Source organism: Ranitomeya variabilis, chromosome 1 (genome assembly GCF_051348905.1).
Source record: "Ranitomeya variabilis isolate aRanVar5 chromosome 1, aRanVar5.hap1, whole genome shotgun sequence".
NCBI classification, from domain to species: domain Eukaryota; kingdom Metazoa; phylum Chordata; class Amphibia; order Anura; family Dendrobatidae; genus Ranitomeya; species Ranitomeya variabilis.
The window spans coordinates 1,095,774,790-1,095,846,878 of NC_135232.1; the positions used below are offsets into that span (position 1 = coordinate 1,095,774,790).

Sequence of the window (72,089 nt, forward strand, 5' to 3'; positions counted from 1 at the left end):
TTTTTCAAGGAAGAACGGATGAAAATCCCTCAAACAAGAATTGAAAGACTTGTCTGGCTACAACAAGCATTTACAAGATGTGATACATGCAAAAAAAGGGTGTTACTAGGTACTAACCATGCATGGTGCCCAAACTTTTGCATCAGCCCATTTTTTTTTATTTTTAACGCCTTCACAACCTTGGGTTTTTCAGCTTCCGTTTTTTGCTCCCCTCCTTCCCAGAACCATAACATTTTTATTTTGCCGTCAATATGGCCATGTCAGGGCTTTTTTTTGCGGAACGTGTACTGGAAAACGGGAAAAAATTCAAACTGTGTTGAAATTGTAAAAAAGTGCAATTCCACAACTGTTTTTTGTTTTACCGTGTTCACTAAATGCTAAAACTGACCTGCCAAGTCAAAAAAAAAAAATAGTCGCCATTTTCAGAGACCTGTAACATCTCCCCTTTTCAGGATCTGCGGCTGGGTGAAGGCTTATTTTCTGAATGCCAAGCTGATTTTTATTGATACCATTTTGGTGAGGATACGATCTTTTGATTGCCCGTTCTTGCATTTTAACCCCTTAATCCCATATGACGTACTATCCCATCAAGGTGACCTGGGACTTAATTCTTAGGGACGATATAGTACGTCATAGTGATCGGCCTCGCGCTCACGGACTATCACAGCTGACATCCGACACCATGTGCCAGGAGAGGTCACGGACTGCTTCTGGCACATTAACCCCAGCACACTGCGATCAAACATGATCGCAGTGTTCCAGCAGCATATGGAAGCAGGCGATGTGCTCACCTTGTACCGAGCGTCTCCTCCCTGCAGGCCCCGGATCCAAAATGGCCACGGGGCTGCATCTGGGTCCTGCAGGGAGGTGGCTTACCAAGCGCCTGCTCAGAGCAGGCGCTGGTAAGCCTGGAGCAGTGCACGGCAGATCGCTGATCTGACACAGTGCTCTGCAAAGTGTCAGATCAGCGATCTGACCTTATAACATGATGCCCCCCCCGGGGCAATGTTATAAAGCAAAAAAAAAATATTTAGATGTGTAAAATATATATATATATATATATATATATATATATATATATATATATATATATATATATATATATATATATATATATATATATTCCCATAAATACATTCCTTTATCTAAATAAAAAAAATAAAACAATAAAAGTACACATATTTAGTATCGCCGTGACCGTAACTACTCGATCTATAAAACTGTCCCACTAGTTAACCCCTTCAGTGAACACCGTAAAAAACAAAACAAAACACGAGGCAAAAAACGCTTTACTATCATACCGCCGAACAAAAAGTGGAATAGCACGCGATCAAAGAGATATAAATAACCATGGTACCTCTGAAAACATCATCTTGTCCCGCAAAAAAATGAGCTGCCATACAGCGTCATCAGCGAAAAAATAAAAAAGTTATAGTCCTCAGAATAAAGCGATGCAAAAATAATTTTTTTTTCTATAAAAGTTTTCATAGTATAAAAGCGCCAAAACATAAAAAAAATTATATAAATGAGGTATCGCTGTAATCGTACTGACCTGAAGAATAAAACTGCTTTATCAATTTTACCAAAAGCGGAACGGTATAAACGCCACCCCCACCCCCCCCAAAAGAAATTCATGAATAGCTGATTTTTGGTCATACTGCCTCACAAAAATCGGAATAAAATGTCCCGTGCCCGAAAATGTTACCAATAAAAACGTCAACTCGTCCCGCAAAAAACAAGACCTCACATGACTCTGTGGACCAAAATATGGAAAAATTATAGCTCTCAAAATGTGGTAACGCAAAAAAATATTTTTGCAATAAAAAGTGTCTTTTAGTGTGTGACGGCTGCCAATCATAAAAATCCGCTTAAAAACCCGCTATAAAAATAAATCAAACCCCCCTTCATAACCCCCTTAGTTAGGGAAAAATAAAAAAATTTTAAAAATGTATTTATTTCCATTTTGCCACTATAGGGTTTGGGTTAGGATTACATTTATGGTTGGGATTAGGGTTAGGGGTGTGTCAGGGTTAGGGGTGTGGTTAGGGTTATGGTTGGGATTAGGGGTGTGGTTGGGTTAGGGTTTCCGTTATAATTGGGGGGTTTTCACTGTTTAGGCACATCAGGGGCTCTCCAAACGCGACATGGCATCCGATCTCAATTCCAGCCAATTCTGTGTTGAAAAAGAAAAACAGTGCTCCTTCCCTTCCGAGCTCTGCCATGCACCCAAACAGGGGTTTACCCCACATATGGGGTATCAGCGTACTCAGGACAAATTGGACAACTTGCGGGGTCCAACTTCTCTTGTTACCCTTGGGAAAATAAAAATTTGGGGGCTAAAAAAACATTTTTGTGGGAAAGAAAATGATTTTTTATTTTCACTTCTCTGCGTTATAAACTGTAGTGAAACACTTGGTGGTTCAAAGTTCTCACAACACATCTAGATAAGTTCCTTGGGGAGTCTAGGTTCCAACATAGGGTCACTTGTGGGGGGTTTCTACTGTTTAGGTACATCAGGGGCTCTGCAAATGCAACGTGACGCCTGCAGACCAATCCATCTAAGTCTGCATTCCAAATGGCGCTCCTTCCCTTCCGAGCTCTGCCATGCGCCCAAACGGTGGTTCCCCCCCACATATGGGGTATCAGCGTACTCAGGACAAATACTTTTGGGGTCCAATTTCTCCGGTTACCTTTGGGAAAATACAAAACTGGGGGGCTAAAATATAATTTTTGTGGAAAAAAAAAAGAATTTTTATTTTCACGGCTCTGCGATATAAACTGTAGTGAAGCATTTGGGAGTTCAGAGCTCTCACAACACATCTAGATAAGATCCTTAGGGGGTCTACTTTCCAAAATGGTGTCACTTGTGGGGGGTTTCAATGTTTAGGCACATCAGGGGGTCTCCAAACGCAACATGGCGTCCCATCTCAATTCCAGCCAATTTTGCATTGAAAAGTCAAACAGCGCTCCTTCCCTTCCGAGCTCTGCCATGCACCCAAACAGTGGTTTACCCCCACATATGGGGTATCAGCGTACTCAGGACAAATTGCACAACAACTTTTTGGGTACAATTTCTTCTGGTACCCTTGGGAAAATAAAAAATTGGGGGCGAAATTTTCACTTTTGTGAAAAAATATTTTATATTTTTACAGCTCTACATTATAAACTTCTATGAAGCACTTGGTTGGTCAAAGTGCTCACCACACATCTAGATAAGTTTCTTAGGGGGTCTACTTTCCAAAATGGCGTCACTTGTGGGGGGTTTCAATGTTTAGGCACATCAGGGGCTCCCCAACGCAACATGGCGTCCCATCTCAATTCCAGCCAATTTTGAATTGAAAAGTCAAACGGCGCTCCTTCCCTTCCGAGCTCTGCCATGCACCCAAACAGTGGTTTAACCTCACATATGGGGTATCAGCGTACTCAGGACAAATTGTACAACAACATTTGGGGTCCATTTTCTCTTGTTACCCTTGGTAAAATAAAACAAATTGGAGCTGAAGTAAATTGTGTTTAAAAAAAAAAAATCAACATTTAATTTTTTCAAACATTCCAAAAATTCCTGTGAAACACCTGAAGGGTTAATAAACTTCTTGAATGTGGTTTTGAGCACCTTGAGGGGTGCAATGTTTAGAATGGTGTCACACTTGGTTATTTTCTATCATATAGACCCCTCAAAATTACTTCAAATGTGATGTGGTCCCTAAAAAAAAAAAAAATGTGGCTGTAAAAATGAGAAATTGCTGGTCAACTTTTAACCCTTATAACTCCCTAACAAAAGTTTTGTTTCCAAAATTGTGCTGATGTAAAGTAGACATGTGGGAAATGTTATTTATTAACTATTTTTTGTGACATATCTCTGTGATTTAAGGGCATAAAAATTCAAAGTTGGAAAATTGCAAAATTTTCAAAATTTTTGCCAAATTTCCGTTATTTTCACAAATAAACGCAGGTAATATCAAAGACATTTTACGACTATCATGAAGTACAATATGTCTCGAGAAAACAATGTCAGAATCACCGGGATCCGTTGAAGCGTTCCAGAGTTATAACCTCATAAAGGGACAGTGGTCAGAATTGTAAAAATTGGCCCGGTCGTTAACGTGCAAACCACCCTCGGGGCTTAAGGGGTTAATGCAATGGTGCAGTGACCAAAAACCCCCCAGTAATTCTGTAGCTTTGATTTCTTTTCTCGTTACGCCATTTTAGTGACCGGATTAACTATATATTGATAAATCGGGCGAATATGTGCTTTTTTATTGTTTTTTTTTTTTTTAATGTGGCAAATGGGGGGGTGACTTGAACTTTTTACTTTCTTCAATAGTCTTCATGGGAGACTAGAAGCTGCGATCATCCAATCGCCTGCGCTACACAGAGTTGGGCAGCATTCATAGCAATCCAGGAATGACAAAAAAAAAAGGATCTGCTACAGAATCGGGGTTGTCATGCCAACCCATTGGCGACCTGCGGTCATGTAACACGGGCGCTGATGGGTGGGATTACTGACACTTTCGGCACATTTGTGTTAAATGCCACTGTCAGAGATTGACAGTGGCATTTAACATGTTAACGGCTCCTGAAATCAGCTAACATGCCGCAAATGTTGCGATGAGCTTGCAGTAAACAGGAGGGGCAACCGTAGACGTAACTATACGTGTACGGTTGGAAAGGGGTTAAAAAATAAATAATGACAATATATATATATTTTTTTACCTAAAATACAAAAGGAAATGTGTCATCTTTAACTTTAGGCCTTTTAGATATGATTACATCTTCAACTTAACTGTTCACAATAACCGGAATTTTGACCAGGGGTGCCCAAACTTGTACATGCCACTGTAGTCTGTCATTTTTCTTTAATTTTCCAGGCAACATCTCTTCTCTCTATCTATTTCCAAACATTTCTGGAAGGCCAGATTAATGATTCTATCAGTATATATTACTCGTTTTTATAATAGATTTTTTTCTCATGTGTTTTCGGCAAGTTTGTGATAATTTTGTTGCGGATAATACCAACAGAATTGTAAACTGGTTGCATATGCGGAGTCTTTGACTAATGGATAGAACACAAACTTTTAAAAGCAGAGTATGATTGCTAAGGGCGCAGTAGACGTCAGAGTGTGACTTACCATCGCCATCTGGACATGAATAAAGCTTGAAGGTTTTATTTGGATGTGCCTATCCTCCTTTATTTTTACATTTCAGTTGTGTTATTTTTGTCCTCTCAAAAGGATTTCAGTTTCTCAATGGATTTGTACAGATTATGGGTGACATTAAGGTGAAAAAAAAGTTCTGAAATGATTCATGTGATTTTTATTTTTTTAAGGGACAAAAACCTGGCATGGTAACAGAGGGGTGTAGATTTTTTATGTATTAACTGTACATCTACTTGTAGACCACACTAATGATGAGCGATCGTGCTCGGATAAGCTGATATCTGAACATGCTCGGGTGCTAACCAAGCGTCTTCGGCGTGCTCGAAAAATATGTTCGAGTTCCCGCGGCTGCATGTCTCACGGCTGTTCGACAGTCACAACACATGCAGAGATTGCCTAACAAACAGCCGCGAGACATGCAGGCGACGGCACTCAAAAATATTATTCAAGCACACTAAAGACGCTCGGATAGCAGCACATGAGCATCTTTTAACCTGTAGATTAAACAAGACCTTAAACATTGGCGGTGAAATGATGAACTTAGTTTTTTGATTTGGTCAGTTTATGCCAAAATGACCTTCAAAACCCTGCGCCATAAGGTGGTCCGGTATATGCCTGGCAATGGTAGGCTCACGGAACTGCCGAAATAATAAGTTCATGATAATCCAGTAGCACGGTCACCACCAGAAAGGTTTGATGGGAAGCAACGCAAAGAACATTTTGAGGTTTCAATAATTTCTTACAGACTCGGCAAAGGTTTTATAGAAAATTTTTAATTACTATCACAATCATCTGATCTCTAAAAGGCAACTGAAACTCATTCAGCTCCAGAAAATACTAAACACAGCCTGAAGAATATATACACGATCCAAAATTTCTAGAATGTGGCTACTAAGGAGAATTTTTGGCAACTCTACGAATGTTAGAAGATTTGGAATAACGATTCGGATTTTCTAGAGAAATGCGTTTGGACAGACTGAATGATTCCCCTCAAAAGCAGCCACGGGCTGTCCGGGGACGGAGATGACATCTGTCACGGAGAGTTTCCAGCATTCCCAACAGAAGCAGGGCTCGCTCCGCACAACGGTGGGGAACACTTGATTTGGCCTTTTGCATGAACTGTCTCGGTTTTCACCTCCGTCGTCGATCACAGCTCGTTGTGGGGGAGGCCATCCTTAAACACGCGGCTTGTTAAATCCTGCAAATGCTTCTTTACCTAAACAAGATGAGAACACAGAAATATCCAAAGTGTTACTGTCCTTAATTGTCTGGATCTGTCTGATCGCTATGCAGGGAGGATAAGCCAAGATGGAAAATAATGTGAAAAGTAGAAAAAAAAAAAAACCCGCAAAGCATAAAGCAGAGGAATGGAGCGAAGAAAAGGATTTTCTGCACAAGATATAAGTGGACTATTGACGGATCTTGTTATTTCCGCAGCACCGGGAAGCAATTTCTGCAGAATTTCCATGGTGCTATTTTGTAAAAAGGACTCCCTCTCTCGTTTCATGATGATCGGCTTAACCCATTCCGAACAATAGCTTAAAAAGATAAAACGTTCTCTATTTTTGATTTTTTTTTTTTCTCAAATTTGTATTTTTTTTTTTTTACAAAATGGATTCATTTTTTGATCTGGGGCAGGAGAAAAAACTGGAATGGCAAGACCTGCTTCTTCCTAATATTCTTTATATATAGATCACAGAAATAAATCCTCAGTTATCAGATTCTGCAGTTAGCAAAAGACACCCACACAGCGGCTATAGGAGCAAACGGCACAAACTTATTAATGAAACCCACTTGCTAAGATGTGCTTTTATTAGCCCCCAATTACATTTATATAGTTGCAAAAAGAAGTCCTCAAAAAGGTGGGTGACTCTTAACACTAGTGATGATACTCGTTACTCGAGATTTCCTGACCATGGTTGGGTGGTCTCCGAGTATTTCGGCGTGCTCGGAGACTTCGTTTATGTCGATGCAGCTGCACGATTTGCAGCTGCTAGACAGTTTAAATACATGTGGGGATTCCCTAACAAACAAGCAACCCCCACATGTATTCAAGCTGTCTAGCAGCCGTAAATCATCCAGCTGCGCCGACAAACAATCTCCGAGCCTGCCAAAATACTCGGAGACCACCCGAGCATGCTCAGGAAATCTCGAGTAATCTCGCTCATCACTACTTAACACTGCTTCAGCCAAATTCTAATAGCGGAGTGATGTAGATATAGCAGATTGTAGGTATAAGCCCCAACTACAAGGGGCATCAACAGCAAGGACATCGCTCCCATCTTCTCTGCCTACTGCTTCTGGTTTACAGTCACACTGCGGCTATAGGGGGGCTCCAGACTACACATCCAGACTGCTGCTATAGGGGGCTTCAGACTACACATCCAGACTGCTGCTATAGGGGGGCTCCAGACTACACATCCAGATTGCTGCTATAGGAAGCTTCAGACTACACATCCAGACTGCTGCTATAGGGGGGCTCCAGACTACACATCCAGACTGCTGCTATAGGGGGCTTCAGACTACACATCCAGACTGCTGCTATAGGGGGGCTCCAGACTACACATCCAGACTGCTGCTATAGGGGGCTTCAGACTACACATCCAGACTGCTGCTATAGGGGGGCTCCAGACTACACATCCAGATTGCTGCTATAGGAAGCTTCAGACTACACATCCAGACTGCTGCTATAGGGGGGCTCCAGACTACACATCCAGACTGCTGCTATAGGGGGCTTCACTGTCATGATTCTCAATGGCGAGAGAACATAGCCCAGCATATATGAGAACTAGCTCTTGGAAGATGGAAACTATACTGACCATGAACTAAACCTGCCGCACAACTAGAAGTGGCCGGGTAGCATGCCTACGTTTTTTTATCCCTAGATGCCCAGCGCCAGCCGGAGAACTACCTAATCCTAGCAGAGGAAAAGACAGTCCTGGCTCACCTCTAGAGAAATTTTCCCAAAAGGCAGACAGAGGCCCCCACATATATTGGCGGTGATTTTAGATGAAATGACAAACGTAGTATGAAAATAGGTTTAGCAAAAATCGAGGTCCGCTTACTAGATAGCAAGAAGACAGAAAGGGCACTTTCATGGTCAGCAGAAAACCCTATCAAAACACCATCCAGAAATTACTTTAAGACTCTAGCATTAACTCATAACACCAGAGTGGCAATTTCCGCTCACAAGAGCTTTCCAGACACAGTAACGAAACAGCAGCTGTGAACAGGAACAAAATGCAAAAACACACAAGGACAAAAGTCCAACTTAGCTGGGAGTTGTCTAGTAGCAGGAACATGCACAGAAAGGCTTCTGATTACATTGTTGACCGGCAAGAAACTGACAGAGGAGCAAGGTTATATAGCGACTCCCACATCCTGATAGGAGCAGGTGAACAGAGGGGATGATGCACACAAGTACAATTCCACAAGTGGCCACCGGGGGAGCCCAGAATCCAATTTCACAACAGTACCCCCCCCTCAAGGAGGGGGCACCGAACCCTCACCAGAACCACCAGGGCGATCAGGATGAGCCCTATGAAAGGCACGGACAAGATCGGAGGCATGAACATCAGAGGCAGTGACCCAAGAATTATCCTCCTGACCGTATCCCTTCCATTTGACCAGATACTGGAGTTTCCGTCTGGAAACACGAGAGTCCAAGATCTTTTCCACAACGTACTCCAACTCACCCTCAACCAACACCGGAGCAGGAGGCTCAACGGAAGGCACAGCCGGTACCTCATACCTGCGCAACAATGACCGATGAAAAACATTATGAATCGAAAAGGATGCAGGGAGGTCCAAACGGAAGGACACAGGGTTAAGAATCTCCAATATCTTGTACGGGCCGATGAACCGAGGCTTAAACTTAGGAGAAGAAACCCTCATAGGGACAAAACGAGAAGACAACCACACCAAGTCCCCAACACAAAGCCGAGGACCAACACGACGACGGCGGTTGGCAAAAAGCTGAGTCTTCTCCTGGGACAACTTCAAATTGTCCACCACCTGCCCCCAAATCTGATGCAACCTCTCCACCACAGCATCCACTCCAGGACAATCCGAAGATTCCACTTGACCGGAGGAAAATCGAGGATGAAACCCCGAATTACAGAAAAACGGGGACACCAAGGTGGCAGAGCTGGCCCGATTATTGAGGGCGAACTCCGCCAAAGGCAAAAAAGCAACCCAATCATCCTGATCCGCAGACACAAAACACCTCAAATATGTCTCCAAGGTCTGATTAGTCCGCTCGGTCTGGCCATTAGTCTGAGGATGGAAAGCAGACGAAAAAGACAAATCTATGCCCATCCTAGCACAGAATGCCCGCCAAAATCTAGACACGAATTGGGTCCCTCTGTCAGAAACGATATTCTCCGGAATACCATGCAAACGAACAACATTTTGAAAAAACAGAGGAACCAACTCGGAAGAAGAAGGCAACTTAGGCAAGGGAACCAGATGGACCATCTTAGAGAAACGGTCACACACCACCCAGATGACAGACATCTTATGAGAAACAGGCAGATCCGAAATAAAATCCATCGAGATGTGCGTCCAAGGCCTCTTCGGGATAGGCAAGGGTAACAACAATCCACTAGCCCGAGAACAACAAGGCTTGGCCCGAGCACAAACGTCACAAGACTGCACAAAGCCTCGCACATCTCGTGACAGGGAAGGCCACCAGAAGGACCTTGCCACCAAATCCCTGGTACCAAAGATTCCAGGATGACCTGCCAACGCAGAAGAATGAACCTCAGAGATGACTCTACTGGTCCAATCATCAGGAACAAACAGTCTACCAGGTGGGCAACGATCAGGTCTATCCGCCTGAAACTCCTGCAAGGCCCGCCGCAGGTCTGGAGAAACGGCAGACAATATCACTCCATCTTTAAGGATACCTGTGGGCTCAGAATTACCAGGGGAGTCAGGCTCAAAACTCCTAGAAAGGGCATCCGCCTTAACATTCTTAGAACCCGGTAGGTAAGACACCACAAAATTAAACCGAGAGAAAAACAACGACCAGTGCGCCTGTCTAGGATTCAGGCGCCTGGCCGACTCAAGGTAAATTAAATTTTTGTGGTCAGTCAATACCCCCACCTGATGTCTGGCCCCCTCAAGCCAGTGACGCCACTCCTCAAAAGCCCACTTCATGGCCAAAAGCTCCCGATTCCCAATATCATAATTCCGCTCGGCGGGCGAAAATTTACGGGAAAAAAAAGCACAAGGTCTCATCACGGAGCAGTCGGAACTTCTCTGCGACAACACCGCCCCAGCTCCGATTTCAGAAGCGTCGACCTCAACCTGAAAAGGAAGAGCAACATCAGGCTGACGCAACACTGGGGCGGAAGAAAAGCGGCGCTTGAGCTCCCGAAAGGCCTCCACAGCATCAGGGGACCAATCAGCAACATCAGCACCCTTCTTAGTCAAATCAGTCAATGGTTTTACAACATCAGAAAAACCAGCAATAAATCGACGATAAAAGTTAGCAAAGCCCAAAAATTTCTGAAGACTCTTAAGAGAAGAGGGTTGCGTCCAATCACCAATAGCCTGAACCTTGACAGGATCCATCTCGATGGAAGAGGGGGAAAAAATGTATCCCAAGAAGGAAATCTTTTGAACCCCAAAAACACACTTAGAACCCTTCACACACAAGAAATTAGACCGCAAAACCTGAAAAACCCTTCTGACCTGCTGGACATGAGAGTCCCAGTCATCCGAAAAAATCAGAATATCATCCAGATACACAATCATAAATTTGTCCAAATAATCGCGGAAAATGTCATGCATAAAGGACTGGAAGACTGAAGGGGCATTTGAAAGACCAAAAGGCATCACCAAATACTCAAAATGGCCCTCGGGCGTATTAAATGCGGTTTTCCACTCATCCCCCTGCTTGATTCGCACCAAATTATACGCCCCACGGAGATCAATCTTAGAGAACCACTTGGCCCCCTTTATACGAGCAAACAAATCAGTAAGCAGTGGTAACGGATATTGATATTTAACCGTGATTTTATTCAAAAGTCGATAATCAATACACGGCCTCAAAGAGCCGTCTTTCTTAGACACAAAGAAAAAACTGGCTCCTAAGGGAGATGACGAAGGACGAATATGTCCCTTTTCCAAGGACTCCTTTATATATTCTCGCATAGCAGCGTGTTCAGGCACAGACAGATTAAATAAACGACCCTTAGGGTATTTACTACCCGGAATCAAGTCTATGGCACAATCGCACTCCCGGTGCGGAGGTAGTGAACCAACCTTGGGTTCTTCAAAAACGTCACGAAAGTCAGACAAGAATTCAGGAATCTCAGAGGGAATAGATGATGAAATGGAAACCAAAGATACGTCCCCATGAGTTCCTTTACATCCCCAGCTTAACACAGACATAGCTCTCCAGTCGAGGACTGGGTTATGAGATTGCAGCCATGGCAATCCCAGCACCAAAACATCATGTAGATTATACAGCACCAGAAAGCGAATAACCTCCTGGTGATCCGGATTAACACGCATAGTCACTTGTGTCCAGTATTGTGGTTTATTACTAGCCAATGGGGTGGAGTCAATCCCTTTCAGAGGTATCGGAGCCTCCAATGGCTCCAAATCATACCCACAGCGTTTGGCAAAGGACCAATCCATAAGACTCAAAGCAGCGCCAGAGTCGACATAGGCGTCCGCGGTAATAGATGACAAAGAACAAATCAGGGTCACAGATAGAATAAACTTAGACTGTAAAGTGCTAATTGAAACAGACTTGTCAGGCTTCTTAGTACGCTTAAAGCATGCTGATATAACATGAGTTGAATCACCACAATAGAAGCACAACCCATTTTTTCGTCTAAAATTCTGCCGCTCGCTTCTGGACAGAATTCTATCACATTGCATATTTTCTGGCGTTTTCTCAGTAGACACCGCCAAATGGTGCACAGGTTTGCGCTCCCGCAGACGCCTATCGATCTGAATAGCCATCGTCATGGACTCATTCAGACTCGCAGGCACAGGGAACCCCACCATAACATCCTTAATGGCATCAGAGAGACCTTCTCTGAAAATCGCCGCCAGGGCGCACTCATTCCACTGAGTAAGCACAGACCATTTGCGGAATTTTTGGCAGTATATTTCAGCTTCATCTTGCCCCTGAGACAAGGACATCAAGGCCTTTTCCGCCTGAAGCTCTAAATGAGGTTCCTCATAAAGCAACCCCAAGGCCAGAAAAAACGCATCCACATTGAGCAACGCAGGATCCCCTGGTGCCAATGCAAAAGCCCAGTCTTGAGGGTCGCCCCGGAGCAAGGAAATTACAATCCTGACCTGCTGTGCAGGGTCTCCGGCAGAGCGAGACTTCAGGGACAAAAACAATTTGCAATTATTTTTAAAATTTTGAAAGTGAGATCTATTCCCCGAGAAGAATTCAGGCAAAGGAATTCTAGGCTCAGACATAGGTGCATGAACAACGAAATCTTGCAAATTTTGTACCTTTGTGGCGAGATTATTCAAACCTGTAGCTACACTCTGAAGATCCATTTGAAACAGGTGAACACAGAGCCATTCAAGGATAAGAAGGAGAGAAAGAGAGGAAGGCTGCAGTATAGGCAGACTAGCAAGTGATTCAATTAAGAGCACACTCAGAACTAGAGGAAAAAAAAAAAAAAAAAAAAAAAAAAATTGTAGCAGACTTCTTTTTTCTCTCCTTTCTCAGCCAGTAATTTAACCCTTTTTTTTGGGCCGGTCAAACTGTCATGATTCTCAATGGCGAGAGAACATAGCCCAGCATATATGAGAACTAGCTCTTGGAAGATGGAAACTATACTGACCATGAACTAAACCTGCCGCACAACTAGAAGTGGCCGGGTAGCATGCCTACGTTTTTTTATCCCTAGATGCCCAGCGCCAGCCGGAGAACTACCTAATCCTAGCAGAGGAAAAGACAGTCCTGGCTCACCTCTAGAGAAATTTTCCCAAAAGGCAGACAGAGGCCCCCACATATATTGGCGGTGATTTTAGATGAAATGACAAACGTAGTATGAAAATAGGTTTAGCAAAAATCGAGGTCCGCTTACTAGATAGCAAGAAGACAGAAAGGGCACTTTCATGGTCAGCAGAAAACCCTATCAAAACACCATCCAGAAATTACTTTAAGACTCTAGCATTAACTCATAACACCAGAGTGGCAATTTCCGCTCACAAGAGCTTTCCAGACACAGTAACGAAACAGCAGCTGTGAACAGGAACAAAATGCAAAAACACACAAGGACAAAAGTCCAACTTAGCTGGGAGTTGTCTAGTAGCAGGAACATGCACAGAAAGGCTTCTGATTACATTGTTGACCGGCAAGAAACTGACAGAGGAGCAAGGTTATATAGCGACTCCCACATCCTGATAGGAGCAGGTGAACAGAGGGGATGATGCACACAAGTACAATTCCACAAGTGGCCACCGGGGGAGCCCAGAATCCAATTTCACAACACTTCAGACTACACATCCAGACTGCTGCTATAGGGGGGCTCCAGACTACACATCCAGACTGCTGCTATAGGGGGGCTCCAGACTACACATCCAGACTGCTGCTATAGGGGGCTTCAGACTACACATCCAGACTGCTGCTATAGGGGGGCTCCAGACTACACATCCAGACTGCTGCTATAGGGGGCTTCAGACTACACATCCAGATTGCTGCTATAGGAAGCTTCAGACTACACATCCAGACTGCTGCTATAGGGGGGCTCTAGACTACACATCCAGACTGCTGCTATAAGGGGCTTCAGACTACACATCCAGACTGCTGCTATAGGGGGGCTCCAGACTACGCATCCAGATTGCTGCTATAGGAAGCTTCAGACTACACATCCAGACTGCTGCTATAGGGGGGCTCCAGACTACACATCCAGACTGCTGCTATAGGGGGCTCCAGACTACACATCCAGACTGCTGCTATAAGGGGCTTCAGACTACACATCCAGATTGCTGCTATAGGGGGGCTCCAGACTACACATCCAGACTGCTGCTATAGGGGGCTCCAGACTACACATCCAGACTGCTGCTATAAGGGGCTTCAGACTACACATCCAGATTGCTGCTATAGGAAGCTTCAGACTACACATCCAGACTGCTGCTATAGGGGGGCTCCAGACTACACATCCAGACTGCTGTTATAGGGGGGCTCTAGACTACACATCCAGATTGCTGCTATAGGAAGCTTCAGACTACACATCCAGACTGCTGCTATAGGGGGGCTCCAGACTACACATCCAGACTGCTGCTATAGGGGGACTCCAGACTACACATCCAGACTGCTGCTATAGCGGGGCTCCAGACTACACATCCAGACTGCTGTTATAGGGGGGCTCTAGACTACACATCCAGATTGCTGCTATAGGAAGCTTCAGACTACACATCCAGACTGCTGCTATAGGGGGGCTCCAGACTACACATCCAGACTGCTGTTATAGGGGGGCTCTAGACTACACATCCAGATTGCTGCTATAGGAAGCTTCAGACTACACATCCAGACTGCTGTTATAGGGGGGCTCCAGACTACACATCCAGACTGCTGCTATAGGGGGGCTTCAGACTACACATCCAGACTGCTGCTATAGGGGGACTCCAGACTACACATCCAGACTGCTGCTATAGCGGGGCTCCAGACTACACATCCAGACTGCTGCTATAGGGGGACTTCAGACTACACATCCAGAATAGATATATATGGAATGGTTCAGATATTATTACAATGGTATGTTACCTAACTAGCAAATAAATGTTAAAAAGCGATTAATAAGACCTCAACAAAGTACGTTTCTTTCTGTATAAACACTAGGACAGAAAACATCTCAATGGCGGCTGCCCTTTATCCCATCATGCTTATGTGCAGGTAAATACAGCATGTTAATAATGTGGGCTAAGTACATCGGCCCCATCAGGAGCTGAAGAACCTCACTGCTGGTGAATACAGATGGTGTTTTCTGTTGGACAGCAATAAACCTTGTTATGGAGCTTATAAAAAGACAAGGATGTGTTGGGTTATGTACAAACATGACAGACCAAGGAATCATGGAGGATTTTGTGTTCAAGTCGACTGCTGCATAAATCCTTGTAAACAAACACATATTGTCTTATGATGAAATCAAGCGATTTGATCAAAACACAGAACTTTCTATAGCATGGATTACGAGCTGCCTTCCGTCCCTTCAGTAAATTCTTGCAATCTCCATGACATAACCCGACGCATTTTTTCTTAAAACTCTACATTGTGTCGCTGTTATTCCCCTTGGAAAAGTGTGAAGAAACTGACAACTGGATATTCCCAGTCCCCTAAACACACCGACACTTTTCCTCGATCGGAGAGCAGCTGCAGCTTTATTCCCCTCCACCTTCCCTCTTTCTTCATCTCATCGATTATTGAGAGGGTTTCCGACTAGCGATGAGCGAATATACTCGTTACTCGAGATTTTTTAGTGCTCGGAGATTTAGTTTTTCTTGCCGCAGCTGAATGATTTACATCTGTTAGCCAGCATAAGTACATGTGGGGATTGCCTGGCTGCTAGGGAACCCCCACATGTACTTATGCTGGCTAACAGATGTAAATCATTCAGCTGCGGCGCTGAAAACTAAATCTCCGAGCACTAAAAAATACTCGGAGGACCCCCGAGCATGCTCGAGAAATCTTGAGTAACGAGTATATTCGCTCATCACTATTTCAGACCATTTACAGAGGTGGCAACAGGTTAAAAAAAAATGGGGAAGGTAATACATTATTCTAAAAAGTTGTATTGCAAAAATTTTATATATTGAAAAGCACCAATTTATGAAAAAAAGAAAAGGTGTTTTTTCACCTCGCAATGTAATGACAATAAGATAGAACATCACTTTGGGTGTCCAACGACTGGAACCCTCACTGATCCTGGGAAATAAGCGAATACTGTAGCTCTTCTCCTAATTTTTCCCTCCTTGTTGTGCAGGAAGCTGCAGTCACCTCTATTCACGTAAAGGCGACCTATAACTGGATTAAATTTAGATTGGAGTTCCTTTCCCAATTGGGGCTGTTCCACAGATTCTAGAGCAGTTATTCTTTTTCTTCTGTGCCACTCCATCCTAACGTTATGCCCCAAGTGATAAAGATGCACATTTTCCTTTCAACCTACTGGGCGTGTACCACAGAACTTCTGTGGGCGTGGCAGTATTTTGATTGGTCAATATCAGAGGATAAAAAGAAAACGCCCACAAGGGGTCATAAAACAACCAAACCCAGCAAATCACACATTTATGGTCTGCCCTACCAATATACCAAAAACATAAGCAGATCATAAAAATCAATAAACAAAAACAACCCCCCCAAACTTGTGGATACAGACCTTATACCCCAGCTCCTTGATCTTGTCTGTGAGGGCATTATATTTCTCTTTACTCTTCTTGATATGCTCTTTGTCCCCAGAGTCTGCAATGTGCTTCAGTTTCTCCTGGGAGATTTCAAGCTGCTTCTGATAATGTTGATGTTTCTCGATTTTTGTTTCAAAGTGTTTCAGTTCCTCCTAAAGAAAAATAAAAAATGAATATATGCAAATTTTACATTTTTTTTTTCTTTTTTTATAGCAGTGGTTTTTGTTATATTCCTTTACCTTGAATGATTCCAATTCACTGGGAGAGAAGTTTGCGCTCCTTGCCATGTCCCAAAGGTCATTAACCCTTGGCTCATTAAAATCTGAAATAAGAAACAGACAATTGACAATTTTCATAAAATATTTACTTTTGCCTTTTCCTTCTAGTGACATTTTTGATATGACTGCTTTTTTTTGTGGGACAAGTTGTAGTTTTGAATGACACCATTAAAAATAAATGTTTAGCTTCAGTTATCATTCAATTTTTCAGTGTATAGTGTTTCTCTGCGGGATGAGCTGTAGTTTTTATTGGTACTTTTTGGTGTCCACAAGAATTTATGATCCTTTCTGTGTGGGGGTTGAGCGCAGAAATGGGGTTAAAGGAGGAGACAGATTTTTTTTTTTTTTTTTTAAAGGAAAAGGCGAACCTAGCAATTCAATTCTTCCTTTCCATTTACTGTATGGGATACACATTCTAATTAACTGCTTTGGTCAATTACACAGCGATACTAAATCTGTTCTATTTATTTATTTCTTTACTAGATGGCAGCCCGATTCTAAAGAATCGGGAGTCTAGAATCCATATATACTTTATTTATTCAAATGTAAGAATAATTTGGTTGGCGGGGCCCCACGGCCTCCGATTTGGTGGGCGGGGTCCCTCTGCCTCCGCTTTGGTGGGCGGGGCCGCTCGGCCTTCGATTTGGTGGGCGGGGCTCCTCGGCCTCCGATTTGGTTGGTGGGGCCCCTTATCCTCCGATTTGGTGGGCGGGGCCCCTCGGCCTCCGATTTGGTGGGCGGGGACCCTCGGCCTCCGATTTGGTGGGCGGGGACCCTCGGCCTCCGATTTGGTGGGCGGGGACCCTCGGCCTCCGATTTGGTGGGCGGGGACCCTCGGCCTCCGATTTGGTGGGCGGGGACCCTCGGCCTCCGATTTGGTGGGCGGGGACCCTCGGCCTCCGATTTGGTGGGCGGGGACCCTCGGCCTCCGATTTGGTGGGCGGGGACCCTCGGCCTCCGATTTGGTGGGCGGGGACCCTCGGCCTCCGATTTGGTGGGCGGGGACCCTCGGCCTCCGATTTGGTGGGCGGGGACCCTCGGCCTCCGATTTGGTGGGCGGGGACCCTCGGCCTCCGATTTGGTGGGCGGGGACCCTCGGCCTCCGATTTGGTGGGCGGGGACCCTCGGCCTCCGATTTGGTGGGCGGGGCTGCTCGGCCTTCGATTTGGTGGGCAGGGCTCCTCGGCCTCCGATTTGGTGGGCGGGGCCCCTCGGCCTCCGATTTGGTTGGCGGGGCCCCTCGGCCTCCAATTTGGTGTGTGCTCTGCCTGGGGCCACTGTGCTCTGCCTGGGGCCCCATATGCTGCCTGGGGCCCCTGTGCTCTGCCTGGGGCCCCATATGCTGCCTGGGGCCCCTGTGCTCTGCCTGGGGCCCCTGTGCTCTGCCTGGGGCCACTGTGCTCTGCCTGGGGCCCCATGTTCTGCCTGGGGCCCCTGTGCTCTGCCTGGGGCCACTGTGCTCTGCCTGGGGCCCCATGTTCTGCCTGGGACCACTGTGCTCTGCCTGGGGCCCCATATGCTGCCTGGGGCCCCTGTGCTCTGCCTGGGACCACTGTGCTCTGCCTGGGGCCCCATATGCTGCCTGGGGCCACTGTGCTCTGCCTGGGGCCCCATATGCTGCCTGGGGCCCCTGTGCTCTGCCTGGGGCCCCTGTGCTCTGCCTGGGGCCCCATGTTCTGCCTGGGGCCCCTGTGCTCTGCCTGGGGCCACTGTGCTCTGCCTGGGGCCCCATATGCTGCCTGGGGCCCCTGTGCTCTGCCTGGGGCCCCTGTGCTCTGCCTGGGGCCCCTGTGCTCTGCCTGGGGCCCCTGTGCTCTGCCTGGGGCCCCATATGCTGCCTGGGGCCCCTGTGCTCTGCCTGGGACCACTGTGCTCTGCCTGGGGCCCCATATGCTGCCTGGGGCCCCATATGCTGCCTGGGGCCCCTGTGCTCTGCCTGGGGCCCCATATGCTGCCTGGGGCCCCTGTGCTCTGCCTGGGGCCCCTGTGCTCTGCCTGGGGCCCCATAAGCTGCCTGGGGCCCCTGTGCTCTGCCTGGGACCACTGTGCTCTGCCTGGGGCCCCATATGCTGCCTGGGGCCACTGTGCTCTGCCTGGGGCCCCATATGCTGCCTGGGGCCCCTGTGCTCTGCCTGGGGCCCCATATGCTGCCTGGGGCCCCTGTGCTCTGCCTGGGGCCCCTGTGCTCTGCCTGGGGCCCCATGTTCTGCCTGGGGCCCCTGTGCTCTGCCTGGGGCCACTGTGCTCTGCCTGGGGCCCCATATGCTGCCTGGGGCCCCTGTGCTCTGCCTGGGGCCCCTGTGCTCTGCCTGGGGCCCCATATGCTGCCTGGGGCCCCTGTGCTCTGCCTGGGGCCCCATGTTCTGCCTGGGGCCCCTGTGCTCTGCCTGGGGCCACTGTGCTCTGCCTGGGGCCACTGTGCTCTGCCTGGGGCCCCATATGCTGCCTGGGGCCCCTGTGCTCTGCCTGGGGCCACTGTGCTCTGCCTGGGGCCCCATATGCTGCCTGGGGCCCCTGTGCTCTGCCTGGGTGTAGGACACTGGTGACGTCACTTATCTCCGGACATTACCTCCGGACATTAGCTCCGGACAAAGCCACGGAAGTTGGCACAAATTGCAGGAAGTAGTATTCTAGGCAATTATATATTAGATTTTATTAATTCGCTTTTTACCTTTAGGGAAAAAGTGGGAACGATTTAAAAACAAATTTTAAAATGCTTTATTATATTTTATTTTTTAATACCTTTTTATAGTTTTTTTTTTTACATGTTTAACTAGTTCTATAATTGCTTGATTTCCCTCTAGAAAACATTAGCAAAGAAGTCTGAATGTATAATTGACGATCCCCTAAGAGGCACAGACACGGATGAGGCTTCATAGGTACACTAACATGGCAGGGGCTTTCAGTAGGCCACCGGCTGCCATGTTAATGCCATCAACACTCCAAAATAACACCATAAGAGAGCGATAGCGCAGACGCCGGACACGATTGTCATCTAAGGATTCCAACTGTTGCAATCGGAACTAGAGCCGATCCCATGAGTTACTCTTGGGCGGCTGCAGTATAATGCAGCCGACAGCCGCAATGTATGGAGCAAACTTGACTCCTGAGCTCGCTCATTTCATGCGCCTTACATGCCTGGCGGATGTCATTAACGACATCAGCATGCAGGAGATCACTTTCCAAACATGTGGTATTACTCATCTTGTAGGGATTCTGTTTTGCATTACTGCACTTTTAACTAAAGGGAATCTGTCACTTACTTTTTCGTATATAAGCTTCGGCCAAAAGCCATCAGGGGCTTAACTACAGCATTCTGTAATGCTGTAGATAAGCCCCCGATGTTACCTGAAAGATAAAAAACAAGTTAGATTATACTCACCTGGGTCACGGTCCGGTCTGATGGGCGCCGCGGTCCGGGTCCAGCGCCTCCCATCTTCATGCAATGATGTCCTCTTCCTTGCTTCTGTCGCGGCTCCTGCGCAGGATTACTTTGTCTTCCCTGTTGAGGGCAGAGTAAAGTACTGCAGTGCGCAGGCGCTGGGCTTCTCGGACCTTTCCTGGCACCTGCACACTGCAGTACTTTACGCTGCCCTCAACAGGAGCCGCGACAGAAGCAAGAGGACGTCATCGCATGAAGATGGGAGGCGCTGGACCCGGACCACGGCGCCCATCACGGACCGCGACCCAGGTGAGTATAATCTAACTTGTTTTTCTTATCTTTCAGTTTACATCGGGGGCTTATCTACAGCATTACAGAATGCTGTAGATAAGCCCCTGATGGCGGTTGGCCGAAGCTTATATACCAAAATGCTAGGTCCCAGCAATCGGCAAGTCAGGATAGATGATAAAAGGGGTTGTTCCAACTTGTCAAGTTAAGTATTATACAAGATTTAACTTGGGGTTCAATAAAAGTTAAGAAGATAAATAATGTGATGGATTTACAAAGAGATTCAGCTTTTAAAAAGTATATTTCAAGTAGAAAGCGCACTGAAAAATGGTCACTTTACGATCTTCGCTGCAAAAACATTCTAAAATGGAATTTCGTCATGAATCATGTGTCGGACACTCGCCTCTTTCGCCGTTGAAACCTTCATGACTTATTTTCCGAAGACGGTCAAATCCTTGGTTTATGCTCCGAAGTTTCTCTTTTAAATCTGTGTGTTTGCTGTGAAGATCTTCTACCTTAATCTCATTTTCATCAGGGCTGATAATATTTTTGTGGATTTCTGTTACCAAACAAATAGAGAAAATGGAATAAAATGGGAGTCGTGTGTCCACTCCGCTGTGCAAGTCAGTGTCTTAGAAATTTAATTTAATGATAATGTACAAATTACATTTTTTAGAATGCCGGTGTACCAGCTTTATTTTTGAAGCAGAGGGCACTTTAGGAAAATACTGGTGGCGTTTGCCCTGAAACTTCTTTTCTGATGTCTTTTATGGCCAGCAATTTTTTTAAAAATTCCATAATATAGAAGGATAAAAATAAAGCAAAACACACACACCATTTACCTATAAATGTATAAAAATTATAAAAACCTTTTATGCCAGAATTCTTGTGCAAATAGCTTTGCAAAGTTGCAAATGTTGGCGCAACAAAAGGCTGCGCTAAAATTTTGCAGCTTTTGGTGGTCTCAAGGTTTTCTTTTTCCCAGTTCAGACAAAGTGGGCAGACCCGTGGCGGGAAAGGGGCATGGCAATCCCCAGTTAGCATAAATTCAGGTCTAGCAGCGGCATTCCTTATGCCACAAACTGTTACTCCAGTGCCCAGATGGAGTATGATCTGTGGTTACGTGTTCGAATCTCAATAAATCAGGAGCGTTGGGCTGGTATAGAGGATTCTGGGCCTTTGATTGAAAAAGATGCCATGCTGATGGTAAGTATGGACTTAAAAAATAAATAAAAAGGAGAATACCAGACACAAGCACAAGTGAGAAATGTGTTGCATATTCCGGCTTTCAGAAAAGTCATCAGCACTCAGACATTGTGTGGGACAATAAAAAGATTACCTTGGGACATACAGATAATGGTTACTGTATCATTATAACATGGAGGATCATAGGAGAAACTGACAAATCATTAATTAGCTCACAGAGATCCCTTCAGTTTTTTATGATTAAAACGATAAATCTTTATTTATAATATATTAAAATTTAGTACCATAACTCATAAGCATCACACCAACACCCAAAGCAGAAAATAACCAGGGGAGGTGCCTACCCCTAAGCTGGCCTATCTCAACCTACCTAACATCTACATACATCTATCGCACCCCCTGCCACCATAGGGTTTGATAGGGTGAGCAGGGAAAGCCGCCGACGAGTGGGGGCGCCAGTGTGCAGGTTTAGGGTGCCAACCTCCGCTGTTAGGTAGGTTGAGATAGGCCAGCTTAGGGGTAGGCACCCCCCCTGGTTATTTTCTGCTTTGGGTGTTGGTGTGATGCTTATGAGTTATGGTACTAAATTTTAATATATTATAAATAAAAGATTTATCGTTTAAATCATAAAAAACTGAAGGGATCTCTGTGAGCTGAGAAACTGACAAACCAACGAGGTAATATAATAGTATTAAATTAAAAAACACAATGACTTCTGGCATAGTCCCTCCAAAGTAGAAGCCTGCAGTGGCTGCATAAAAAATGAGGACAGAAAGTCCAACTAACTCACCACCAACTGCGTGGATCACATTGTCTATATGCATTAATGAAGAGGAGTAAAAAACATCCGACTCCAAAAGATCCAGAAAAATCCTGTTTGACTTTATTGAAGAACCCACATAAAACAGAACAGATACAAGTCCAAAAAAAAAAAAAAAAAGTGACGAGTTCTGAATCACGTATATCTATGTAAAAAGATCATAAGTGATTTGAAACACGTCACTTTTTGCATCGTTGTAGTCGGAGGTTTTACTTCTCTGCAGTTGTATACTCCACTGATTTTTTTTTTGGTTTTTTTTTTTAAATATACCAGAAAAAAATAAAAAAAAATTTCAGAAAAGCCACAAAGTCTACACCCTTTCAAGGGTAAAAGAAGAGACTAGTTCCTACATTTCGAAGATTCTCTTTTCAAACAGAAGACTATGACAGCACTTGGATGACATCGGTGTGCTGCATGTCTCCATTTTTCCCGCTCTTTAGTTTCTTCTGTATACACACAGCACACCAAACGCCATGGACGTATGAACTGCCGCAGACTATAATGGTTACGTGGATAGAACAGGTACAAGAAAAATGTAAGTCTGAATGAGGCCTTAGCGAGCAGCCTTGTGTGTGCTTAAAGGGTCCATCCTTGCTTGTGGATGGTAGAGGCCGTAGACACCAGGGCATCGAAAAAAGGTTAGACTACCTTCAGTCCAAGTAATTCTCTTGCTTCCAAAAAGAATATACGATCCATACCTGGCAATAGAAAGTTTAGAAGGTCTTACCCTATATCTTTGGGGCCACAAAGAGGACTAAAATTGCATAGTATCTCGCTTTTTTTTTTTCAAATGCTCTTATAAAGAAACATTTCAGTTATCAATGACTATTTCAGAAGCAAAAGATGCCATGGAGCCCAAAAACTAATAATCACATAAGTGATAAAATAATAAAATTAAAACAAAATACAAAAATATAAAAATCGACAAATACAAGAAATGGTCTGGACATCTCGTGTTGCTACTAAATGTCCGTTTGGCTACAAAACAAATGTCAGTTAAGGTTGTGGATTAGATTTCTGAAAGTCATTTGCCAGTGGCTTAGACAAAACCCTTTACTTAGTCATCGTCACCTGTACCTCACCCCGAAAAGGGCAAGTATTATTTACCCGAATCCTCCCGCAAAGATCAAGGAAAACACTACACTTATTCTTAGTCTTCACCCACCGCCTCTGGCACCATATCTCTGATCTTTCCGTGAAAGCTCTATATCCGGCCTTTAATGGTCTCTGCGCTGACAAATCTCCCATTCTGTCCAATGCTTTACCTCCACAAACAGAAGCTACTCCGACATGTACACGCTCAGCCTGATTGTAATTGTATTTTAATGCAATCTTTCAATCTGAGAACATGGACCGAGCAAGAAGATTAATTAAATGGTATATTCTGCAACAATCACAGAGGTTGTCTGTATCAATAGAGGTTATGGATGAAACTGCAAATAGATTAAAGCGTGCTCAAGGGGTTTTGGCGTTTGCTGCTCACAAGTTTTTAGTCTTTGGACCCCGCGATTAACTAACAAAAACGTCATTCTAGAGACCTGAAAGCTGCAGGTTTTTCTGTGCGGGGTAAAAAGTTGACATAACGCAGCAGGTTTTCCTGCAACACTGCAGCAAACCAATCATGACATATTCCAAGGGTTAAACCAATCAATTACAATGCATAAATTATAAAGCACAGGAGTTGTAACTTTAAGATTTTGGGCCTGAATAGAAATCCAAAGTTGGAATACAGTAGCTTTACATTTGGTGGAGGATGCGGGCACAACTGTTACATCTGCACCATTTATAGCTACAAACCAATAAGAAAAAAAAACATATGTATATCATCCAGCGATGCAAGACTAAGCCATGTAGTAAAACTTCACTTTATTAACTCCTTTAACTATATCCAATAAAGGAGTTTTGCTGGACTCGCCACATGCGTTTCAAGAGTTTTCCACTCATGTATTATGTGGTAGCCACAATACTGCTGGCATAGAAATGCAAGGAAAAGGAATTGGCACTGCCAGAAGAGATATAGAAACAGGATTTTCTTTATTCAAATCTCCATTAAAAGGGAAAAAAAACAAACAAACAAACACACAACACACATACGAGCCGTTCCACATTAACCCTCTGACGTGTCTCTGGTGTGTCGCACGCCCTTAGTCCTGGAGATAATCCACCTTTGACTGTGACTATTTAAAACCAGTAAGAACCAATCACATGTAAACAACCACATAATATACAAATATAAAGTATTACTATAGACAGGATGTTGCTATTCTCAATATATACACACACTATTGTTTCTATAATTTAAGCCATTTGGTAGTTTAGTGTTTGGCAGCAGAATCAAATACATTTCTTACATTAAATTTTTGTGACAATTATCTGCCCTTTCGAGGCAAGTAACCTTTTCCAACCCATAACATACCAAACTACTGATACTTTTATTAGGCTGCTCTACGTAGTGCTTGTTTGTCCCTGAATACTTATGGTATTCAGAAGCAATCCCTTCTGAATCCTTATTCTGAAGGCCAGTCCCTTTTAAATCCCTATGTTTCCCCTCCTTCGGGCAAATAAAGATACCTGGAGCAAGTGCGAGCAGTCGTAGTTCTCACTTACTCCGGATGTCAATTACGTCTGTAGGAAAGGAGAGTGGAGGCAACACTGCTTGGCCACAGGGATCACATGACACTGTCATGTGATCATATGGAGAGCCAATGTCACCTCCACTGGAATAGCGCTGGCACCGGAGCAGAGTATAGCTGTTAAATAATTGGAGAAACATAGGGATCTTATTGCCCTACTACCTGAGGACAGCCGTCTTATTGCCCTACTGTCCGGGGACAGCTGTCTTATTGCCGTACTACCCCGGGGACAGCTGTCTTATTGCCCTACTACATGGGGACAGCTGTCTTATTGCCCTACTACCTGAGGACAGCCGTCTTATTGCCCTACTGTCCGGGGACAGCTGTCTTATTGCCGTACTACCCCGGGGACAGCTGTCTTATTGCCCTACTACATGGGGACAGCTGTCTTATTGCCCTACTACCCGAGGACAGCTGTCTTATTGCCCTACTACCCGATGACAGTCGTCTTATTGCCCTACTACCAAGGACAGCTGTCTTATTGCCCTACTACCCAGGGACAGCCATCTTACTGCCCTACTACCCGGGGACAGCGTCTTATTGCCCTACTACCCAGGGACAGCCATCTTACTGCCCTACTACCCGGGGACAGAGTCTTATTGCCCTACTACCCAGGGACAGCCGTCTTAAAGTACCTGGACAGTTTGTGTATTGCAGTTTGTGCTTGTACTGTGTTACACAGACGTCTGCATAAGCCATTATTGCCCCTTGAAGGCAACCATAATGTGGATGTGGCCCTTGGTGAAATGGAGTACGACATTCTTGAATTCTAAGATGTATCAGTATTACAAGTGATTCATCTTTCAAACTGCACAGAACTTTTATTATCTGTACCACACAGTCAGGGACTGATGAATAAAAACTAGTGAAGACAATGGAGGATGAGTCAATCGCACCATTAGAAACCTCCTACGACAACACAGTCACTGTCTTGCTACCTACAACCACGCACTTTACTACCAGTGCCAAGCAATAGGACAGAATATTGGTTGTAAGACTTCAGACTCCTCTACACGGCGTGACGTGAGGAGCTCGGATTGTCTGGACCATTGTTGCAGGATGGGAAAATTGTATTTCCTGGACATACTGTATACTAGAAAGAAGTAGGGGACAGATGGAAGAAAGTATATTGGCAGCACCAGACTACATAACATTCTGTTACCATAGAGACACATGACCCCTCATAAGAGCTGTATACGCAAAATGGTAGGACAATGTGAATTAAGACCATTTTCAAAGTTGCCTTTCTTCCCCTTCCTTCATTTTAGCAATACAAAAATGGAAACCGTGATAAGCCAATGCCCCTACCTTCAGTCCTGCTCACAGTGTCCAGCAATATATTGTATTCATTGGTCTTCTCCTTATGATGGAGGAACTCCCGCCACAGGTTATCCAGCTCCTCATCTGAAAATTTCCCGGATGTCTTAGCCTAGAAAAGAAAAATCCCATGTTATACAGTGCAAACATGTATTCCAAGAAAATTGTCACCCTGCCCACTGGACATGCAGGGGCAAAGAGTCACCCCGCCCACTGGACTTTCAGAGTGAGTCACCTCGCCCACTGGACACGTAGGGTCATCGAATAACCCCACCCACTGGACACGTAGGGTCAGTCACCCCGCCCACCGGACACGTAGGGTCATCGAGTCACCCCGCCCACTGGACATGCAGAGGCAAAGAGTCACCCCACCCACTGGACTTCCAGGGTCATAGTCACCCTGCCCACTGGAGTCACACGATCATTTATCAGAAATTATAATAAGAAAAATTGCAATCTTTTCCATAAAACCATAATCTGTTAATCTTCTTCTGCTCTACTGCCCGTACCGAAGGCAAGAAACCATTGGCCCCAATTCATCATTAGCATTTTTTTTTTACTTTTTAAAGGTATTCATTGACAGGTTTTTGTTTTTCCACCAAGTGCTTCAAAATCATATAGGCGATTCATGAATGTTCTGCAAAATAGAAAATGCTCTTTAAACCTTTTTATTCCAATATTTTTGTGTGAAAAGTTGCAAATTCAACCAAAAGGTTTCAAAACTTGATTTTTTTTTTGCCCGCAAGTTTTGAAACCTTTTGGTTGAATTTGCAACTTTTCACACAAAAATATTGGAATAAAAAGGTTCAAAGAGCATTTTCTATTTTGCAGAACATTCATGAATCGCCTATATGATTTTGAAGCACTTGGTGGAAAAAAAAATAAAAATAAAAAATCAAGTTCACATAAAATCACCACGGTGGGAGAGCGAGTGGGAGTGAATTACATTAGTGGAAAAATATTGCAATTGATGAGCCAGGCAAAATCTTCTGGAACCCTCAAACCCTGCCCAGAATGGCAAACATATATACGGTATTAAAAAAAGAGGAATACATAAAAGTAGACAAACAAACAAACAAAAAAAAAGAGCTGCAAATAAAAAGTATAAGGCAGAAATTAAAAACTTTTTTGAAAAAAAACAAACAAAAAAAAAAACACCATACAAAATATAAGGGCGCAAATGCAGTAATAGTTCGAGCTCCATGTTTGTCTTGACAGGCAAACTTCCAAATACCCAAATAAAAGTTCCCTAGAGCTTCCAGCCTCACCTTGTTCCACAGCTTTTCTAACCGAGGATCATTTAACACATCATTCTCTGTGCCGTCCTTAATATAATTATTCTCTTCTGTCTGCGTTTGCTTTTTCCCATCCAATCCAAACTTGGCCAATATTACTGAAACACAAATATATAATAGGTGACAATATTGGAGCCAACCCCAACACATTTTTGAATCAGTTATCCCTATCCAAAAAGGTGTCCCCAGGGGTGGGATTCGGCCGGTTCTCCCCGGTTCGATGGAACCGCTTGTTAAAAAAGCAGCCGTTTCCCCGGGGAGATTCAGAGGCGCGATCCGGTACCACGCCTCCCAACCCTCCTGCAGAGCCGCATCCCTCCACTCGCAGAGAGCCGCACACCACATACATGGCTGCCGCTGCTCTGTGCGCAGGACCTGTGATGAGGTCACTGGAGGGGAGGAGTTAGGAGTCACATGATCAAGGGCCTCCGTGTATTGCAGGACTGTGCCGTGCTGTCATGGTGATGAGGGTAAGCTTATGTGTGGGGTCAGGAGGGGCTTACTGTGTGGTTGTAGCAGAGCCGTGTGTGTATGAGGTGTGAGGAGCAGAGCCGTGTGTGTATGAGGTGTATGGAGCGGAGCCGTGTGTGTATGAGGTGTATGAAGCGGAGCCGTGTGCGTATGAGGTGCACGGAGCGGAGCCGTGTGTACGAGGTGTACGGAGTGGAGCCGTGTGTGTAGGAGTAACTACGTGTGGCCATTATACTGAAGCCAGCATCGCGTGTGGCCATTATACAGTATGGAGCATCATGTGGGGCCATTATACAGTATGGAGCATCATGTGGGGCCATTATACAGTATGGAGCATCATGTGTGGCCATTATACAGTATGGAGCATCATGTGGGGCCATTATACAGTGTGGAGCATCATGTGGGGCCATTATGCAGAATGGAGCATCATGTGGGGCCATTATACAGCATGGAGCATCATGTGGGGCCATATTTTTTTTTTCTAATTATTGTTTATGCAACAGTGTGATCAGCAGTGCTAAATGGGTGTGGTTGGGACGTGGATATGGGTGTGACTTTTTGTGAAATGGGTGTGGCCGAAAATTTGCCGCGGCGCGCCGCTGACTTTATCCCTCTTTCCCTTCTTTAAAAGTTGGGAGGTATGGTTTGACTGCGCCCCTACTTGTATATGTTTGAGGAAAAGGTGCGTGTAAATGGGTGTGGCTTAAAAAATGGGTGTGGTTTTCCTACACACAACACACAGAACCTGTTGTTAAAGATTTGAATCCCACCCCTGTCTGGACCCCCAGAGAACGAGGCGCTGTTGAACCACATTAGATAGAAAGGAGGTTTGGATACTGGACCTCTGCTCCATTCATTGTCTATAGGACTGCCAGATATAGCACAGCGCTGTATTTGATTTTTAGGCATTCCCATAGACAATGAACGGAGAAAAGGTCGAGCATGTGCAACTTTGCAGAGTCACGTTCTCGGAGATGAAGAACCCTGATCTTGGGATCTCTGGCGGTTCTAGCGGTCTGACCACCAACAATTACAAAATGATCTCTCATCTGATGGATAAGGAATAACTTGTTGTTTTGGGAAGAATCCCTTTAATCATGCTAATAGGCTTCACCCTATGCCCTGCAGTGTAAAGCATGGAGGAGAAGACAGACGAGCAGCAGACCAAACTGTAGTCACTGACCAAACTGTGCCCTAATGGAGCAAAGCTAAAAATCATCCGATCTGTAAGAAAACAAGTAAACTATTGACTTTTGCTTAATGTACAATTCCTTTAAATTAGCAAAATTCCGGTCTTAGTATATTTTGTTAGAAGGAAACACCAGTAAAAAATTAGGCATTTACAATTATTAATTTACTTTTCTTTTTGCAGACAGTTCCAAGAAATGCACTTTGAAGCAAAAATAATGAACATATTAACCATCTGCAAAAAGCCATCAAATCACATTCCCCAAGATAATGGAAGGTGCTCATGATTACTTATTAACACTACATCCTAGGGGGACAGGGACAGGCGGCAAAGTGACCTGTGAGGAGGCAAAGTGACACCTGCAGAAGGGTAAAAAAAAGAAAAGGACAATTCCCAAACCCTGAGCACGATTCATGGTGAAAAAGCTGAAAATGATTAACTGCATACATTACTAGACATGATCAGACCCGTGTACTTACTGTAACAATACATGTCAGAAAGGCAGTATTTTCTTTATTGAAAGTTTAAACTTCCCTCTCCACCCACTTAGCCAGATATAACTGCTCCTCAGTGTACTTCCTCCCATCTAGCCTAATGACAGCTCCTCAATGGCCTTCCTCCCTGGTGAGGTCTCACACTGCTCAGGACAAGCTGCAGCTGTCAGTAGCGCTGAGTGCGCATAGACTGAAATCACTTGGACTACAAAGAGCGCTCACCCTTTTGCAGAATTAATATATTGCATATTTTAACCCCTTCATGACCCAGCCTATTTTGGCCTTAATGACCTTGCCGTTTTTTGCAATTCTGACCAGTGTCCCTTTATGAGGTAATAACTCAGGAACGCTTCAACGGATCCTAGCGATTCTGAGATTGTTTTTTCGTGACATATTGGGCTTCATGTTAGTGGTAAATGTAGGTTGATAATTTTTGAGTTTATTTGTGAAAAAAACGGAAATTTGGCAAAAAATTTGAAAATTTCGCAATTTTCACATTTTGAATTTTTATTCTGTTAAACCAGAGAGTTATGTGACACAAAATAGTTAATAAATAACGTTTCCCACATGTCTACTTTACATCAGCACAATTTTGGAAACAATTTTTTTTTTTGCTAGGAAGTTATAAGGGTTAAAATTTGACCAGTGATTTCTCATTTTTACAACAAAATTTACAAAACCATTTTTTTTAGGGACCACCTCACATTTGAAGTCATTTTGAGGGTTCTATATGGCTGAAAATACCCAAAAGTGACACCATTCTAAAAACTGCACCCCTCAAGGTGCTCAAAACCACATTCAAGAAGTTTATTAACCCTTCAGGTGTTTCACAGCAGCAGAAGCAACATGGAAGTAAAAAATGAACATTTAACTTTTTAGTCACAAAAATGATCTTTTAGCAACAATTTTTTTATTTTCCCAAGGGTAAAAGGAGAAACTGGACCAGGGACGTTGTTGTCCAATTTGTCCTGAGTACGCTGATACCTCATATGTGGGGGTAAACCACTGTTTGGGCGCACGGCAGGGCTCGGAAGGGAAGGAGCGCCATTTGACTTTTTGAATGAAAAATTGGCTCCAATCTTTAGCGGACACCATGTCGCGTTTGGAGAGCCCCCGTGTGCCTAAACATTGGAGCTCCCCCACAAGTGACCACATTTTGGAAACTAGACCCCCCAAGGAACTTATCTAGAAGCATAGTGAGCACTTTAAACCCCCAGGTGCTTCACAAATTGATCCGTAAAAATGAAAAAGTACTTTTTTTTCACAAAAAAATTATTTTAGCCTCAATTTTTTCATTTTCACATGGGCAACAGGATAAAATGGATCCTAAATTTTGTTGGGCAATTTCTCCTGAGTACACCAATACCTCACATGTGGGGGTAAACCACTGTTTGGGCACATGGTAAGGCTCGGAAGGGAAGGAGCGCCATTTGACTTTTTGAATGGAAAATTATCTCCATCGTTAGCGGACACCATGTCGCGTTTGGAAAGCCCCTGTGTGCCTAAACATTGGAGCTCCTCCACAAGTGACCCCATTTTGGAAACTAGACCCCCCAAGGAACTCATCCAGAGGCATAGTGAGCACTTTAAACCCCCAGGTGCTTCACAAATTGATCCGCAAAAATGAAAAAGTATTTTTTTTTCACACAAAATTTCTTTTAGCCTCAATTCTTTCATTTTCACATGGGCAACAGGATAAAATGGATCCTACAATTTGTTGGGCAATTTCTCCTGAGTATGCCGATACCTCATATGTGGGGGTAAACCACTGTTTGGGTGCACGGCAAGGCTCGGAAGGGGAGGCGTGCCATTTGACTTTTTGAATGGAAAATTAGCTCCAATCGTTAGCGGACACCATGTCGCGTTTGGAGAGCCCCTGTGTGCCTAAACATTGGAGCTCCCCTACAAGTGACCCCATTTTGGAAACTAGACCCCCCAAGAAACTTATCTAGATGCATAGTGAGCATTTATAACCCCCAGGTGCTTCACAGAAGTTTATAACGCAGAGCCGTGAAAATAAAAAAATAATTTTTCTTTCCTCAAAAATGATTTTTAGCCCAGAATTTTTTATTTTCCCAAGGGTAATAGGAGAAATTGGACCCCAAATGTTGTTGTCCAGTTTGTTCTGAGTACGATGATACCCCATATGTGGGGGTAAACCACTGTTTGGGCGCACGGCAGGGCTCGGAAGGGAAGGCACGCCATTTGGCTTTTTGAATGGAAAATTAGCTCCAATCATTAGCGGACACCATGTCGCGTTTGGAGAGCCCCTGTGTGCCTAAACATTGGAGCTCCCGCACAAGTGACCCCATTTTGGAAACTAGACCTCCCAAGGAACTAATCTAGATGTGTGGTGAGCACTTTGAACCCCCAAGTGCTTCACAGAAGTTTATAACGCAGAGCCATGAAAATAAAAAATAATTTTTCTTTTCTCAAAAATGATTTTTTAGCCCACAATTTTTTATTTTCCCAAGGGTAACAGGAGAAATTGGACCCCAAACGTTGTTGTCCAGTTTCTCCTGAGTACGCTGATACCCCATATGTGGGGGTAAACCACTGTTTTGGCACACGTCGGGGTTCGGAAGGGAAGTAGTGACGTTTTGAAATGCAGACTTTGATGGAATGCTCTGCGGGCGTCAGGTTGCGTTTGCAGAGCCCCTGATGTGCCTAAACAGTAGAAACCCCCCACAAGTGACCCCATTTTGGAAACTAGACCCCCCAAGGAACTTACCTAGATGTGTGGTGAGCACGTTCAACCCCCAAGTGCTTCACAGAAGTTTACAACGCAGAGCCGTGAAAATAAAAAATCATTTTTCTTTCCTCAAAAAAGATGTTTTAGCAAGCAATTTTTTATTTTCACAAGGGTAACAGGAGAATTTGGACCCCAATATTTGTTGCCCCGTTTGTTGTGAGTACGCTGATACCCCATATGTGGGGGTAAACCACTGTTTGGGCACACGTCAGGGCTCGGAAGGGAAGTAGTGACATTTGAAATGCAGACTTTGATGGAATGGTCTGCGGGCGTCACATTGCATTTGCAGAGCCCCTGATGTGCCTAAACAGTAGAAACACCCCACAAGTGACCCCATTTTGGAAACTAGACCCCCCAAGGAACTTACCTAGATGTGTGGTGAGCACGTTCAACCCCCAAGTGCTTCACAGAAGTTTACAACGCAGAGCCGTGAAAATAAAAAATCATTTTTCTTTCCTCAAAAAAGATGTTTTAGCAAGCAATTTTTTATTTTCACAAGGGTAACAGGAGAATTTGGACCCCAATATTTGTTGCCCAGTTTGTTGTGAGTACGCTGATACCCCATATGTGGGGGTAAACCACTGTTTGGGCACACGTCAGGGCTCGGAAGGGAAGTAGTGACATTTGAAATGCAGACTTTGATGGAATGGTCTGCGGGCGTCACATTGCATTTGCAGAGCCCCTGATGTGCCTAAACAGTAGAAACACCCCACAAGTGACCCCATTTTGGAAACTAGACCCCCCAAGGAACTTACCTAGATGTGTGGTGAGCACGTTCAACCCCCAAGTGCTTCACAGAAGTTTACAACGCAGAGCCGTGAAAATAAAAAATCATTTTTCTTTCCTCAAAAAAGATGTTTTAGCAAGCAATTTTTTATTTTCACAAGGGTAACAGGAGAATTTGGACCCCAATATTTGTTGCCCAGTTTGTTGTGAGTACGCTGATACCCCATATGTGGGGGTAAACCACTGTTTGGGCACACGTCAGGGCTCGGAAGGGAAGTAGTGACATTTGAAATGCAGACTTTGATGGAATGGTCTGCGGGCGTCACATTGCATTTGCAGAGCCCCTGATGTGCCTAAACAGTAGAAACACCCCACAAGTGACCCCATTTTGGAAACTAGACCCCCGAAGGAACTTATCTAGATGTGTGGTGAGCACTTTCAACCCCCAAGTGCTTCACAGAAGTTTATAACGCAGAGCCGTGAAAATAAAAAATAATTGTTCTTTCCTCAAAAATTATGTTTTAGCAAGTAATTTTTTATTTTTGCAAGGGTAACAGGAGAAATTAGACCCCAACAGTTGTTGCCCAGTTTGTCCTGAGTACGCTGGTACCCCAAATGTGGGGGTAAACCACTGTTTGGGCGCACGTCGGGGCTTGGAAGGGCGGGAGCACCATTTGACTGTTTGAACGCAAGATTGGCTGGAATCAATGGTGGCGCCATGTTGCGTTTGGAGACCCCTGATGTGCCTAAACAGTGGAAACCCCTCAATTCTAACTTCAACACTAACCCCAACACACCCCTAATCCTAATCCCAACTGTAGCCATAACCCTAATCACAACCTTAACCCCAACACACCCCTAACCACAACCCTAACCGCAACACACCCGTAACCCTAATTCCAACCCTGATCCTAACCCTAATCCCAACCGTAACCCTAATCCCAACCCTAACCACAACTGTAACCCCAACACACCCCTAACCCTATCCGTAACCCTAACCACAAGCCTAATCTTAACCCTATTTCAAACCCTAGCCCTAATTCCAACCCTAACTCTAATTCCAACCCTAACCCTAAGGCTATGTGCCCATGTTGCGGATTCGTGAGAGATTTTTCCGCACGATTTTTAAAAAATCTGCAGGTAAAAGGCACTGCGTTTTACCTGCGGATTTACAGCAGATTTCCAGTGTTTTTTTTGTGCGGATTTCACCTGCGGATTCCTATTGAGGAACAGGTGTAAAACGCTGCGGAATCCGCACAAAGAATTGACATGCTGCGGAAAATACAACGCAGCGTTTCTGCACGGAATTTTCCGCACCATGGGCACAGCGGATTTGGTTTTCCTTAGGTGTACATGGTACTGTAAACCTGATGGAAAACTGCTTCGAATTCGCAGCGGCTAATCCGCTGCGGATCCGCTGCCAATCCGCGGCCAATCCGCTGCGGATCCGCTGCCAATCCGCTGCGGATCCGCTGCCGATCCGCTGCGGATCCGCGGCCAATCCGCTGCGGATCCGCTGCCAATCCGCGGCCAATCCGCTGCGGATCCGCGGCCAATCCGCTGCGGATCCGCTGCCAATCCGCTGCGGATCCGCTGCCAATCCGCGGCCGATCCGCTGCGGATCCGCTGCCAATCCGCGGCCAATCCGCTGCGGATCCGCGGCCAATCCGCTGCGGAGCCGCTGCCAATCCGCGGCCAATCCGCTGCGGATCCGCGGCCAATCCGCTGCGGATCCGCTGCGGATCCGCGGCCGATCCGCTGCGGATCCGCGGCCGATCCGCTGCGGATCCGCTGCCGATCCGCGGCCGATCCGCTGCGGATCCGCGGCGGATCCGCTCTGTGTGCACATGCCATAACCCTACCCCTAACCCTAACCCTACCCGTAACCCTAACCCTACCCGTAACCCTACCCCTAGTTCTAACCCTAGTTCTAACCCTAGTTCTAACCCTAACCCTAGTGGAAAAAGAAAAAAAAATATTTTCTTTATTTTATTATTGTCCCTACCTATGGGGGTGATAAAGGGGGGGGGTTTATTTATTATTTTTTTATTTTGATCGCTGTGATAGAACCTACCACAGCGATCAAAATGTACCTCTAAGAATCTGCCGGCCGGCGGGCGCACTGAGCATGCGCCCGCCATTTTGGAACATGGCGGCGCCCATGATGGAGGCGGACGGGGACCGGGAGCCTCGGTAAGTATAAGGGGGGGGAGATCGGGGCACGAGGGGGGCGTCGGAGCACGGGGGGGTGACATAGGAGCAGGGGGGGAGCGGGCAGGAGGACGGGGGAGCGGACAGCAGGACAGGGGAGCCGGCAGGCGGACGGAGGGGACCGGACCCTGTAACGGCGCACTGGGGGGGCGATCGGTGGGGTGGGGGGAGGTCACATTAGTGTTTCCAGCCATGGCCGATGATATTGCAGCATCGGCCATGGCTGGATTGTAATATTTCACCTGTTTTTTAGGTGAAATATTACAAATCGCTCTGATTGGCAGTTTCACTTTCAACAGCCAATCAGAGCGATCGTAGCCACGGGGGGGTGAAGCCACCCCCCCTGGGCTGAAGCACCACTCCCCCTCTCCCCCTCTCCCTGCAGATCGGGTAAAATAGGAGTTAACCCCTTCACCCGATCTGCAGGGACGCGATCATTCCATGACGCCACATAGGCGTCATGGGTCGGATTGGCACGGGTTTTCATGACGCCTACGTGGCGTCATGGGTCGGGAAGGGGTTAATTAACAGGATTATGCAGCCATTCTGACATGGAATTTCAAAGCAAGCACATCAGCTACAGCGTGTGCATCCTCAGGTGATCGCTCCTCCCTGCAATCGCCTGGAACCTTGCCAAATCCTGACAGCTGGTGTGTGTGTGTGTGTGTGTGTGTGTGTGTGTGTGTGTGTGTGTGTGTGTGTGTGTGTGTGTGTGTGTGTGTGTGTGTGTGTAGCAGGCGGTGGGAGAGGGTGAGAGGCTTAGACACGCAATGCGCATGCCCAGGAATCCCAGCCCCGTAGTATGAATGAATCATAAGACACTGCGGGGCTGGGATTCACAGGCAGCGCGTACGTACGTACGCACAGAGGACAGGCAGCCAGAGCTCACTGCGCCTGCCCAAGGCAGGAGAAAAGAGCGCAGGCGCCGCATCATTTCAAAACAGTGGTGAGGAGGCGGTATTTCTGACAAATTAAAAAACTGTTTATTTCGGCAGTTACAGCACCCAGAACTAAGAGCCACCTTGTCAGAATGCAGCATTACTGCTGTACAAGGTGGCTCTTTTAGTTAAAAACGCCTGGGGGGGGTGACAGTTTCCCCTTAAAGATCTACTTAAGGGTATGTGCACATGGTATCTTTAATAAGCCAGCAGAACGGCCAAGTTTTCCAAGGTGAAGCAGATTCAGGACAAAGTGTCCTTTTTTCGGACGCGGCTTCGCTGGCGGTTTTACGACCGCTCTACTGCTGGTGTCTGTGCTCTGTCCTTTCAATTACATAGAGCAGGCGGCTTACAAATGAAGCCACTCGAAGAATGACCATTTACGACTTTTAACAGCTTCAAGATTTCCGAACCCTTATGTGTAAGGGTACAGAAGTAGTAAAAGATGAAACATGTGCACAGCAGTGTCTTTTTTACATGTTCAATTTTTGAGGTCACTTTTCCACAGATTCAGTGTGAAAAAGATGTTGTATGCACAAGGACCACACACATTTTTTTTAGAGTTATATTGCCATTTCTTCCTGTTTTTACAGAAACACAGCATATTGGGAAGTGGAGAGGCAAGACTTAGGCTACTTTCACACTAGCGTCGTGCACTGCACGTCGCTATGCGTCATTTTGGAGAAAAAACACGCATCCTGCAAAAGTGCTTGCAGTATGCGGTTTTTCTCCATAGACTAGCATTAGCGACGCAGTGCGACGCATTGCCACACGTCGCAACCGTCATGCGACGGTTGCGTCGGACCGTCGCCACCATCATGCGACGGTAGCATCGGACCGTCGCCACCAAAAAACGTTACATGTAACGTTTTTTAGTGCATCGTCTGCAGCATTTCCGACCGCGCATGCGCAGCCGGAACTCCGCCCCCACCTCATCGCACCTCACAATGGGGCAGCGGATGCGTTGAAAAACAGCATCCGCTGCCCCCGTTGTGCGGCGCTTCCACAGCAAGTGTCGGTGCGCTGCAACGTCGCATTGCGATGTGCAGTGCACGACGTTAGTGTGAAAGTAGTCTAAGCAAAGAGAAAAAAAAAAAAACACAAAAAGTAAAAACAAAGTGAAAAAAAAAAGTACAAAAAAACCAAACAAACTGCTAACATTCTCCGTCCTCACTTTTTTTTGTCTATCACAAGGTGCTTTCTATCTGCACCTTTCTGGATAACAAATCCACAGGTCTAACACTTAGGCTTCTTTCACACTTCCGTTTGCAGATTGTAAAAAACGGGTGCACTGGGCCCGTTTTCTGATGGACCCGTCGGGGCTATGCGAACCTGTTGTGTATGCGTCATCCGCTGCGAAAACGCATACACAACACAACCCAGGTCAAAAAGAGGAGAAAAAAAAAAAACAAAACCAATATTTTTTACCTTCCGGCATCCCGTGCAGCGTTACCGATGCTCCCGGCAGCTCCTGTTCCCAGTGATGCATTGTGTGGAATTACCTCTGATGACGTAGGGGTCTTGCGACGTCATCGGGTCATTTCGCAATGCATTACTGGGAACGCTAGCTGCCGTGAGCATCGGTAACGCTGCGCGAGACCCCGGAAGGTAAGAATATTGAGATTTTTTTTTTAATTATTTTTAACATTATATCTTGTTACTATTGATGCTGCATAGGCAGCATCAATAGTAAAAAGAGAGAGAGAGCGAGAATGTCCCTGACTGGAAATTCTTCTAGGCATGCTCAGTTTCAAAAGGTGGCATCCGTCGCTGGATTCCTGCTTTTGACAAGTCAGTGACGGATCCTGCGTCCATAGGCTTCCATTATAGCCAACGACGGGCAGCGCAGGAACCGTGGCTGAGCGATTTTCCGACGTGCAGAAAAAAACGTTCCTCTGTGCGTTGTCTCCGCCCGACAGACAGCGATTTTCTGACGGATCCAGTGCATGGCGGATGAAACGGAAGGTCATCCGTTACAATCCGTCGCTAATATAAGTCTATGGGAAAAAACAGGATCCAGCAGAAACATTTGTTGGATCCGGCTTTTTTTAAAAAAAAACAAACAAACAAAAAAACACACAAAATCGACGGATTTCGAGGGGAGCTCAAAGACGGAAGTGTGAAAGAGGCCCTAGTCTCTGGTGATGCAATGCTGGACCTGGGGAGGGTGAGTAGTGACGATTTTATAATTTTTAACACAGTCATTTGGATGGTGTGCAGAAAATTGCTAACAGAAAAAAAATCCGATAAGTGTATATATTCATTGTACGGGTATGGTGGATATATTATTGTACATGTCTTCTATAAAATATAATAAACTTTATTTTACTATGTTCCGCCCTCTTTTGTTCAGTGCCACAATAAAGCAATGAACAGGTAAAGTGTCACAATTCCACCACTCAATGTGTCTTCGACGCCGTGACTGACAGTTCAGACGTCCAATCTGGGGCAATTGCGAGCTGAGCTGTCAGTATTGTGAGTGACAGTCCGGTGGTCCAATCAGGGTCAGTGCATGATGGGTTTCCTCCTGGTGTCTCTCGTCCTGGGTACCTTGCTATTTAGCTAGAGGTTATATTACTGCCAGTCGTAGCCTTAGCTCAGTGAGGTAGGTGTGCTTCTGTGCTCTGCTTCTGATTGGTTCCCGCCTGACCCCGTACCTCAACATCTATTTGCCTAGCCCCTTTGTCTTGATCAGCTACTTTTCAGGAATTCTGACTATGCCTTTGTCTTTCCCCTTAGTTTACAATGAGCTCTATTGGTATATGACCCCGGACCTCTTGACTACCCTGCCTCACAGCATGCCCGCGAGTGGGGACTAGCGTCACATAAAGTGCCAGGATCAAAGCTTTCTGTGATTCCAAGAATTCACAACCTGCTTGCTCAGAATCCCCTTTAGCCACTGATAAAGTTTGGCTAAAGTATTGCAGTAAATACTTGGCTACTAGAGAGGGAGGAGGGAGATGCAGCTGCAGGTTCTTTTATGCTTTGTAAAACTGTACACATGCGAAGGGGAAGAGGAGCAGAAAGCGACATGTCTGGGCAGTATACAGTGCTGAAAAGGTATGGAAAAATACCCAAAGTACACAGGATATATGAAGATCTCGAAGAATAGAAAAAAGTAAGTACCATTCAGGGAGCGTCGGAGCTTGGCCTCTTTCTCTCCATCGTCGTCTAAACCTTCTGCCTTCAGCTTTTTCCAATTCAGCTCATCCTTCTCTTGGATTTTCAGATCACTGTGAAGTTCTGCTAATTTTACAGCAGAAAACTGGAGCTAGAAGGAGATAAGAGTCAAGAACAGGGTGTTCAGGGTGACAAGTTTCCTGAAATTATCCATTTAACACAAGGAAAGGTAAAGTAAAATAAGGGCGAGGGTCACCTGCTGGACGCACAGATGGTCCGAGTTTTTTTTTTTTTTCATTTTGCAAAACCAAGTAGAGTAATCTGATAAAATGTTTGGGGAGGTGAAGGTCTGTATGTATATGACTGCATAATTAAAGGGTTCAGCCAGTCCCCAAATATTGAGCTAAGTTAAAGAGGTGATGCAAAAGCAAAGCTTTTTTCTCAACTCCCTATTTATTTAGTCCCATAAATTCTAAGATATTTTCTAATATACTTGCTTTAAAAATTCCCTAACTACACCATCTACCTGCTTTTGCATTTTTTTCTTACTTCCTGTGTTATGACGATTCGTTTGAGTGTTACCAGTGCTTGCTGGGATACTCAACTGGAGCATTATCAACTGTGACGGTGACAGCAGCCCCTGCCCCCTCCCCGAAATGAAGTGTCATCAGTGACGCTCGTTTCATGGGCTGGACCTTGCTCTGTCCCCGAGTGTCTCTCCCCATGTGCACAGTCTCCACCAGTGCAATGAGAGCAGCATCTGGTCTGTTGTCGGTTTAGATGAATAGTAAGCCGACAGCAGAGCATGGTCACTATTCCCCGCAGAGATCAGTTACGTCACCGGTGGTGGCGGTGCTAGTCTCCTGAACGCCAGGCATCGGGACACACCTTTGCTGCCGGTGTATTACTATTCGGCTAGACAGACCGGACCCCTGCTCATCGCACAGGGCGCTGGGGAGACTGTGTACGGGTGGGGGAGGGGGACATAGTGAATACACTCCAGGACAGAGCAGGAACCAGCCCCTGAACTGAGTGTCACTGATGACGCTTCCTTTTATGGAGGGGGCAGGGGCTGTGACAATGACAACGCTTTGTTTAAGTATCCCAGTGCATTCTGGGATACTCAAATGATCAGAAAGGAAAAATAGGAAAAAAAAATAAAAAAATAAAAAATACAAAAGTGGTTAGATAGGGTAGATAGGGAATTTTTAAAGGAATGGTGAGAAAATAGCTTAGAATTATGGGATCAAATAAATAGGAAGTGAGGAGAAAAATGCTTTGCCTTCGGACCACCTCTTTAAATGAATTACTAATATAGTACAAGTACGCCAAGTGCCCAGATCCTTCGGTAGCCCCTGCAGTGCTGGAAGCTTTCCTTTTTCTCCTTACAAGACCAGAACAGGTGTGTGAAGGGGGTTGGCTGATCTTTCCCATAACTAAAGTATCAGGGCACCAGGCTTATGATAACCTATTCTAAAGCCATATAATTGACACAAAAACACTACTCTAGGAAGATTTTCTACAAGATTTTGGAGGAATCTGTGGGAATTTTTGCCAATTCATCCAGAAGAGCATTTGTGAGGTCAGACACGGATGTTGGGGAGAGGCCGAGCTCACAATCTCCATTCTAGGTCATCCCAAAGGTGTTGGATGAGATTGAGGTCTGGGCTCCTTGCGGCCAGTCATGTTCTTCCACACCAAACAGGTCTATCTTGTATACTAGGCACAGTCATGGGGAACAGAAGAAGGCCTTCACCAAAAGTCAGAAGCTACAATTGTCCAAAATGTCTTTTGCTGAAGTATTAGGATTTCTTCTTGCTGGAACTAAGAGGCCGATGCCTACCCCTAAGAAAACAGGCCCATAGCATTCACCAGTCAACTGGCACAATGCAGTTACGTTCTTCTAGCTTTCACCAAACCCAGACTCGTCCATCAGACACCAGATAGAGAAGTGTGATCCGTCACTGCACAGAACATTCTTCCACTGCTCTAGCGTCCAGTGCTGGCAGCTTTACATCGCTCCATCCAGAACTTGGCAATGTGCTTGGTGGGGATGAGCGGAGCTGTGGATGTTCGGTTCAGGTACCACAACTCAAACCTGAACCCGGCCTTTCAATAAGGTTTGTTTGAGCCGCTGAACCTGAACAGCAACACAGACTTGTGGGAGAAGTCAGTGTTTGGAGTCCGTGCACAGACACTAGGTGTCCAGTAAGGAAGACCCTGAACTTTACCGTTTGGGTTCGCCCATCTCTAGTGCTTGGCGATATAAGGCTGCATGCAGCTGCTCGGCCATGACACTCTCGGCGGGGGCGCAGTGTTTGTGCGGATAGTAATACCAGAGGAGGTCTATGTTATGTTGACACCAGATAGTTGGTGACTTTTCTGCCCTCTGCTCCTCAGCACTCGGTGACCTCACTCTAACGGGGTCTCCATTCTGTGACAGTTGTTGTGGCTCTTTCACTTCTCAACAATATCACTCACAGGTGATGGGGAAGATTTAGGAGGAAGAAATGTCATGAAGGGACTTGTTACCCCAGTGGCTCCTATTTCACGACTGCGCCGGTATCAGTGAGCTCTGCACCACCAGCCGTTCTGTCACATGTTCGTAAATGCAGAAGGAATGGTGGAGGGCCGGATGTTATACAAAAGGGAGCCATGAAGGCGGATGTTGTACATGGAGGGCGGGTGACCAGATGTTACACAAAAGGGGGCGATGGGGCTGGATGCTATACATCCGGCAGAGGTGTGTCCCAATATTTTTATCCATTTCCAGTTTTTAATATCTTTTATAACTTAAGCTCATTTTTGCTTTTCTTTTGGGTTGGAGAACCCCTTCATTACAAATCTTCTGTACCCCACACTGACATGTGTTGTATTGGACCAGAGTAATATGAAGCTAGTGGAATCAGGCAAAGACATCTTGTACAATCTAGGGAGAACTGTGATATCTCTGGTTTTCCTGAACACAAGTGCCTTCGATAACAAAAAAAAACGCACTTCGCTTTAAAAGTCACTTCCAGATTTCTCTCTTCGCGCCGTATGTGAAATATTAGGTGACATTTTAGGAGCAGAAGATTAATTTCATTCAAATCTTAACACCATAACCTCGCTGCTGTTTCCAATAAAAGCAGACTGACATTTTCAGAGGAGGTCAAGATCCCCGAATAATAATGGAAAAAAAAACCAAAAAAAAAAAACCCATGACATCTTACATAGGACAAAGATACCCAAAACACAACATGATCTCTCAAAACTCGTGTGCTGTTCCTCTAATTCCCCCTGTATATCCATGCAGTACTGTATGAATGTATAGGCCCCCAATTTATAGGGTTTGATCACTAATATAATCTTGTTGACTAATTCGGCATCAAGATCAGACCGACGGTGGTCCAACATATGGCAGCCCCCCCAGATCAGCTGTTCTCAGCTCCGGCAGTGGACGGATGCGAACAACATATGGAACAGAACAGCACTGCTCTATTAAAGGGAACCTGTCACCTGAATTTAGCGGGACCGATTTTCAGTCATATGGGCGGGGTTTTCTGGTGTTTGATTCACCCTTTCCTTACCCGCTGGCTGCATGCTGGCTGCAATATTGGATTGAAGTTCATTCTCTGTCCTCCGTAGTACACGCCTGCGCAAGGCACGACAGTTGCGACGTGTGGCAATGCGTCGCACTGCGTCACTAATAGAAGTCTATGGAGAAAAAAACGCATCCTGCAAGCACTTTTGCAGGATGCGTTTTTTACGTGCAATGCACGACGCTAGTGTGAAAGTAGCCTCAGGCTACGTTCCCAGTATTTAGTGAACTTTTGATGTTGAAGATTTTCTCCACCTATTATACACTCACTGGCCACTTTATTAGGTACAATATGCTAGTAACGGGTTGGACCCCTTTTGCCTTCAGAACTGCCTCAATTCTTCGTGGCATAGATTCAACAAGGTGCTGGAAGCATTCCTCAGAGATTTTGGTCCATATTGACATGATGGCATCACACAGTTGCCGCAGATTTGTCGGCTGCACATCCCAAAGATGCTCCATACAAGGCAGGATGGATCCATGCTTTCATGTTGTTTACGCCAAATTCTGACCCTACCATCCGAATGTCGCAGCAGAAATCGATACTCATCAGACCAAGCAACGTTTTTCCAATCTTCTACTGTCCAATTTCGATGAGCTTGTGCAAATTGTAGCCTCAGTTTCCTGTTCTTAGCTGAAAGGAGTGGTACCCGGTGTGGTCTTCTGCTGCTGTAGCCCATCTGCCTCAAAGTTCGACGCACTGTGCGTTCAGAGATGCTCTTAGGCCTACCTTGGTTGTAACGGGTGGCGATTTGAGTCACTGTTGCCTTTCTATCAGCTCGAACCAGTCTGCCCATTCTCCTCTGACCTCTGGCATCAACAAGGCATTTCCGCCCACAGAACTGCCGCTCACTGGATTTTTTTTCTTTTTCGGACCATTCTCTGTAAACCCTAGAGATGGTTGTGCGTGAAAATCCCAGTAGATCAGCAGTTTCTGAAATACTCAGACCAGCCCTTCTGGCACCAACAACCATGCCACGTTCAAAGGCACTCAAATCACCTTTCTTCCCCATACTGATGCTCGGTTTGAACTGCAGGAGATTGTCTTGACCATGTCTACATGCCTAAATGCACTGAGTTGCCGCCATGTGATTGGCTGATTAGAAATTAAGTGTTAACAAGAAGTTGGACAGGTGTACCTAATAAAGTGGCCGGTGAGTGTATAAATTAGATGACTTTAGTTTTGGGGGGTTTTTTTACATAAATTTTTATTGTTTTTGATGCTGCGGTTTTTGTCTCTCTTTGGTTTATCACGCTTTAAATAAAGTTGCTTTGTTTTGGATATTTCCTAATATTTGGTTTTGACAAAACTTTATTGATACAGTCATGTACGGATTACAAGCTTTTTTTTTTTTTTTTTTTTACCTGCAAATTTTCCGCATCTAATACAAGTTTACGGGGTTAATCTGCATGTAAAACTCGGCGTACCCGCAAGAGAAATTGACATGTTGCGGATTTGAAACACGCACTGCAAGTCATTTTATGCGGCAAAAACAAGAAAAAAGCCCAGTGAGAAGATTTTCTATAAAAAACAAAACAAAAAACTCATAGTGGACGCAGCATTGGATCCTACTTGCACTGAAAATATGTAGGGAGAGGCATTTCTAATAGAATAGGTTAGGTCCCCATTAGAGAATGTTCACCTTGTTGTGGCTGGTGGGCTCACACAAATTGACTACCTTGTGTGGCAAGTGTTTCTATAAGGCAGTAATGCAGACAATTATTTTATATTGTCAACGTTTGCACGTTAGTGCTTAAAGAGGCGGCTGTATTCTTTAGTGTGCACATTATGCAGTCACAGACGCTTGCACCTGTTCACACTTGCTTCTGTTAGGGTATGTGCACACGCTGCGGATTTCGCTGCGGAACCGCACCTGCGGGTCCTCAGCGGTTTCCCATAAGTTTACAGTACAATGTAAACCTATGGGAAACGAAATCCGCAGTGCACATGCTGTGGAAAAAACCGCGCGAAAACGCAGCGGTTTATATTCCGCAGCATGTCAATTCTTTGTGCGGATTCCGCTGCGGGTTTACACCTGCTCCAATAGAAATCTGCAGGTGAAAACCCACAGCGGAAACCGCACTAGAAACCGCGATAAATCCGCAGTAAAAACCGCAGCGGTTTTGCACTGCGGATTTATCAATTCCGCTGCGGAAAATTCCGCAATGGAATCCGCAGCGTGGGCACAAGCCCTTAGGACGTGCCGGCCAGTTATTTTTTTCCTGAAACTGAAAGCTTACTTTTTTTTTTTTCGTGTGCGGAGCTGTATTTTTTATAGATAACATATTTTGTACATACAATCGCCGTTCATTCACATTTCAATAGGCTCCCAACTCGCACAGTAACAGGTCGGCGCCCCACAAGTGTGCCGCATAGTGTGCCGATGGGCGTCAGAAGCGACAGCTGCCATAAACTGATGAGATCGGAAGTCAGACACTTTTTTTTTTCTTTTTATCCATATCATAAACCCGTCCCTCTTTTCTGCCAGCCCATCCACACAAAAAAAGGCATTGTGTTTTTTTTGGTTTTTTTTTTTACTGCTCTCCATTTTTTTGAATTTCCTTTTTTAAAACTGTTTTCCAGTGCTTTGTATGGTAAAGTAAAAAGTGTAATTCAATACAACACAAACAAATAAGGCCTCACACAACTACAACGATATAAACTAAAAAAAAAAAAACAAATAAAAACAATTACAGCTCTTGGAAGAAGTGGATGAAAGAGAGATGACGAAAAAAAGTCACCCTTCCCCTCCTCCTTTTTAACAAAACGTTTTTAAAAAGAAGTCAAGTATGTCAATGAATATCCAGAGGATATAATTACTCACTGGAGTTAGTGATTTGTAGACTTCTCATTATAAATTAACACTTATTAACTTCACATCCCGCTAAGAAATGCATCCTCATTATCTTCGGATCAGTTTTGTTTTTTTGTTTTTTAACATATTTTTCAGGCTGAAAGGCCATGTAAAAAAATGTTTTTAATCATAAAAGGAAAAATAAAGTTAAAGTTCAATAAAAGAGCATTAAGGCCATGTTCACACGCTCAGTATTTGGTCAGTTCTTTACGTCAGTATTTGTAAGCCAAAACCAGGAGTGGGTGATAAATACAATGTGCCAATCATGCAATAAATGTTCTAAACGCTCATACGGCGAAATTATCTTTTTTGTGGGCTGCACAAAAGATCATCGTTCTCGACAGCAGATTGTATTGTGAAAATAAGAGTGATGCCGAAATTAAGGCCAGCCTACCCGCAACTACCCTACCTTTATCTACCGCCAATATACATTTCAATAGCGGCAGTTAAGAGTATTTATTCCTAAGCGCCACTTTGTAAAGGTGATGAGAATTAAGTGTACAGCGCCCCCCCAGCGTCCAAAAATCTGATTCAGGTTAGTTTTCACAGTCCCCAGTCACGTGATCGACGTTATTTACCGAATAACGGTGATCACAAAAAAAAAAAAAAAAAAAAAGGGGTCCGGCTTTCAATTCCTTTCTCTCTCTCCTCTGATGTGTTATAGCATACCTAAGGAGAGAGAGAAATTAGGTCCTCGGTACCTCCGCCAACCCCAGTCCCTCCTGTTCTGTCCACCGGCGTTATCTTCCTGGCAGAAAATGGCAGGTGCATTATAGAAACTATTACAGTGATCCAATTAAAAAAAAAAAAATAGAAAATCAAATACCCCTTTATCACCCCTAGATAGATAGATAAAAAAAAAAAAAAAAAAAAAGCAGTATTACTTACCGGTAATGCTCTTTTAGTGAGTCCACAACAGCACCCTACTGGAGAGAGGGATCTGCCCCACAGGAACAGAAAACCTACAGAAAATAAAAGGGTGCGGTCAGCCTCTCCTCCTCAGTTTTGATTTCAGAGTACCAGGAGGACCGCCAGTATTAGGCAAATACCATTATTTTATGTTCAAACTTATTTGCTCTATATTTGGTGAAAAAAATTTACTTATTAGTGCACACTATATTAACTTAGGGAGGGATGTGAGATGGTGCTTTCGTGGACTCACTAAAAGAGCATTACCGGTAAGTAATCCGGCTTTTTACACTTCGCCACGACGGCACCCTACTGGAGATTTTCCAGAGACCATCACCTAGGGAGGGACCACCGTGCTGAGGACAGTCCTGCCAAAGTCTAGGTCAGAAGTTGATGATAGGTCTAGCCTATAGTGGTTATAGAAGGTAGAAGGATCTGACCAAGTTGCCACCTTACATATAAGTTTCAATTGGAACGTCCCCTCTTTCGGCCCAGGAGGATGCCATAACTCGGGTAGAGTGTGCCGTTATCCCTTCCAGAGGGTCTTCTTTCCAGCCAGTCTGATAGACTCTCTGATCCACCGGGATAAGGTGCTTCTTGTGACTCCATGACCCTTCTTGCGACACTGGAAGGATATGAATAGAGCCCTACACTGTTGCCAGCTCCTGGTCCTTTCAATGTATTTTAAATACCACTCTCCTAACATCTAGAGTGTGATACCTCTGTTCCTCAGGAGTAGAGGGATTACTAAAAAAGGTGGGTAGGAGTATTTCTTGTGATCTATGAAATTTCTTTGCTACTTTGGGAAGGTAAGAGGGATCTGGTTTTAGAATCAACTTATCCTGGAACGTCAGCAGGAAAGGTGGATCTATGGAAAGAGCTTGGATGTCACTGACTCTTCTAGCCGAAGTCAGTGCCACCAATAGGGCCGTTTTGAGTGATAGGTATTTAAGGGGTATCGAGTCTATTGGTTCAAAAAACGGAGAGTCTGTTAGGGCTTGTAGAATTAAATTTAAATCCAAGGGTGGAATTCTAGGTATGTTAACGGGATTTATTCGTTCGCAGGCTGTGATAAATCGGGACACCCATTTATTTCCTGCAACGTTATAGCCATAGAGGGCCCCCAGTGCCGATGATATGTGGACTTTTAGCATATTTACAGACAAACCTAGTTCCTTCCCTTTTTGAAGGAATTCTATGATAGGTTGTATTGGGATTTCTGATGTGTTGGAAGATGTATTGAATTATAAGAATTTTTTCCATATTTTTGTATATATTTTTGTGGTGGAATGCTTTCTACTTTGAAGGAGTGTATTGATTAAAGGGCCACTGTCACCCCCTCCAGCTGTTATAAACTAAAAGAGCCACCTTGTGCAGCAGTAATGCTGCAGTCTAACAAGGTGGCTCTTTTAGTTTTTGATTCAGTTATTCCCTCAATAAAGCGTTTTAAAATTTGCCCTAAATACCTGTCTGCAGACCTGGAGGCGGTCCGAAGCCTCCTCTGTGAATCTCCCAACGGCCGTCACTCTTCTCTTCTGGGGATGTGGTCGCCGCCCCTTCGCGCTGTTTCTTCTTAAATCCGGCGCCTGCGCTGTGCGTGCCTGCCTGGGACAGGCGCAGTCTTCATTGTCCGTCATAGGTCAGATGCAGGGTGCCTGACTGCGCCTGTGCGGGCAGTGCGGCCACCCTGTTGCTGAATCCCCGCACTGTGTTATTCATTATGCACAGTGCGGGGCTGGTATTCCTGGGCATGCGCACTGCGCTGTTCAGACGCTCCCCCGGTCCCCCGCCTTCCAGCGTTGCCGTAATATACAGGTTTCCTTGCCAGCGTTTGGAATGAAGCAGCCGCAAATAACAACGCTGGAAGGCGGGGGAGCTGGGGGAGCGTCTGAACTGGGGGAGCGTCTCTTACCGACTCCACTAAATTGTCCACACTATCCAAGGGAAAACATGACTGTCCCTCGATTTCTGATGATGACGATGATAGGGAAGCGTCTGAGACTACCACCTGGCCACTATCGGAATCTGATGAGGATATTGGTGTTTTAGATTTACTTTGCTTTTTTGTGGTTTATCCTGGGACATAGCCTTTAATTCCTCCCTAATAATGGTACGCAAGTCCGTAATAGATACCGCCGCTCCCTGTGTGGTCTCGGTTATACACAGTGTTTGCAAAGCTTTTTAGAGTATGAGTCTGGAAGGGGCTGGCTACATAAAGCGCATTGCTTATGTTTAGTTTTAGGTCAGCTTAATAGGCAGAGTTTTAAACTCACCCAGTGAAGCTATTAGTACCGGATCAGAAGGCCGAGGTCCTGTCCTGGATCTGGGGTCCACTGCGTCGCTTCTGTGACCGGTATCCGAGGATCCCCTGTTGGAACGATCCTTGGCGGGGGCTACTGAGTCTCCTGCTGGAGGATCCTTAGCACCTGGGGATGACATGTTGCATCGCCGAACGCAGCGCCTGTTTGGCTTCTATAGCGCTTTCTCTCATTTTTTTTTTTTTTTGGAGCCTCCTAGTGGTTCCGGGTCACTATTGCAGCTCTGCGTATGAGCGAATCAGCGCTCCCCCCACCACTGACCTCAGCCTGGACGCCCCGGAAGTCCAATAACTACTTCCAGAGCAAAAGCATCTGTGGCGGTCGGTGCATGCGCGGTCCGAGATTTTGCACAGAACTGCATTCCGGAACGCTGCCCTCAACTCACCCGACTCCTGCCGGCCAGGGCTTGCTCCGGCGCCACTCCCGCCGCATGTTCCAGATTGATGCCTAGCGGCACCCGAACTTCCATCAGACGAGGGGGGAGCCGTCAAACAGAAACTCCCCTAACGCTGCCTCTGGACTGCAGCCCCTGCCATTCCCGGAGATACTGCACAGGCGGCGTGCATGCCCAGGTACTTTCTGCAGAAAAAAATCCTGTCATTCCCGCAGGAACAGGAAACCTAAACTGAGGAGGAGAGGCGGACAGCCCCCTTTTATTTTCTGTAGGTTTCCAGTTCCTGTGGGGCGGATCCCTCTCTCCAGTAGGGTGCTGTTGTGGCGAAGCGTAAAAATTGTAATTTTTATCCAGTCTTTGCAGTTGGGGTTAGGGGTGTAGTTAGAATTGGGGGGTTTCCACTATTTAGGTACATCAGGGGCTCTTAAAACAAGACATGGCGCCACCATCGATTCCAGCCAGTGTTACGTTCAAAAAGTCAAACGGTGCTCCCTCCCTTCTGAGCCCTGCCATGCGCCCAAACAGTGGTTTACCCTCACATACCGGGGTACTCAGGAGAAATTGCACAACAAATTTTGTGATCTATTTTCTCCCGATACTCTTGTGAAAATAAAAAAAAGTAAACATTTTTTTTGTGAAAAAGGGTAAAATGTTAATATTTTCATTGATTTTGTTCTCATGAAGCACCTGAAGGGTAAATAAACTTCTGGAATGTGGTTTTGAGTACCTTGAGGGGTGTAGTTTTCAGAATGGTGTCACTTTAGGGTATTTTCTGTTATTTTGACCCCCCAAACTCACTTCAAATGTGAGGTGGTCCCTAAAAAAAAATGGTTTTGTAAATTTGGTTGGAAGAAATTAGAAATCGCTGGTCAACTTTTTACCCTTATAACTTCCTAACAAAACAAAAAATTTGGTTCCAAAATTGTGCTGATGTAGACATTTGGGAAATATAATTTATTAACTATTTTGTGTGACATAACTCTGTGATTTAAGGGCATGAAAATTCAAAGTTTGAAAATTGCCAAATCAAAATTGTCACCTTTTTTTTTTTTTCTTTAAACACACAAAGAAACGCAAGTTATATCGAAGAAATTTTACCACTAACATGAAGTACAATATGTCACGAAAAAAAAAACAGTCTCAGAATCGGTGGGATCTGTTGACGCGTTCCAGAGTTATTACCTCATAGACAGTGGTCAGAAGTGTAAAAATTGGCCCGGTCACTTAGGTGCTAATCTGGTGACATAAATGCAGCCCAACTTTTCCGATTTTAGGCTCGGTCAGCACTGAATTTGTGGCCACAGTAAGGATGTACAATGGGTGGATGACGCGGCAGTGAGAGGCAGCGTTACACAGGCGCCACCTCCGCTTTCTGCCTCGTCTGCAGCACAAAATTGCTTCACATTTCTTATTTCTCCTACTGAAGTTACAGTAAGGTTTTGCCTTTCTTCATGATAAAGACCAGCAGCACACAAGTAATGAGGCCATTTGTGGAACAATTTCTCACACTTGTGTTTTTTTTTAAGGGGTTTTCCTGCCCCGCGCAATGCTGCACCGGAGGTGATCTGTGCCGGTAACATTTATTTTACTCACTTATATGGCGCCATTAATTCCTTAGCGCTTTACAGACATTATCAGCACTGTGCCCATTGGGGCTCACAATCTAAATCAGGAAACCCACACGTACACAGAGAGAACAAAAAAAAAAAAAAAAACTCCTTGCAGATGTCCTTGTGGGATTTGAAGTCAGGACTCAGCGCTGCAAAGCAACAGTGCTGACCACTGAGCCACTGTGCTGCCCTATATAAAAGCAGCGTTAACCACCGAGCCATCCTATATAAAAGCAGTGTTAACCACCAAATATAAAAGCAGTGCTAACCACCAAGCCACCATGCTGCCCTATATAAAGCAGTGTTAACCACCAAGCTATTGTGGTGCCATATATACAGTGTTAACCACTGAGCATTCGTGCTTCCCTATAAATAGCAGTGCTAACCACCGAGCCACCGTGCTGCCCTATATAAAGCAGTGTTAACCACCAAGTTGCCCTACATATAGCATAGTGCTAACCACCAAGCTATTGTGGTGCCATATATACAGTGCTAACCACTGAGCATTCTTGCTTCCCTATAAATAGCAGTGCTAACCACTGAGCCACTAGCAGCACGCCCCAAACAGCTTGCATAATACCACGCCAGGTGTGTGGGGCTTCTCTCTCCCAGCTCCTTATAACATCTCTGCTTGCTGTTAGTGAAAAGAACAATACTTGTTTCCAACCAGAGGCCGAGAAACCGTACAAGAGAATTCACCTCACCTGTGCTGGAATCGGCCTGGGGGCACCTCGGGGGCGGGGCAATGCACTCTGACACACCCCCGCGGCACTTCCAGGCTAATCTGCATGTGACTTCAGATCCTGATTTTTCAGCGCTGGCTCAGCGGTTACTACAAGAAAGCCAGGATCATCCTGATTGTTGCGTCAGGCAAGATGGAGCCGCACCACCAGTCTGATTGATCAATTGTCCCGACAGGTCCCTATTTAAAGGGGTCTTCTGGCTGCAGGAAACCCCTTTAATGAAGCCAGAGAACAGTGTGTTGCAGGAGGCCTAATGCGTCACTGGGGCGCACTGTATCCAGCCTGTAGCTCAGTGCAGCTGTCCGGACCCCGCAGCCATCACTGCCCAATGCATTGTCTATGGAGATCACATGACCTCATCACTCACCCTCTGCGCCTTCTCCCACACTTGATTCAGCCTCTGTATCCGGAACTCGGCCGCCTCCTCGTCCGCCCGGTTCTCATTCACGTCCCGGGAGTATTTCCCACCCCCGGCCCGGACACCGAGCAGCTGCAGGGAGCAAAGCAACAGCAGACACCGGCGCATCGGTGCGGACATGTCTACAGGGAGGAGCGGGAGAGCACAGGGACACCGCAGCCTCCGCCGCTCAGTGTTAGGCCGCAGGATCTAGCCGCTCATTGGTCAGCTGCTGGCACGGAAAACAAACTGGCAGTTCATTGGCTGTCCGCAAGCACGTGGACCGCCCACTGTAGAACATTAACTCTCTCGGTGCTGCAGCGCTGGGCTGCATTCCTCAGCATCATTACCTGTTGCAGAGTGAGATGAGGCGAGAGAAAGGGGGCGACACCGGAGTGACACCTGCGTGTAATGGGGGATGGGTGCGGGCTACAAGCACAGCAGACCCCAAAGGGCAAAAAAAATTCTTCACAAGGTTTTTTTTTTTTATTATTCCTTTACTTTTGAATAGGTAAAGGTGGTGGATTAAAAATTGTACTTTTTTTCGTACGTTTTTATTATTTTTTGCTTTGTTTTTCAGTCTCCTTTTGCAGTTTTTCGTGAAAGTGACGTCTTTAAAGCGCGGCGTCGGGCTGAGCTTCACAGGACCGCCAAGATGGCAGCTACAGGGGCTTTTCAGTAAGACCCCAGCTAACATGCCAACCCATTGGTTCTCCGGAATTTCTTTGGGAGGATAGAGGAGGCAACAAATCCATTTATATGCCAGTGATTGACGGCGGCATGTAAAGTGTCGGACAGCAGCGATCGGAGGTGCCTCTGGTTGCTGCTGTCTCAGACACATGCCGGCTGTATACACCTGCACCTGATATAAGATATATGTCGGGAAAGGGTTAATGACTTATCGTTAGGGCAGTTCATCAATCGGCTGCCCCCCCCACGAGAGAAGGAAAAGGCAGCGAAGCTCCAGCCGACAAGCCACGATCCCCACATGGTAGCACCTGGTGTGACCGTCCTTGGTCCTGCACCTCAGCCCAAGTGAACGGGGCTGCGTGTGGCTGAGTAGCGGTACCAGCCACGGCCTCACTCCTATGGATGTCGCTGTCCCAGGTGCTGCAGAATACGTCTGTGATCCCCATCTATCAGTCATTGGTGTAAGGACCGGCCATAACTATCACTGCGCATTAAAAAAACCCATGAAGATGAATCAAGGACTTCTTAACAAGTGAAGGGTTAATGACAGTAATCGGAGAAGCAAATCGGAAGATATATCCACACCGATCACTGAACTGTCAGCACTGGGGGTGACTCTGAGCGCTATACTCAGCTACAAAGAAATCATGGGGCCCCAGAGCAGAAGTCTCAATTGGGCCCCCGATAAAAAAAAAATATATTAAAAAATGCATATTTCACAACTTTGATGCCCTTAAGTAATCTCACACATGAAGATTCATCTTTTATGGCCCCCATAAAGTATGATGCCAACAAAAGTGCCCCCCAAACACAGTATGATACCCCCATGGCGAATTTTTACACAGTACTCTCCACATGCACAGTTTGATGACCCTAGGTTCCCTGCTACCCAACAAAGTATCATACCAAGTATGATACCCCCACAGTGACCCCAACACAGCTTTCCAGTCAGTATGATGGCCCCAGCACAACTCTCCACATTGTATAATAACCCATGCACAGTATTATGGCCCCACTAGACTTCCAAACAGTATAATGGCCCCACATAGCACTGCACACAGTATAATGGCCCCACATAGCCCTGCACACAGTATAATGGCCCCACATAGCCCTCCAAACAATACAGTGACCCCCGCATAGCCCTACAAACAGAATAATGACCTCCACATAGCCCTCCAAATAGTATAGTGACCCTCACATAGCCTTACAAACAGTATAGTGACCCCCACATAGCCCTCTAAACAGTATAATGACACCCACATAGCCCTATAAACAGTATAGAGACCCCCACATAGCCCTTCAAACAGTATAATAACCCCACATAGCTCTCCAAAAAGTATAGTGACCCCCACATAGCCCTACAAACAGGATAATGGCCCCACATACCCCTCCAAACAGTAAAATGGTCCCCAGCTAGCCCCCCAAACAGTAAAATGGTGCCCATGTGACGCCCCAGGGTCCTGGTCATCACAGTGGCATTGCTTTCCTCACCGGGAGAGTGATGTCATGCTTGGAAGCAATGAAGGATATCTTTCACCAGGTAATCACTTACATACAACACGTTCACACTCCAGGCCAGAAGGGGGAGTTTTAAACCTGGTTTAGGGTGAACCCCCCTATAAATACATTCTGGTCTGGAGGGAAGGCGTTTAGTTCAGTCAGATTGTCAGAGGACAGAGAAGAGAGCAGACAGACAGAGTGTCAGAAGGTCTGAAGGGGCCCTGTAGTCAGAGGTACTACAGCCCCTGGAGAAAGAGAACAGAAAGGAAAAGAACAACTTGTGGAAAGTGTGCAGGAGAGAAAAGGCGCAGGAGAGTGACACCAGAGGAGCAGAGCAGTGATTTGGCTACCTCCCTGGCTAGCACAGATTCCAGTAGCCGGAAGACCTAGGCCGTGTCGGACTCTAAGCAACATAGCAGAAACCGGCAGGACAGCTGAACTTTAAGTTACCTGTCCACCTTTACACCTAGGAGGCACAGTGACATATAGAGCCCGGGTCGTGATAGAGACCCTATAAATAGGCTCGAGTCACCTGTCATACGGGTTTGTGTCCTAACCTATATGGGGACAGAGAGGAACTGTGAGGACCTTATCAGACGCCATAGGCAGTAAGGGACTACAACACCACCGCGCTTTGAGGAAGGCTTTCATCTCCACCTGGTAAAGGGGAACTCTGGATTCACTTCCAAGCCGGCCGGACCCTGCCTTTACCTGTGATCTGGTGCCCTGAACTGTGGCTGCCTGAAGCTTCAGTAAACAAAGTAAAAGACTGCAAACCTGTGTCCTCGTTCTTCACTGCATCATTCACCATCTTCCATCTACACACTGGGAGCATTGGGGACCTACTTCACCTGTGGGAAGTTATACCATCACCTCAGGGGACCCCTTTTAGCAGCGTCGGTCCCCACTGACTGAATACCACAGGTGGCATTACGAACAAACTTTATTCTCAAAACCCCTTTAAAGACATTCCCCTTTATTTGGGCACCCAGGGCCACGGACCGGGTCGCAGCCACCTTGCAATCCCCTTTAATTGCAACCGGACCCGGTACCGAGTACCCAACGGCCCTGGCAGGCGACTGACCGACATAGCCCTCCAAACTGTATAATGGCCCACCCATAGCCCTCCAAACTGTATAATGGCCGCCATATAGTTCTTCAAACAGTATAATGGCCCCACATAGCCCTCCCATCAGTATAATGGCCCCTACATAGCCCTCCAAAATCCTGTGAGGTGAGACTTTGGTTACCTTGGTTTACAGCTGTCTAACAAAGTAGTAAGTATATGCAGTATACTTAGAAATCATCGGGTCCCATTACAATTGGACCCCTCTAAAAAAATGGCGAGAGTAGCGGACCATTGGTAGGGTTACGACATGTAGGTGTAGTCACAGAATAAGAAAGCCAGCAATGTCCGAAGACTTGGCTGGCCAAGAAGCTGACCATATAGCTGATATAGAGCCCGTGAATTGGGGGTCCTGGTTTTGAACAGCCCCCGTCCCCTGCCTGGCGTCTGCTCACTTCATTAGGCCTGGGCCAGACTTCTGGGCTCCTGCATCTATTGTGGCCAGAAACATCAGCTGGATGAGATGCAGAGAGAAGCTGAGACAAGTCTTTTGGCATTTGTGCCAACCTTTTCTGTGTCGGCACCTATAGACTAAGGACTCCCTAACATATGCCCCGTGATTTCTCTGCTTTCGATGCTTTTTTTTCAGGGGTGGGGGATTGGGAAGGAGTGAAAATCCCAAATTGTACTTTTGCTCACTGTACCCCATGATTTGTATGTGTGCCCCTGGTGTATAGGCGCACATGTAAGAGAAACAGTGCACTTTTTCGCACAGTTTTGTGCTCAGTTTACTTTAGAGAGATGATATTGACATGTGTGCACATTATAGAAGGCAGGTTTTCTGGAAAAGTCAGTAACTTCATTTTGAGAACCAACACTGAGAATCAATTGCAGATCTTTAGGCATTACTGGACTTAGGGGAATCGATTTGGCAACTTTAAAGAGCAAAACCTGAATCACAAATTCAGTACAAACGATCCGCTCATCTTCAGCCCGTCTCGTAAAGGGCTTGTCTCTTCGTAGAATTTTATGGCAAGTCATTTGCCATCACTCTCTGTGTATCCAAAGTGCAGCACATATTACCAGCCAAAAACCCTGAAGATAATAAAGGGGTTCTCCAGACTTGGGACTCAAGTCTGCAGTCGCTCTATGTGACTGCAGACTTGTAAATCCTCACAGCGTGCATCGTGCGCTCTGTTATGTTTCTCCGATGGCAGTGCCAGGAGCAGGCGGGTGCGTGACCTTATGTATGTGATTTGCATACATGCAGTCATGTGCCGACTAGACGTGCGTGGACTCGCTCAGTACAAGTGAATTGAGCAAGGACAAACACGTCTAGTTGGAATGTGGCTGGAAGTATGCAAATCGTATACTTGCGGTCAAATGACTGCCTGCTCCCACTACTGGAGAGTGCAGCATTAGGCATTTTTCTTGTTTTTTTTTAAACAGTTTTACTGGTGGAAGAAACACAAAATTTCACAGTAACACCAATGTGAATCAGATTTCTAAAATTTCTTTCACACAGTGTTTTTTGTTTAAAATTGTTAAATTTAATTTGGCAAAACCCCTATTCACTAATATTGCACTGTTCTCCCCTGATAGGTCCAAGAGGCTTCTACAAAATGTAGAGACCTCCCGGGCTCCCGAAAGAGTTGGAAAATCTCTCCAATGCTGCGGAAGTCTCATGGAATCACCCAGAAACCAGCACTTGGGGAAGATTTCCCGTGCCTAATGCTGCAGCGCTCTGTCATCATCCAATTACTCATTCAAGGGGGTGGTAAATGAGGCGTAAAATATGTGTGGTTGTGAGCAAGATGTTTTGATAGTGCACCGAAGAGCCAACGGTAAAAGCTGACAATGCGAAAGCCATAGTGTTGTGTTTTACGGTCCTGATCCATAAGCCCAGTTCTGGGTGATGGGGGTGTTCAGTTGACCGATGACATCTAGGCTCCTGTTCTATCTGCTGGATTCCAAATTTAATTCCAGGAGGAGGCTGGCTTGGGTATTAAAGAGCAACTTTCACCAAATTTTTCATGTAGAGCTGATCACACGACTGCAGAGCGGACTAAAACGTTTTTTCTATTTTTTGTAACTGCACTTCTTGCCCTGACTAGCGCTGCATGTGAAGGGGGCAGGCTCAATTTAAAGGGGACCTTTCATTGCATTTTCATGTTGCACTGGACACACAATGTGATAGTGGTTGCAGAGCGGAATAAAACGTTTTTGGTTGTTTTTAATTTCGCCTCTCCGTTGTGGAGATATTAGCAATCAAAGTCTTGGCACCTAATGAGTTAAGTTTTGTTAAGCCCCCGAGTGGGCATGGTCAGATAGTGACTCATGCAGGGAGAAGTACACGCCCCCAGTGGACTTAGCAAATGTTAACTCATTGGATGTCAAATACTTTGATCACTAATATCTCTGCAACGGAGAGGTGAAATTAAAAACAAACAAAAATGTTTTATTCCGCTCTTCAGGCACTATTACATCATGTGTCCAGTTCAACATGAAACATTTGGTGAACGGCCCCCTTTAAACTGAGCTAGCCCTCTTCACACAGCATTATTCAGTTGCCAACACAAGAAGCTCCAAGTCAAGCCAGGAGGGGAGCTGAAAGGACCTGAGACTGACTGCAGGACGCCTGTAGGGCCCAATTCAGACATCCGTTCTCAACATTATAATGGGTAGGAGAAACTTTCCAATTCTTGTTATTGTAATATATTAGAAAATTACTAATAGCAAAAAGAGACCAAGCACTCATGAAACTCCTGAAAACTGTTAAATACACATCAGAATGCGTAATGTTTTGTGAACGTTTCCCTGCTTAATATTAAAATCAGAACTTTATGAGTGAAGCTGGACTCATAAAATTATGACATGTATTTTCAAAGCAAGTACACCAGTCCCATCAGATCTAACATACCTATGTTATAACGTATGCAGCTTCTATTGGAGAATCTGACGTATGATCCGCTTTACCCATTCACTATGAAAGGCGGCCAAGGTTTGGGAATTATGATTTTTTTCTCTTTTTTAACATTGGTAACATTGCCATGAACATCCTCGCAGTCTGCCTGACCTTTCCAATCCCTGCAAAAAAAAAAATTGACACACAGTTATTCAAATAGTAGATTTCAGCATTATTGGCAAAGTATTGGACATTTATCTCAATTTTTTTTCCACAAAAGCAATAACTTTCTGTCTTTATCTTCATTATTACACTTTGAAAAGCTTGAAGTTGTTTTCCACACAAAATCAATTGAACGCTGAGATATTATTCCAGATATGGAAAAAAAAAATATAGAGATTTTTTTTTTCTCTTTAGAGGAAGTCAGGGAAGATAATGCTGCCAACGGAATGCGTGCCCTTTTATAAGAGATTCTCCATTATTTTTCTATTTCAAACAGTTAACCCCTTCCAGCCGCACACATTTATTTTATTCATTTTTTTTATATTTTTTTTTTTCCATTGTCACATTTATATCAGGGCTTGTTCTTTATAGGATGAATCCCATGATTTTATATACCTTTTAATGTACTAATTATAAACTAAAAAGTGACAGTGAAATGAAAAAAAAAAATAACCTCAAAATATTTTTGGGTGATTAATATCTAATTCCTGGGTAGTCGACACCAGATTACAGTATATTCCTGCACTTATCCACTTTCGCTGTATTCATGCCTATGGGGTAGGCAGAGGTAGCAGAGCCATGCACAGACGCTGAAGGCAGCCAGTAGCGTATGGCTAATAACCGCGGACCACACGCCTGCTAGGGGGAGTGTGAATTTTGGGGGGATACGGTGCCTGCAACAGGCCCCCTTATTTACTTGTTGTAGGGTGTATGCTCATTTTGTTTTTTTTATTCTTTGGCTGTGTCCGTGAAATGGCCACAGTGTGAACATGCTCTTACAATTTGCACGTAAACCAGTTTATAGTCCAGCTAAGATTTTTGAGTTAAACTATATGGAAGGCTGTGTGGGGGCCAATTATATTGTTTAGAGGGCAATGTGGGGGCCTATATAATGTATGGAGGGCTACATGGGGACAATTAGTCTGTATGGAGTGCTGTATGGGGGCTAATTATATTGTTTGGAGAGCTATGTGGGGCCTATTATACTGTTTGAAGGGCTAGGTGGGGGGCCATTATGCTGTTTGGAGGGCTATGTTAGGGCCATTGTACTGTTTGGAGGGCTATGTGGTGGCAATTATATAGTTTGAAGGGCCATCATAATATGTGGAGGATTGTATGGCGGCCATCATACTGTATGTAGGGGTGTTGGGTTCATTATACTATATGGAGGGCACTCATACTGTATAGAGGACTGTGAAGGTCTCATACTGTGCTGGAGTAATGTGTCTAGGCCATGATAATGTGTATGTGGGGGCCTTCATAGTGTATTGTGGTCACTGTTGGGGCAACAGACTGTGTTGGGGTCACTGTGGGGGCATCATATTTTGCGGGAGGTATTCTAGGATCACTATACTGGGCACGTGGTGGAACTCACTATGAGGGTGTCATACTGTGTTTAGGGGGCTCTTTTGTTGGCATCATACTTTATAGGGAACATGAACGAGGTATCTTAGTGCATGGGGCTTCTGAAGTGTCCGAGGGCAAGGCCGCCCATGTATATCCATGATCTGGCCCAGCAAAACCTCCACACTCAGATTCCATCTTAACAAACGTATCTTTACTGTTATACATTTTTCTTAACACAGCAGAACACAATAATAGACAGTACAAAGTATGCTTATTCACAGAAATAACGTGTAATAACAAACTATCCCTCACTGTCCCTATCCACACGTTACCAGTTCCTTTGCTCCAAGAGGTTATCTTCCCACGTCGCAGGCCTGTCTGTCACTGCAGGGAGACGCTCCGGCCGAAGAGAAAAACAACAGGGATTGAACAAACTCTGTCTCTCAGGTCCAGACTGTAGTCCTTGGGGTTCAGCAGGTAAGGGTGGAATGTTCGGCCTCTCAACAGAGGACCCGCTTACAGTTCATGGGCTCCAGAATCTGTGAATATGTCACCGCTGAGTGCTCCACAGTGTGGGAGCTGGGAACAATCTGGATGTCAGCTTCCAAGAGAGAGGGGTAATCCAGGCAACCTTCTAAATCGCATCTACAGGAGGACGCCAGCACACACAGACCTCTCTCTGCACCGACTGGTTTCCCGGGCTCTTTCTCTTCTCCCTCCCCTTCCTGTTCACATGACATAACAGGGGGGAGTTTAGCCAATACAGTTTGTTTCTCTGTAATCACATTCGGCATAGGTATAACTTCTGGCCACACGGGGGCAGTGTCTGTCACAGATTCTATGTCAATGATAACGGAACAGCCACAGCCGGCCAGCTCACTACACTTCAATGGGTGCAAAATTACTTTTTAAGGGCTGCAGAATTGTGAGATTATCTTCTGTCACCCCACCAAATATTATTATTATTTTTTGGGGGGAGGGCCCAATTAGAACTTCCGATGCAGTGAAGAAGTACAGTGGATTAGGACCCCCTTTCTTTGAATGGATTGGGGTCCTGCAGTGAGGCCCACAGTGATTAGAAATTTATCAGCTATCTTACCATGAATAATTAGTGATCTCTTTCATGGGAAATTTACTTTAAAGGCATTGTCCACTACTAGGACAACTGAAGCTTCTGTGGACTCCTTCTATGAGCTCAAAGCTTAATTTCCTTCCATCAATTTTCTATTGTGTTCAGGTAAGTTGATTGGCTCAGCCATTCCAGCAGCTTTATTTTCTTTCTCTGAAACCAACTGATAGTTTCCTTGGCTGTGTGTGTGATCATTGAAAAGACATTGAAAAACTGGAGCAAGTTCAGAGAAGAGCTACCAGGATGGTGAGTGGACTGCAAACTATGTCCTACAAGGAACGGTGAAACTATCCATTTAGCTTGCAAAAAAGAAGTCTAAGAGGAGACTTAATAGCTGCCTACAAATATCTGAAGGGATGTTGCAGTGTACAGGGATCATCCTTATTCTCATTTGCACAAGGAAACAAGAGAAGCAATGGAATGAAACTGAAAGGGAGAAGGTACAGATTAGATATTAGAAAACGCTTTTTGACAGTGAGGGTGATCAATGAGTGGAACAGGCTGCCACGAGAGGTGGTGAGTTCTCCTTCAATAGAAGTCTTAAAGCGGAGGCTGGACAGACATCTGCCTGAGATGGTTTAGTGAATCCTGCAATGAGAAGGGGGTTGGACACAATGACCCTGGAGGTCCTTTCCAACTCTAACATTCTATGACTGTCTTGCTGAAATGTCCACCCTCTTTCATCTTCATCCTCCTGGTAGATTGCATCAGATTTTTGTCAAAAATGTCTGGGTAAATTTATCCATTCATCCTTCCTTCTATTATATGAAGTTTGCCATTGTCGTATGCTGAAAAACAACCCCACACCATGATGTTCCCACCTCCAAACTTCACTGTTGGTATGGTGTTTTTGAGGTGATATGCAGTTTGACCTCAAAATATGGTGTGCATTGTGGCATCCAAGAGTTCAATTTTAGTCTCATCTGACCAGACTATATTATCCCAGTATTTCATCTGCTTCTCTAAATGTTGTTGAGCAAACTTTAAACGTGCTTGAACATGATTTATGTTCAGCAATGGGGTCTTGCATCGAGAGTGTACATATCGTCCATGGAGGTTGAGTGCATTACTTATAGTTTTCTTTGAAACAATTGTACCTGCTGATTTTAGATCTTTCTGTAGCTCTCCATAGGTGGTGCTTGGCTCATGGACAATTCTCCTGATAATTCTTTTCACTCCTCTGTCTGAAATCTTGCGGGGAGCTCTTGGTCATGGCTGGTTTATGATGAAATTATATTTTTTCAATTTCCCGATTATGGCCCCAGCAGTGCTCGCTTGAACCTTCATTAGTTTAGAAATTCTTCTGTAGCCAATGCCATCAATATGTTTTGCAACAATAGGGTTGCAAAGGTCTTGAGACAGTTCACTAGTTTTACCTATAATGAGCTGTTTCTTGTGTGGCACCTTGGCAATGAGACACTCTTTTATAGACCATGAGTTGAACAAGCTGATATTATTTTTCACTTAAGAGGCAGGATTACTTTCTAGTTACTAATAGATTTAAGCTGGCGTCATGACCTTACATGTCTTTTTGCACTTCTGTTTCTTTAGGTGTTCATTACTTTTTCCCAGTGTAATAGTTTAGAAAGTTTATATTGGATAATTGGATGACATATGTTTTAACACAGGTTTTATAATTGGGAGATCACTATAAACTGGTCATCTCAATAAGATTAACCCGATTAGGGCTTATAGCTGGTGGGGGGATGGTTCTCCTGCTAAAAAAAACAATTCAAATAGACCTGGTCAATATGGAGGCAGAGTCCCTGGGCACCTGTTATGATCCTAGTGGCAAGGATCGCAAGTCTGACTAGCTAAGTAACTAAACAGACGACTAGCTCTGGGGAAGTGGTAACTAGATTGACCGCAACCTGATCCTATCCGCACACAACTATAGGTAGCCGTGGAACGTTACCTAAAAATCCTAGACGTCTCTTCAAGGCCTGAGAAACTGACTATTCCTGGAGGGAAAGAAAGTCCTCACTTGCCTCAGTGAAATGACCTCAAAGATATAGAATAGCCCCCACAAATATTAACGATGAGTAAAGGGGAAAGCACAAACGCAGAGATGAAATAGATTTAGCAAATGAGGCCCGCTAACACTAGATAGCAGAAAATAGGAAGGGAACTGTGCGGTCAATAAAAAACCCTATTCAAAATATCCACGCAGAGATTGCTCGAGCCCCCGCACCAACTAACGGTGCGGGGGAAGCAACTCCGTACCCCAGAGCTTACCAGCAGCAAGAAATCACATATTAGCAAGCTGGACTAAACTCATCATACACAGAAATCATATTGCAGACAGATGAGCAAAAAATATTCAAACATAACTTAGCTTCTCCTGAAGAGACTGAAAACGAAGATAATCAGGAGTAATCAGAATAGCACTGAATACATTGACAGCCGGCAACAAGTGGAAGTGAAGCAGAGCTAAATAGGAGCCTCCCTGGTGAATAACGAGGCAGCTGATCCAGCCACAGACCCGCAGGATAATAAACAAAGCCACCAGGGGGAGCCCAAAAACAAAAGTCACAAAACACCACCCGTGACCACAAGAGGGAGCCCGAAAACAGAGTTCACAACAGTACCCCCCCTTGAGGAGGGGTCACCGAACCCTCATCAAAACCCCCAGGGTGATCAGGGTGAGCCACATGGAAGGCACGAACCAAATCGGCCGCATGAACATCAGAGGCGACAACCCAGGAATTATCCTCCTGACCATAGCCCTTCCACTTAACCAAATACTGAAGCCTCCGTCTAGAAATACGAGAATCCAAGATCTTCTCCACCACGTATTCCAATTCTCCCTCAACCAGTACAGGGGCAGGAGGCTCAACCGAAGGAACCACAGGCACCACATACCTCTGCAACAACGACCGATGGAATAGTAAATGATGCCGGGAGGTCCAAACGAAATGACACAGGGTTAAGGACTTCCAAAATCTTATAAGGACCGATAAACCGAGGCTTAAACTTAGGAGAGGAGACCTTCATAGGAACAAAGCGAGAAGACAACCACACCAAGTCCCCAACGCGAAGTCGGGGACCCACACAGCGACGGCGGTTGGCAAAGCGCTGAGCCTTCTCTTGTGACAGCTTCAAATTGTCCACCACATGATTCCAAATCTGATGCAGCCTATCCACCACAACATCCACTCCAGGACAGTCAGAAGGCTCCACCTGACCCGAGGAAAAACGAGGATGAAACCCCGAATTACAAAAAAAAGGCGAAACCAAAGTAGCAGAACTAGCCCGATTATTAAGGGCAAACTCGGCCAAAGGCAAAAAAGTCACCCAGTCGTCCTGATCAGCAGAAACAAAACATCTTAAATAGGTTTCCAAAGTCTGATTAGTTCGCTCGGTTTGGCCATTCGCCTGAGGATGGAAGGCCGACGAAAAAGACAAATCAATGCCCATCTTAGCACAAAAGGTCCGCCAAAATCTAGACACAAACTGGGATCCTCTGTCGGAAACAATATTTTCAGGGATCCCGTGCAAACGAACCACATTTTGAAAAAACAGAGGAACCAACTCGGAGGAGGAAGGCAACTTTAGCAAGGGCACCAAATGGACCATCTTAGAAAAACGATCACACACCACCCAGATGACAGACATTCTCTGAGAGACAGGGAGATCTGAAATAAAATCCATGGAAATGTGCGTCCAAGGCCTCTTCGGGACAGGCAAAGGCAACAACAAACCACTGGCACAAGAACAGCAAGGCTTAGCCAGAGCACAAATTCCACAAGACTCCACAAAGGAACGCACATCCCGCGACAAGGAAGGCCACCAAAAGGACCTGGCCACCAAATCTCTGGTACCAAATATTCCAGGATGGCCCGCCAACACCGAAGAATGAACCTCGGAAATAACTCTGCTGGTCCATCTATCCGGGACAAACAGTCTCTCCGGTGGACAACGGTCAGGTCTATCTGCCTGAAACTCCTGCAGCACCCGTCGCAAATCTGGGGAGATGGCAGACAAAATCACCCCTTCTCTGAGGATACCAGCCGGCTCTGAATCTCCAGGAGAGTCACTTCTGGTCAGAATTCTATCACATTGCGTAGACTCAGGTGTCTGTTCAGAAGACACCGCCAAATGGTGTGCAGGTTTGCGCTCCCGCAAACGCCGATCAATCTGAATGGCCAGAGTCATTGACTCATTCAGAACTTCAGGCGTAGGGAACCCCACCATGACATTCTTAATGGCTTCAGAAAGACCTTTTCTGAAATTTGCAGCCAGGGCACACTCATTCCATTGAGTAAGCACCGACCATTTCCGAAATTTCTGGCAGTACACCCCTGCTTCATCTTGCCCCTGAGAGAGGGCCAACAACGCTTTTTCAGCCTGGTTCTCAAGATTAGGTTCCTCATAGAGCAATCCAAGGGCCAGAAAAAACGTATCCACACTGAGCAATGCAGGATCCCCTGGAGCCAATGCGAAAGCCCAATCTTGAGGGTCGCCACGCAAGAAAGAAATAACAATTCTAACTTGCTGAACGTAATCACCAGAGGAACGAGGTTTCAAAGAAAGAAACAATTTGCAATTGTTCTTAAAATTCAGGAACCTAGATCTATCTCCAGAAAACAACTCCGGAATAGGTATTCTAGGCTCTGACATAGGACTGTGAACAACAAAATCCTGAATACTTTGTACCCTTGCAGCAAGATGATCTACACTGGAGGCTAAACTCTGGATATCCATATCAGCAGCTGAACTCAGAGCCACACCAAGATTAAGAGGAGGAGAGAAGCCAGACACACAGCAGCTAGACACACGGCAGCAAAAAAAAAAAAAAAAAAATTCTCAAGGCTTCTTTTCTCCTGCTTCTGCCATGCAATTAACACTTTACAGGCCGGCTGTACTGTTATGATCCTAGTGGCAAGGATCGCAAGTCTGACTAGCTAAGTAACTAAACAGACGACTAGCTCTGGGGAAGTGGTAACTAGATTGACCGCAACCTGATCCTATCCGCACACAACTATAGGTAGCCGTGGAACGTTACCTAAAAATCCTAGACGTCTCTTCACGGCCTGAGAAACTGACTATTCCTGGAGGGAAAGAAAGTCCTCACTTGCCTCAGTGAAATGACCCCAAAGATATAGAATAGCCCCCCACAAATATTAACGGTGAGTAAAGGGGAAAGCACAAACGCAGAGATGAAATAGATTTAGCAAATGAGGCCTGCTAACACTAGATAGCAGAAAATAGGAAGGGAACTGTGCGGTCAATAAAAAACCCTATTCAAAATATCCACGCAGAGATTGCTCGAGCCCCCGCACCAACTAACGGTGCGGGGGAAGCAACTCCGTACCCCAGAGCTTACCAGCAAAAAGAAATCACATATTAGCAAGCTGGACTAGACTCATCATACACAGAAATCATATTGCAGGCAGATGAGCAAAAAATATTCAAACAGAACTTAGCTTATCCTGAAGAGGCAGAAAAAGAGATAATCAGGAGTAATCAGAATAGCACTGAATACATCGACAGCTGGCAACAAGTGGAAGTGAAGCAGAGCTAAATAGGAGCCTCCCTGGAGAATAACGAGGCAGCTGATCCAGCCAGACCCGCAGGATAATAAACCAAACCACCAGGGGGAGCCCAAAAACAAAAGTCACACAACACCACCCGTGACTACAAGAGGGAGCCCGAAAACAGAGTTCACAACAGGCACCAATGCAAAAGCTTTGACAGGAGCCCCACCTGCCATGATTCTTTATGTTAGTGGCAGAGGAGCCCTGCTATTCTTAAGCTTCAGAGTCAGTATGCAACTGCATCTTCTGCATTCCTTATACTAGAGGTATTTAGTAAGTCGTCTATCCCAGCACGTTCTGTCTGTGGTAGAGAGATGAGCTTTTCTGTGCATGTTGGGAGATGTCTGGACAGGCAACACACACTGTAGAAGTTCAGTCTGATGAAAGCTCTGGAAGTGACAGGATGGCAAGTGCAGTACAGTGATGCAACGAAAGTGAAATATTTGTAAATAAAAACATGTAAAGTGCCATGGAATAAACTGCGCTATAATAACAAATAATAATAGTAAATAATAATAATGTTTGGAGTTTCGTTCTCTGATTAAATTCCATGTAAAGGAAGATGAATATGCAAATTGCCTCTTCATAGAGGAAGAGGACTTGTACTCTATAGCGCGACCTGTACGATGGCACCGTTAGACGCGACCTATACGATGGTACCGTTAGGCGTGACCTATACGATGATACCGTTAGGCTTGGATGAGAAGATCACTTTTGCCCCTTTCTTATAATATAAGTCCTTCCCAGTGTTATCTTGTCCCCTAATCATTAGTAAGTGAGTGTAAAAATGTATTCCACTATCCTTGCAATTTTTTAGCGCTATTGTTATTTATTTTGTGTGTGTCCTATTCTTGTTTTAGTAATGCCCCTATAGGTTTCATCAGCCCATAACTGCCGCATTATCCACAGCAACCGCGATTATCCTCTGCTGCTATGGTATCTTCTCATGAGAGTATATGGATCGCCTGCAATTGGAGGCTTGAATAATACAGACATCTTCTCTCTTTTCCACTGTACATCAACTTCTGAAGAACGGCACGTGTTTTCATTGTTATGTGGGGGGTAATGTTCCTATATATATTTGTGTACTTTGTGTGGCATTTACCGGTATGTATATCCTTTTTCTTGCTGCTTTGTGGAGATATTGGATTTCCCTTTCCAATGTTTCTACAATATGTACTGGGTATCGTTTCACTTTACAACCCCTGGCAAAAATTATGGAATCACCGGCCTTGGAGGATGTTCATTCAGTTGTTTAATTTTGTAGAAAAAAAGCAGATCACAGACATGGCACAAAACTAAAATAATTTCAAATGGCAACTTTCTGCCTTTAAGAAACACTAAAAGAAATCAAGAACAAAAAATGTGGTAGTCAGTAATGGTTACTTTTTTTAACCAAGCATAGGGGAAAAATTATGGAATCACTCAATTTTGAGGAAAAAAATATGGAATCACCCGGTAAATTTTCATACCCAAAAATAACACCTGCATCAATTTAGATCTGCTCGTTAGTCTGCATCTAAAAAGGAGTGATCACACCTTGGGGAGCTGTTGCACCAAGTGGACTGACATGAATCATGGCTCCAACACGAGAGATGTCAAATGAAATAAAGGAAAGGATTATCAAATTCTTAAAAGAAGGTAAATCATCACGCAATGTTGCAAAAGATGTTGGTTGTTCACAGATAGCTGTGTCTAAAATATGGACCAAATGCAAACAACATGGGAAGGTTGTTAAAGGCAAACATACTGGTAAACCAAGGAAGACATCAAAGCGTCAAGACCGGAAACTTAAAGCAATATGTCTCCAAAACAGGAAATGCACAACAAAACAAATGAGGAACGAATGGGTGGAAACTGGAGTCAACGTCTGTGACCGAACTGTAAGAAAAGGCCTAAAAGGAAATGGGATTTACATACAGAAAAGCTAAACAAAAGCCATCATTAACACCTAAACAGAAAAAAACAAGGTTACAATGGGCTAAGGAAAGGCAATCATGGACTGTGGATGACTGGATGAAAGTCATATTCAGTAATGAATCGCGAATCTGCATTGGGCAAGGTGATGATGCTGGAACTTTTGTTTGGTGCCGTTCCAATGAGATTTATAAAGATGACTGCCTGAAGAGAACATGCAAATTTCCACAGTCATTGATGATATGGGGCTGCATGTCAGGTAAAGGCACTGGGGAGATGGCTGTCGTTACATCTTCAATAAATGCACAAGTTTATGTTGATATTTTGGACACTATTCTTTTCCCATCAATTGAAAGGATGTTTGCGGATGATGAAATCATTTTTCAAGATGATAATGCATCCTGCCATAGAGCAAAAACTGTGAAAACATTCCTTGAAAAAAGACACATAAGGTCAATGTCATGGCCTGCAAATAGTCCGGATCTCAATCCAATTGAAAATCTTTGGTGGAAGTTGAAGAAAATGGTCCATGACAAAGCTCCAACCTGCAAAGATGATCTGGCAACAGCAATCAGAGAAAGTTGGAGCCAGATTGATGAAGAGTCCTGTTTGACACTCATTAAGTCCATGCCTCAGACACTGCAAGCTGTAATAAAAGCCAGAGGTGGTGCAAGAAAATATTAGTGATGTTTTGGAGTGTTGTTTTTGTTTGTTTTTCATGATTCCATAATTTTTTCCTCAGAATTGAGTGATTCCATAATTTTTCCCCTATGCATGGTTAAAAAAGGTAACCATTACTGACTACCCCTTTTTTTGTTCTTGATTTCTTTTAGTGTTTCTTAATGCCAGAAAGTTGCCATTTGAAATGACTTTAGTTTTGTGCCATGTCTGTGATCTGCTTTTTTCTACAAAATTAAACAACTGAATGAACATCCTCCAAGGCCGGTGATTCCATAATTTTTGCCAGGGGTTGTAGTATTTCCAGATCCTTAGTTGGTTTGGACATTTTTTTGATGTATGTTCTACATTAATCTTACACCTATTATCACTACTAAGGATTGATCCTTTTGAATATCTTTCATTAATTGATTTATCTTTTCTTTGTGATTGACCATAAATCAGTATAATAGTTGCGCTTGTCACTTTCTCTTCACTGTTTACATGCACTTATCACTTTATTAACTTACACTTACCTAATGATTGGACTATTTGTGACAACTGTCAAGATGCGCTGATTTTTTCCTTTTTTAATAAACCTTAGACCTTGATGCGCCATATGAATTTTTTATCATTTCTATACCGTGACCTGTTGGAAGCAGCAATCCTTTCCGTTGGCATGCCAGAGCCGGTATGTCACTCTCCACAAGAACAAATGTTACCCGTTAGACCTCAGTTACAAAGGAAGAAAAGAAGTCTAGAGAAATCCATGAAAGGATGATTGATGCTTATGATGATGATGGTACACCTTGCTTCTACCAAGTAAAACTTTAGGCAAGCAGTTAAAATGGGGAAAGGAATCAATTGAAGATGACCCCAGTTTAGGCCGACCCGTCGAAGCATCTTCATAGGAAATGTGCCGTAAAGTGGAAGCCATCATTTTAGAAGATCATCAGGTCAAAGTCAGCGTCGTAGCCCGTTAATTAGGCATTTCAGTTGGCACGGTTTCCAGTATAAATTATGATGTTTTGATGATGTCAAAGAGCAGTTCCTGGTGGGTGCCATGAATGTTGATGCCTGAGCAAAAAACATGTTGCCACCAATTTAGCCAAGAGAATTTAGACTTGGTTAGAAAAAATCCATGAGATGACTATTCTCAAATTATTATGGGTGATGAAGCCTAGGTCCACCACCGTGATCCCGAGACCAAACAAGAGTCCATGCAGTAGAAGAACAAGGGGTCTCCAACTCCAAAGAAATATGTGCATCAATAAGCTGGAAAGTTCACGGCAACAGTTTTTTGGGATACAGGAGGCATGTTAATACTAGAATTCATGCCACACAAGACAACAATTACTGGAGACACTTATAATTTTTCAGTAAAGGCATTACGTGAGGCAATCAAAGAGAAACGCTGTGGGAAGTTGTCAGCAGTGGGGCTGCTTCACAACAATGTACGAAATCACAAGCTGTTATCATGGGGCTCATCCGTCCACAATACGGTCCACACCCAGTTCCCAGCGATTAATTTTTATTTCGGAACCTGAAGAAATTTCTGCGTGGGCAACAATTTCCTGATGGTAATGGAGACACACAGGCAGTGCTGGGGTTCTTGCAGCATCAAGAAGTCTCCTATTCTGAGGGCATCTGATCACTGGAGGCAAAGTGGAATAAGTGTATTCAAGCCCAGGGGGATTACATGTAAAAATAGCAAGTTCAATTTTCTCTGAAAATTTTGTTTTATATTCAGGGATGTAAAGAATTGAACACTTCTGGTAGCTACCACCTTCTCCTCCATGTATTGGAAAATGTTATGTTGTCCTTTTATAAGAATTACTCAGAAATATTCAGTGTCTGAGAAAAAATATAAAAAATGCTAACTATACATTGACCGATCCCTTTAATCTAAATTGGTTTGAAAACGGATAGTATAAACATAACACTAAAGCAAATATTGATCCAATTATTCTATACAAATCATTTAATGTGATAGATAAATATGGAGCCGGCATCTATTATTGATGCAATTTTAATCTCCCACTTATCAAAACTCCATTATCTTTATACTGCAAAGCCATTGTAATATAATAATTCATTTATGTTGTGCAGTGTGTTCTCAGTATAGGGGACAACTCATATAAGATCAATAGAAATGGCACGTAATGCATTTAACCCTTGGTGTACAGTGATTAGAGGGGTCTGGCAGTGGTCGCGATGTGAGGATTCACAAGTCTACAGTCACATAGAGTGACTGCAGACTCGTAGTCTAAGGCTGGACAACCCCTATAGTGTGATATTTGGCCTGAGCAAGGAGTTTAGTTGTGTTATTTGCTGTGTGTAAGGATCTGAATTATCTGTTTGACTGATTGTAAAAATATTGTAAGAGAACTCCTGGTGAAACTGTGCCGCTGTGCCTGGGACACTCTGTAAGGTGTGCAGGGCAGTAGTCATGGGCGAGTGGCTGCTGTGTTCCCATACCCTGGCACCCTACAATAAAACAGTGTCCCGATTCCCATGTGCTATGCATGTGGTGCAGTACACTTATGTTTCAGCTGCAGGCGTCCTCTTACTCCACGATTACGGATTCAGGGGCATCTGCAAACAAATTAGGGGACAATCGCCTCTTAACAAATAGTTCAACTGTACTTAGCA

At 44.9% G+C, this 72,089-nt stretch overlaps 1 protein-coding gene across 1 annotated transcript; it reads right to left on the bottom strand.

Annotated features, from left to right (window-relative positions):
- Positions 1-5,908: 5,908 nt before the first annotated feature.
- On the bottom strand, positions 5,909-52,698 carry LRPAP1 (LDL receptor related protein associated protein 1). Its single transcript, XM_077280062.1, has 8 exons — positions 52,438-52,698; positions 39,668-39,812; positions 27,734-27,858; positions 26,457-26,577; positions 20,893-21,048; positions 16,781-16,863; positions 16,517-16,693; positions 5,909-6,372 (listed from the first exon to the last, which is right to left on the bottom strand). Exons 1-8 carry the CDS (start codon positions 52,606-52,608, stop codon positions 6,304-6,306), a joined length of 1,047 nt encoding a protein of 348 aa, XP_077136177.1. The 5' UTR covers positions 52,609-52,698; the 3' UTR covers positions 5,909-6,303.
- Positions 52,699-72,089: the final 19,391 nt, after the last annotated feature.

Excerpts from the sequence above, each read along its gene's own strand:
- LRPAP1 (XM_077280062.1), bottom strand. The coding sequence starts at position 52,608 with ATGTCCGCACCGATGCGCCGGTGTCTGCTGTTGCTTTGCTCCCTGCAG. Across the intron at positions 39,813-52,437 it reads TGTGGGAGAAGGCGCAGAGG|CTCCAGTTTTCTGCTGTAAA; the intron begins GTGAGTGATGAG and ends ATCTCCTTCTAG. Across the intron at positions 6,373-16,516 it reads TCAAGGAGCTGGGGTATAAG|GTAAAGAAGCATTTGCAGGA; the intron begins GTCTGTATCCAC and ends CATCTTGTTTAG.